General features: G+C 34.1%; 2 protein-coding genes and 1 long non-coding RNA gene across 3 annotated transcripts; all 3 read right to left on the reverse strand.

Moving 5' to 3' along the window:
* Positions 1-18,730: 18,730 nt before the first annotated feature.
* On the reverse strand, positions 18,731-19,257 carry LOC131160686 (uncharacterized). Its single transcript, XR_009138132.1, has 2 exons — positions 19,138-19,257; positions 18,731-19,004 (listed from the first exon to the last, which is right to left on the reverse strand). It is a non-coding gene; the product is annotated as an uncharacterized LOC131160686 (long non-coding RNA).
* A 3,050-nt stretch (positions 19,258-22,307) lies between these two features.
* LOC131160685 (putative disease resistance protein At1g63350) lies at positions 22,308-38,762 on the reverse strand. The gene is made up of 5 exons (XM_058116542.1): positions 38,604-38,762; positions 38,146-38,370; positions 33,135-36,171; positions 31,374-31,438; positions 22,308-22,924 (listed from the first exon to the last, which is right to left on the reverse strand). The coding sequence occupies exons 3-5, from the start codon at positions 36,162-36,164 to the stop codon at positions 22,915-22,917; spliced, it is 3,105 nt and encodes a 1,034-aa protein (XP_057972525.1). The 5' UTR covers positions 36,165-36,171; positions 38,146-38,370; positions 38,604-38,762; the 3' UTR covers positions 22,308-22,914.
* A 5,594-nt stretch (positions 38,763-44,356) lies between these two features.
* Positions 44,357-56,440, reverse strand: LOC131160684 (probable disease resistance protein At1g61300). Its single transcript, XM_058116541.1, has 4 exons — positions 56,262-56,440; positions 52,347-55,371; positions 51,354-51,418; positions 44,357-44,884 (listed from the first exon to the last, which is right to left on the reverse strand). Exons 2-4 carry the CDS (start codon positions 55,362-55,364, stop codon positions 44,875-44,877), a joined length of 3,093 nt encoding a protein of 1,030 aa, XP_057972524.1. The 5' UTR covers positions 55,365-55,371; positions 56,262-56,440; the 3' UTR covers positions 44,357-44,874.
* Positions 56,441-56,747: the final 307 nt, after the last annotated feature.

Genomic DNA, 56,747 nt, shown 5'->3' on the forward strand with positions numbered 1-56,747 from the left:
GAAACAAAACTCACAGTGACTTCTATGAGCTAGCCTGCGGGTACGGTAGGGGAAGGGGTGACAAAAACACGGTGCGGGGAAAGGAGTGGGAATCAAGTACGATGTGAATACTAGATGTATGGGTGGTGTGAGTAAAGTGTGGGGAATATAGTATAAAAGATATACGGGGTGGGACTAAGGTGAATGGGCAAGACAAAAATAATCAATTGAAAGCGATCTCAAATTAATACTGGTGTAGGACGATTGGGATAGAATTTGGTGGACAATCTAAAAAAGTTGCCAAAGAAATATATGTCCAATAAAAGTGCGAAAATGAGGGAGGGGGAATTATCCCGCCACTGGGCCAACGGGCTTGAGCATAGGTTTTAGCAAGAAAAAAAAAAGAAGGGGGAGAAAGATGACAATAAAGTTTACCCAATACAGTTAACTTTGTAGAACATTGGGGATGGAAATTTAATGAATAATCGTTTTAAATAATTTAAATATAGTTAGTTTAGTTTGTTCTGGTATACATTATAATTTATTACGCGTAAAAACTCGGTCTCATATCGTTTTTTCAAGTCATAGGATTCCATATAACAACTTTCATATCATAGAGGGGGGTTTACAACCTATTCTAGTAACAATGCGATCGCTAAGATGTTCATCGTTGTAGGAGAATTGTTTCAACAAGTTGGATACCCTTATGTATATCAGTAACTGCCAAAAATCTATCATGTTTAGGTAAATTGCTGTGTATGTTTGAACAATAAGAACTTTCAAATATCTTTTACGACATTATGTGGTAATACACCTTGTTGTAATCAAACAAACTTAACAGCTAGAAACGACCAAATTTGATTTGCTTTGGAAAAAAAGAAGTTGTATATGGAACCACAAGCCAGACATAGAAATGCTCTATTTCTAATACAACTATATTAATATAAGTCGATAACAATATACGAGCAGGGGTAACAAGAACAAAAATAATACGTCGCATAGCACAACCAGAAAAATTGCTTCATAAATTTGAACAAAGGGGGGGGCGGTTTGAGGGCGCCCTCCATAGCACCAAGGGACGCAATGGGCTACTCTTCTAGGTCGCAAATTGAAATCTAAACCGCTTGGTAAGAAATCAGTAAGGAGGGCGGACACAAAATGAAACACAACCAAAAAGAAGGGTGGGAACAAGCCCAATTCCTTTATGATGCGCACAATAAATAACAAAATAGGGAGAGCATAACTATATCAGAGTTTGGCATACGTGTTTCTGAATGTAAATCCTGTTGCAAGGGATGAATCACGAAACACAAGTAGCTCCCCTTACACTAATCACGAAAAATATGGGTTAAAGGCGGGGCCCGGATGCAACATTCGAAGCAAATAAATTTCAAACCACCACAATTCCTGGGTAAATTAATTTGGTAACCAAGAACCGGAGTAAACTTCGTTGGCGATCCCATTGAAATCTGAAATCTTACCGCAATCGGTCTCGTCTTCGTCTTCTTCGTTCTCAAAACTGCTGGCAGCTGCCATGAATTCAGAAAAATCAATTATTTTCTTAATACAGTAGAACAACAAAAAAATGACATATCTCAAGGTTTTTGTGGAGTCCAATTTTATAAAGAATCTGTGCAACACCCAAGATGAAATATATACGTCTAGTGTGTGTATGTAGTACAAGTCCCGAATAGGTAGCCAGGAAATCAATTTAGAGTTGAAAAGCTTCCGCGGCGATAAAAACTAGCAAGGACGGATGGTTGTAAGCGATCCCTGAAAGCCCTCCCTGTGCCAGGGCGTGCGTCCGCTCCTACTCAGATTTAGAAAAGTGGCTAAATATATTTTTCCGTTTTATTGGGATCAAATTCGGGAGAGCACAAATGGAACAAAGCAACCAGGTCGGTCCAGCACAAAAAGCGGGGCAAATAGAGGACCAATACTATACCGGTGGTAGGTAAATTGGCAAACGAAAGAATTCTTCGGGTCACATGCAAAAACCCCAACGAAAATGTTGCAATCACACAATGGACACGACCTCAGCTTTTGCTCTCAAATCTAGAAGGTCCTCAAACGTTTGCTACAAAAAAAGAGACGCAAATCTGAAACAATGCAATAAATCTGTGCATCGTCCCTTAATCAACCTCCTGTACATGTGAAGGGAGTATATTATGCGTTTTCCCCTCAGAAAAATATTCGGGACATGACGAACAAACGACAAAAGCACCAATGCCATAATCATACAATAACTGGTCCTACCAAACAATAATAAAATTGGTACGCTGAAGATACTTTTTGCCCGATAAACCAGGAAGTAGTGCTTAAAGTAACAATTTTTTCCATCCTCAGATGTGAAATTAATTAATGATATAAAATTTTAAGAGGAGTCAGGCTACCGCAGGGTGTTTGAAAATGGCTATTGTAACTTGGGGTCAAGAAAGAAGAGATTGCTCCGACCTTGGAACAACAAATGCGCACCTCCAACTCCAATGCACTGCCATGACCTAGCCTGAGAGTACCCCCCCAGCTGTACCCCTCACGTTGATTTTGAGGAAACATCCATTCCACGGACAGACTAAACAATCTAGGACTTGCGGTCGGTCTAATTCTTCATGCCCATCAGAGCTCCACATTCATTTCGCCTGTCCCCGAAGATCAAGTTCCCTTAATTTTTTACTAGTTGTGTCAAAGAAGGGAAGCGAGAAAAAAAAAGAATTAATTGTAAAAATGGTGGGGCAAATTTAGAGCAATATGCTCTTAGATTCATCAGGCTTGAGAGGGAGTCCGCAGGCCGTGGGGCAGGGTAGCTTTCTAAGCCCAGATCATAAAAAAAACACTGTCCAAAACGGGTTCCAGTAACTACAAAAAGCAACATTAAGTGAAGCAGGGGGCTTTGTATAAGGGTGTAATGTGCGGCTTAGTAATGTTTGTAGTCGTAATAATAAAAGCATGAAGGGCAACGGATCCGAGAACAATAAATGTGGTAAATGCCGGAACTCCGTCGGACATAAAAGTAAATTATCTTAGTAATAATATACAACTACTCTAATTCCGTGGAAAAGCCAAAAAAAATGGCGCCGACATATTAGGAAATCGCACTAAAATGCCATGTGGACGACAAAAACCCACAAGTGTCACCAACCATGAACTATAGCAAACGATCCTTGGCCATATCAACAAAGGTTTCATGTCTGGCTGGTATCACATCATATCATCTTTACACGCCGGGTGTGCGTGGGGAACGTGCTTCAGCCCTCAAGAAACCAGCGACTTGTAGAACTTAGTGTAGTAAGCATGCTTGTAATAAGGTTTGGTTATGATGCAAGATAAAGTGGGCAAGGCCAGCCTGATGCCTGACTCCACGGTGCTGGAAGAGGAAAGGGAAAGGGGGAAAAAAAAAAAAAAAAAAAAAAAAAGGAGAAAAAAAAAAGAAAACTCGAAGTCCTGAAGGGGCCGGAGATGAACTGATGGGCGCGGAAAGGAGGAAGTTGTACCTGTGGAAAAAGAAAAATAAAATCATCTATTGTGCCCGACCCATCAGCATAATCCAATAGCCCCGTAACAATTTCACCACTCCTTGAATGTCGTGGTCCTCCGAATGAGAAGGCCACAATAGACACTGCTGCAATCTTTTCATTCGGGCGAATATACAAGTTGATCAAGCAAGCTAAAGTCGGTTAAGGTGCATAATTAAATCGTACCGGAAAAAACGCTAATACAGACATCTTGATAAATGACATTTCAAGCAGATAACAGTTTTTTTTAATAATACAATAAAAACATTAGGTATAAACATTTCGGGTAATCACTGAAGAAAATTCCATTCCAAAACACATACATGAGGGTGGTCCACCAGCGGACTAAAAGTCACTGTCCGAAAGGTGGGCCTCATCACATACTTAGCTAGCTGTGAATGGAGTATTCAAGGGGCAAAAAAAAGCGGCACAAATTCCTCGTACAAAAGCCAGATAAAAATTGGCACTTAATAATAAACAATCCACAAACTTTATAAATCAACCCTATTGATTATTACCCCCCAGGAAAATTTTCGGCTTGAATAGACATAAAAGCCAAGCTTCCCCTACAGTTGGAAAGTGGCCAAAAAAGTCAAATTTTAGAACTAAGGGTTTTGTTGGCAACATTTGTAAATGACGGCCTACGAGGATCGAGTGAAAGAGGGGATGGGTATAACATCAACTTCCTTGCTATCTTCATTATAGGAATTCCCCACAACCTCTAAAGAATCACTTTTCCAATATCAGCTAAAATAAGGACAAATTTCTCTCTAGCATCATGCTTTGACAACATAGCGGCCCTATAATTCATTCAAAGTTCATCTCTTCCTCCTCCTTTAAAAATCCGCACATCAATTTTTAATCAATCTTATTTTGCAAGAATGCGAACACTTGAAATTCTGGAGATACGTTGACCCAAAAAACGAGCCAAGGGACTAGAATTTTTCCAGATCAATTGTGGATGTGTTGTACAGATGGTTGTTATTGTCCCACTATGGAGGCAACCAATTCAGAAAACTCCCCACACTTCTTAATGTCATCTTTCATCTATTTTTCCCAACTCTTTTCAAGGCTTCTCTGGGCTGTAGCTTCACATATTAATAGTGTGGTTGGTATGCAAGTCCTTTAATTACTAAACCTGTGTTGCTTAACACCCCATCAGGAATACCCTTTGCAGAAAAAAACTGGTGGTTTTTCACTTCCCTTCAATCTCTTCGCACATCTTTCAAAAAGGAACTTTTGATCGGAGAAATATCTCCGTTTTTTAGGAATCCTTCTCTATTTGAGCCACTTCTTGTGTTTTTCCCGTTGCACAAGTTTTCTGGCCAATTTTCAACCTCCGCCTTGGGGCTTCTCCTTTTAAAAAATGGTTTCAATGCTTTTTGTTACTTGTTTTTTAATGTCCCTTTTCATTTCACAACTCAAGATTTCAACACGGCTACTCAATGCTCCATTTTCCTCCTTAAGGTTCTGCAATTTTTCTGGATGGATTTCACGACAGCCCAATGCTCCATCCATTGGGATGTATATATATTTTCAGTACATTAAAACACCCTTCCTTCCATAATGAGCCCTCAAACTCATAATGCCGTCTGCATTTACAATAATTCTCAAATGTTGAGCGGGTTTTTGGTAATGATATTCAGACACTAAATTAAATGATGAAACGTTAACAGAGGTTAATAACTATAAAAGGCATAAAAAACCAAAAATAATTTAGTTTTCTCAAAAATAAAAATAAAAACAATGAATATACAGAAAATTCATTTGAGGCTTTTGAGAAATACAAAAGGTCAATCCATAGGTTCATGAAGCGAAAATTATTTTTGTGACTCTTAGTCTTCTAGTTTTTCAAAAACATTATTCATTGAATAAGCTAACCAAGCATTTGTTGAGAGTATCATTTGCCAGTTTGTCCACATTGAAAAATATATATTCTTTCATATTTTTTTGCTTGAGAAACATATAAAGAGAAGTAAATAAATTAAATAGTAAGAGAGTTGACCTAATTTGCAAACCATGAACATAGAAAAAAATGTTTAAGTACGCAAGGGTTGAAATATAAATAGAAATGATAAAGAGAGTAAGTAGGAATTGTCTTCCACATATAACTGTATTAAGGAATTATCATTTATGAAATTCTTGGAAAAAATAAGAAAAAAAATTTTACTTTCAATTATACATGCTTTTATTTTCAACATTTGTATAAAATAAATAAATGACAAAATAAGTTTTCACCCTATTTACCTGTAGAAATAGCTTTATACTTAATTTTTAGTTCCTAGAACAACTACAAAATTGTATATGAAAGGTTTTAATTTTTTAGAAAAGACGCATCAAATGAAGTAAACAATTTCTCAAGTTTTAAATTGTTCAGGACCAACAAAGTAAAGTCAAATAGGTTTCAAACACCCCCCAAACGTGAACTAATGGCCTGGTTTAAGCAAGAGGGTCAAAAAATATACTATTGTGCCGATAAAATGGACTCGTACGTACAAGGTCCCTTTGCAAAATAGTCGCCTAGGAACAAATAATTTACAAAATGAGCAAAAAAGTTTCCTAAGTTATTGTATAAACAAATCAAATTTATTTATTGTTGAATTTTTAGTTTTTTTTATTATAAATTTTGTTTCTCCTTCATTACGTTTACTTCTCATATTATTTTTAAAAAATTTTTTTTTTTTTTCCCTTTTTTGGCCAATATGTGGCATAATTTAGTTAGAAGCCATGGACCTTTTTTTGGATACATTAAGACAATTATTGTCTTCAAATCCTATCCAATTATTACTGTAAAAAGAAATTTATTTTAAGTACAATATTTAAATTGAAAAAATTATATTATTATTTAAACTATGCCTAATCAACTTTCTTGTTCACAATTGTTTATCTATTTTTATTTTATTTTATTTCTCAAACTTCTTAATTAAATTAAACTGAAAGAAAACAATTTCTTTCATATTCTTTTAAAAGAAATTACCGAAAAGAAACCTAAAGGAAAAACTAACCGAAGGAATAAATAAACAAATAAAAAAGTTTCTTAATCAACTAACTGGTCATGTACGTAAAGAAACTGAATTAGGGTCAAAGCTGAATCGCTAGATTAAAATCTCCACATCAATAAGATTGCCATCATTAAAAAACAAAAAAATCGATGGTGAGAAATAACCTCTGAGATGGAGAATGGAAACTTGTAATAAGCAATTAAAAAACCACATAATAATCAGACACGCAAATCATCAACTTACAGTATACGAAAATTCTTAAAAGATTTTTTTTAAAAAATAATTTACCTCAATCAATGTTATTGCCAGCCGTCAGTGGTTCTGATGGATACTTAAACCCGGCTGAGACAATATCACATAACTAATAACGAAGCTTGATCCTGCATGAGAAGAGATAGACGAAGACATAGGACGGAAGCTTTGGTAATAAGCATTAAAAAGTCCATAATATCTGTGGAATTCTGCAGTTGTGAGCCGCAGACAGCCGTTACCAAAACACCACTATCTTTGAGACTGGGAAGAATGGAATTGGCCCACCTGCTCTTCAGGCTTTGCGAAATTGCAAAGCCACCATCTTGAATTTGGCTCTCCCTCCCCTTGTTGTTATATCGCTGTTGTGTGTGAGAGAGCTACTACGTTGATGTTACGAGGTTTGTGCCATCGAGAGTTTGAGATAGTGCGTGTATTGCAAAGAGTCAGAAAGCAGAGAGGTGTGATGTGAGAGAAGATTTTTGGAGCAAGTGGCTCCTCCTTGTATTATTTCTCCGATTATAGTGCAGTGGTGTTGCTCCCGTGGACGTAGGTCAGTTTTTTTAGACCGACCACGTAAATCGTTTTTCCCTTGTGTGTGTTTTTGATTTTCTTTCCCTCGTGTGTGATTGTGGCTCCAAGTCTATTTATTTCCCAACAAGTTTGGTATCAGATCTTTGGGTCGGAGTAAAATCGCCCAGAGTCGAGAAAAATGATCTCCACGGATTTTGAGCCCCTGTCCAGTAGCTCAAAATTTAATTTTGAGGCAACCATCGAACTCCTCTCGGTGAGACGAAGCCAACGGCAGTAACCGGAGCTAAAACAGAGCTCAGAATAAGCCGCACGCGCCGCCAACATCCAAAGGACGTTCCCACGCGCCCTCACGCGCCGGCAACTCATCGGGAGTGGTCCTCACGCGCCCCCACGCTCCGGCGAAAGTCCGGCGACCAGCGGAAGGTTGAAGACGCTGACGTCAGCGTCCACGTCAGCGTCGCGTCAGCCAGCTCCTGCCACGTAAACGCACCACACCAGCGCCGTGTCAGCTGGCCAGTCAGCGCCACGTGGCGCCTAGTCAGCAGCGCATCAGCATCCACGTTGCAGCCACGTCAGCGCCCTGTCAGCCGCCACGTCAGCGCCACGTGGCGCCAAGTAAGTTGCCACATCAGCCCTGGGTCCCACGCCACGTCAGCATCACGTCATCAAGTGGGCCCAACGGCCACGTCATCAAGTGGGCCCCCACGTGCCACGTCAGCAGTGGTCCCACAGTGCCACGTCAGCAGTGGGTCCCACGTGCCACGTCAGCAGGGTTGACCAATTTTGACCGGGTTTGACCGAAAGTTTGATTTGGCTTTTTGAAGCCATTTCGGGTCCGTTTTTCGAGCGAGTTAAACCATTTCTAGGGTTTTCGGCCGTTCCGAATCCAACCGTGCTATCCAATTGAGCTAATTCCATCTCTAGATTAGCGAATCGAGATGTCGAACCAGAAGAGCTCTCACATCGAGATGTTTGACGGCATGAACTTCGGTTTCTAGAAAATGCAGATCGAGGATTTCTTGTTTGGTAAGGAGTTGCACTTACCACTGATGGAGAAGCCAGATTCCATGAAGGAGAGCGAGTGGGAGTTGCTTGATCGAAAAGCCCTCGGAGTTGTGAGGATGACGTTGGCAAAGTCTATTGCCTTCAACATCAAGCACTTGACAACCACCAAGTCTGATGGGGATCAACACGCCTTATGTATCCCTTTTCCTGATATGATGACACATGGACGACCTCCCGATCTCCACTCCTTTGCTGACATGGTGACACGTGGACGACCTCCAGATGTCCACTATTGTTTATATCTATTTTGCAGGAACACATGGGATTAATTGAAGATCATCTACTTCTTTGATGGAAGACTTTTTTATGTGAAGACTTTGCTATTATGTTAATTTATATTTTTTGTGGATATGTTATTTCAAGATTATTAGGTGCTTGAAGACCATGCTTGAAGACCCAAGTGAAGTATTGAAGCAAAGTCCAACTCAAAATCCATGTGGCCCCCACATGGCTCCAATGGGTCCCACACGATTTTGGCCTTCCTTTTGGAATGTGTTTAAATTTCAAATTTGAATTGTAATAATGCAAGACAACTAAGCTTGACTTGTGTGCTTATGAGTTGAAGTTCCTTGTTTTTTAGTAAGTATTAATTGTGTTAGGTTAATAGTTGTTGAAAGTTGTTGAGAGTTGTTGTTGAAAGTTATGGAGAGTTGTTGTTGAAAATTGTTGAGAGTTGTTGAGTATTTAAAGCTTTGTCTCCTAGGCTATGCCTATAAATAGCTTTCTTATTGTAAGAACAAGAAGAAGAAGTTGAAGTTGAATATTGAAGAAGCATCTCTTTGCTTGAGCTTGTAAAGCTTGTTCCTTTCCTTGTGAGTGAGTAGTGTGAGGCTACGACGTTCTCTCCGGAGATCAAGTGGTGAGAGACCACTAAACTATCCAACAACTCCATCAACCCCTCCTCCATCTAATATTCTCACGGCCCCCATCAACACCACACGACCAGTGTCTTCATACACCCACACGACGATCATCATCTACACTTCATTGTTGTGTTCATCTTGTGATTCAAAGCTTGTACAAAGGACCAACGGTATGACCTAACTACGTGTGGAACAACGTCAAGTCATCCAAACCAATATCTTGGTAACTTCAATACTTGTGTTTGAATCTTTTTTTATATTTTGTGAACCCTTGCTAGTAGATTAAAATCACATCTTTGAATAGCCTATTTGATCCATAGATTGCAATATTGGTACTTGCTAGTTAAAATCAATTGTATGAATATTAGTTTGCTAACATAGAACTTTTATTCTTGAATCTTTGAAATAACAACTTTTCAGTATATAACTTCATTCCTTTGTGAAAGAACCAATCGGAAAGGTATTGTAACTGCGATCAGTAGCTCTGCAGGAAAATCGAAGCTGAAATACGACGAGGTTATCAGCATGATTTTGACAGAGGAGATCAGAATGCAGTCGAACAATGCCTCCACTTCGAGTTCAGCGTTGAATGTGGAAAGCCGAGGAAAGGGAAGCAGGCATGGATGACCTTACAATCGTGGCAGATCCAGGACCAGGAGGTCCAAATCCAGAGATCCTAGAGGCACTCAGGACACAGGTTCCCAAAGCACTAAAGTTATTGAGTGCTGGAACTGTGGAAAGACTAGTCATTATAAGAACCAGTGCAGAAGTCAGAAGAAAGATACGAGGGCAAAGATAGAAGCAAATATTGCTTCCGAGAATGATGACATGTTGATCTGCTCTTTGGAGAGCAAACATGAGTCTTGGGTCTTAGACTCCGGAGCCTCATATCATGCCACATGCTGCAGAAATTGCCTAGAGGAGTACACACTAGGTGATTTCGGTAAGGTGTACCTTGGCAACAATCAACCTTGCGACGTAATCGGCAAGGGAGTTGTGAAGATCAAAATGAACGGGTCAGTATGGAAGCTGAAGGATGTCAGACATATTCCAGACCTGAGGAAGAATTTGATCTCAGTTGGTCAGCTGGCAGATGAGGGATTCACAACGAAATTCATCGGCGATGAATGGAAAGTCTCAAAGGGTGTACTAACGATTGCATGAGGTAATAAAAGCGGGACACTTTTTCTAACCTCCAATGCCTCCATGTCTATTTCAGTTGCTGCAGGAAATGACGACAGCAACATCATGCACCAACGACTTGGTCACATGAGCGAGAAGAAACTTAGGGTGAAGCACTCAAAGGGAAAATTGAATGGTCTACAATCAGTGCAGATTGACATGTGTGAGGATTGCATAGTCAGGAAACAGAAGAGAGTCAGTTTCCAGATAAACACCCGTGCCACAAAGAAGTGTATCGAAACACAACAGCAGAATGCCGAGAATCCTCAGGCGGAGGAACCAGTGGAGCAGATCGTCGCACCACCATCTCCTACTCCAGCACCGGAGCTTAGGAGATCTACTCGGGCTCATATACCAGACGAAAGGTATATAGATTGCTTACTTCCTACAGATGGAGGAGAGTCTGAATGCTGTGATGAAGCAAGTCAGGCAGGAGATGCGAGCAAGTGGGAGCTTACAATGAAGGACGAGATGAAGTCCCTCACCTCCAACAGAACGTGGAAGTTGCCCAAAGGCCTTCACAACAAGTGGGTGTATAGAATTAAAGAGGAGCATGACGGCTCCAGAAGGTACAAGCCTCAGTTGGTAGTCAAAGGCTTTGAGCAGAAGAAAGGGATTGACTACACCGGCATTTTTACACCAGTTGTGAAGATGACAGCCATCAGATTAGTCCACAGAAATCTAGCAGACAGGAAGGTGGCAACTAGAGAGAAATTGAAGTTATGCTCAACTTCAGTTGGTCTTCATGATTGAAGACAGACATGAGTACAACATTTGCATATACACTGGTTGAGATGCTGTCTCTGCCTCCAAGTGGGAGATTGTTGAATTCTGCAGGTGTGGAGCCGCAGACAGCCGCACCAAAACCAGCCACCATCTTTGACACTGGAGATGGACGGCCACCTGCTCTGCAGGCTTTGCTGAAATTGCAAAGCCACCATCTTTGAATTTGGCTCTCCCTTGTTGTATATATAGCTGTGTGTGTGAGAGAGCTATGTGTGATGTGTAGAGGTGTGTGCAGCAGAGAGTTGAGAGAGTGCGTGTATTGCAGAGTGCAGAAAGCAGAGAGGTGTGATAGTGAGAGAGAGTTGAGTAGTGGCTCCTCCGTGTATTATTTCTCCCAGATTATAGTGCAGTGGTGTGCTCTCGTGGACGTAGGTCAGTTTAGACCGAACCACGTAAATCCGGTGTTCATTGTGTGTGTTTGAATTTTTCTTCGTGTGTGATTGTTGCTCCAAGTCTATTTATTTCCCAACATAATCAGACATGCAAATCATCAAATTAAACATGCTTGCATGGAACAATAAGATTTTTTTTTTTACGAAAAAATATTGAAAGATCTTTTTTTTAACAAAAATGAAAATTTACCTTCAATCAATATTTAGTCGCCCCGTGGATGGATTCTGATTGAGAGCTTATAGGGAGCCGACAACATTAATCACAAGAAATAATAAGTGAGGCTGATCTTCTTTGAAGAAGAAAATCGACGAAGAACAGAGGAAGCAGCTTTGTGAAGGAGAAGGAGAAGGAGCGCTTTCGTCTCCGGTCCCATTTGTCATTATAATGTGAATTAATTGTGGCTGGCAGCTGGCTGCATCTAATAATTAAGGAGCCCAACTCCCATTCCCATTTGACAGTGAGGATAAAAGATTCTTTGTGGGTTCACTAGCAAACAAATTCTGATTTTTTTATTTTTTTGTCTGCTGTAAATGCATGTAGTCAACGGTTTAGGCTTAAAAGAATAAAAAATAAAATTAAAAATTTGCACAAAAATCTGTGCACGAAATATATAAATATTGTTTGAAAAGTTGGTTCTTAAACCTGCACGCATTCACACACGCACAACCCTATCTCCCGGAGTTTTTTCCCGCCTTTTTTTAAAAATATATTAAATAAGTCTGCTGTAATTGCATGTAGTCAACGGTTTAGGCTTAAAAAAATAAAAAATAAAATTAAAAATTTGCACAAACATCTGTGCAGGAAATATATAAATATTGTGGACCGACTTTTCAAAAGTCGATACTTAAACCGCATTCACACACGCACAACCAAATCTATAATAAACACATTTCAAATTTATTTTTAATAATTAATTAATTAAATTATTAGTATTTCTAATATAAAATTAGTTATTTTTTTACCGTAGGCGCCGTCATTTCTACCGAAACGGATTGGTTGTAGGAGTAGCGTAGGCGTATCTCCTGAGGTAAACTAAATTTCTATTTTTACCTCAATTTCTTGTCAATTTTAAGCTCAATTGATGATCGGACACCACTACGAAAATTTAGGGATAAATCTCTATAAGTCTAGTAGAGTGAATTTCTTGTGGGGTTGTCGTAAGCATAATCCCAAAATTGGGATAAGGGGGTTATTAAGGGGCTAGTTATTACTTAATTAGTGTTGATTTAGAAATGTTAGAATATTGAGCATTCTGAGGTTGAAGTAGGGTTTTTGGAATTTAGGACCTGTGTGAGCGTTGTGGGTGTAATCTCGAGACCTTGCAGGCATAGTTTAGAAAGCCAAGTGAGGGAGTTAAATATTAGTTTAAATGTTAATTTGGAGTATATGGAGCATAGGGAAGGTTATACGGGTATTATTTTGGGAAATGAGTTAATTAATCGAGGAAAAACGAGAATTGTAGAATTTGAGTTTCGGGCGCTAGGAGCGTAGGATTTGGGTTTTAACGAAACTCTTAGTAAGTTAGATAAGGGGAATAAATTATAGCAATATTTTTGATATTATTGATTGAATGAATAAGTGAAAAATGAAGCTATGATATTTTTTTCTTGTGAAATTAGTATATTATGTTGTGAGCGTCAAATGAAATTTGTGTGACATATGATTTATACTGAAATATGTTTAAAATTGGATTAAATGATATACCCTTAGAATTATGATATTATGAAATGAGTATTGAAATATATATTTTTGAATGTGGAAAATGATGGAAGTGATAAATATTGGAAAATATTTCTTCTGAGAAATGATGAAACATGAATTATGGAAATATTTATTGAGAAAGATTAAATAACGTGAAATGAGATATGTATACGTTATTATAAGATGAAATGAATATTGAATAGGTGTAATATTATTGAAATGATAAAATGTGATTGAAATGATGAAATGAGTTATGAATGCCAAAATGAAAATACATTGCAATGTTAATGCTGCAATGAACATGGAAATATGAATATTGAAATGAGTATATTGAAATATGAATATGGCAAAAGAAATGCTGAGTTGAGAATGTGAAAATGAGAATATTGCAACGTAAATTATGCAATACGAAAATTGAAATGTAATGATTGAAATGAGAATATTGACTGTGAATACTAGGAAAATGTGAACATTGCAAAGTGTAACTGTTGCAAAGGGGATCATTGAAATATGATTAATGAAATGTCAATACCGCATAATGACTACAGGCATGTGGCAATGATAAACTTGATTGATGGTTGTGAAAATCCTAATGATGGATTGTGATATTGAGCATGGTACCATTGCTAGTGGTGTAGTGAAACCACACGGACTCTTGGAGCATGTGACACAACAGTCGACTGAGCTGTTTAGTAGAGTTGTTATGCCTCCTGAGTTCGGATCAGGGCTATAGGGCGGCTAGTCGTACTATAGATGCGAGATATGTGATATAATATTTTAATCTAACTAGGTCGACCAATCGCAACAAACCCCTTAAAACTTATAAAAATGACACCCAAAAATATTTCATGATTGTAAATAAATAAATAAAAACCCTTCCATTAATAAACAATGTTAAATGGTACTATTATAATTTATATGCCACATAAATGGTTACTAATTCTTTTAGAAAAAATTATCCTTGCAAGTCTAAGAAATATTATCATTAATAAATTTTACTAGCTATGAGTGGTAGAGATCGAAAAATTATTTTATGCTCAAATGACAAAAAAACATAGAAAAAAAATTTACTGAGTTGTTGAAATAAAAAATATTATTAAAATTAATTATCCTTACAATTTACTATTGTACAAATATGTCAGATTTGAATTCATAAGTCTCTTTTTAAATTTATACCTTATTAAAATAAAAAAGACAAAAATAAATATTCCAATGATTGAAATAGAAATAAAAAATTTTATTTTTGTACAATAGTAAATTGTTGTTTATAAATTTTAATGAAATTTATGAAAGAAAATATTATTATGTTCAATTAAAAATTTAAACTTACATAGTGATTATTAATTTTATCAAATATTTTTACTCCTAAGCATTGAAACGGTTAAAAATGAAAAACAGCATATTTGGACATTAAATATCAAACAATTAAAATAATTTAGATTTTAGATTCATTGACTGATATAAGTTCAATTCATAATTGATTTACAAAATCATATTTGATTTCAATGTTCAGTATTTAATACTAAATTACTCCATACTACCTCAGAGCTAAGCTTTTGAAAGTCCTAAAATTTTTTAAAACAAAAAATTGAGTTTTACTTTTTCATACAATACACACACAACATGCACATATGTAATATTATATTTATATAATCACCAAGTTGATCCATCAGTTTAACCAGTATAACTAACCTAGTGACTATTCGACCTTCTCCTGTTTATTTGAGTTTACAATTAATATTGACGATAATATGATGAGTATGCATGCATTGTGAGGAGAGAGAGGTTCTTACAAGAATAAAATATTTTGAATAGAAGGTCACGGGGAGGATTACTACTTTTGAACGCCTTTGGCTTTTTGGCGAGAATATGAAGCGGAATCTCCTTTTTTATTCATAGAAAAAGCAAGTTTATCGTACAAATGAATTATTTCAAATGCCAAATCTGTCTATAAATGAATCAAAACACTAACTATTTTAGTATTCTACATATAAACTAATTAATCTGAATCATATGATCAAGCTAATTAAAATTTTTTTTTTTCAATAATAAAAAAAAAAGGAAAGAAAAGAAATAACATTGAAGTCAAATTAAAGGAATTAATTTGGATTTGGATGATAAAAGCAACTATGAGGCATTCAATCCAAACCCAACCGTTGCAGAGTATAATGTGCCTCGGATCACTTTTCCCCTTTGGAATCCTTCTAAAAGAGACGCTTACAAAAGCATTGCAAGATATCCTCATGCTTGCCCAAAATAAAATAGGAAAACAAATAAAAGAATACTCTTCACTTGATAAGAGGAAAAAGGATAATATATATATATATATATATATATATATATATATATATTATATAAAATATTAAAGAAATTTGGGTTTTAATTTCCCTCGAAACTGACAGATTCCCTGGCCTTTACACTTGTATTTTTGAGTTTTTTATTATTATCTTTTTTTTTTTTGTATTTATATTTAACATTTTTTGTTATAATTGGACTCCACAAAATAAGGTGTCCACAGTCCATATAAGATGCTATACTCTAACACTTCAGCACACACTTATTCTTTGCAGATTTCTACTGTTCGCGCTATCCACTTGCCGCCAATAAAGTCAGATTTGATTCTAATGTATTCTGATTCAATGAATTGCAAATGATTTCAATTAGTAGTACTCTTGGCCTCGTCTTAAATTTTTAATTCATGCCTTTTTGTTCTCATTCATCTCTCCGCTTCCTCGCTCTTACTTGCTACTAAATTGACTCTTAATCTTTAAATTATACCGGATTTTTTCAATTTTGTTCATTCTAATTTTTTTTTTCACTAACTGCTCTTTTCTAGTGACTTTTCAAAACAAAATTTTAATGTGCGTAATTGAATCATGAGAGTTGCCAAAAGATTAACACACAATTTAAAAATTTGTGAACTTGCAATTCAATTCGTGTAATAAGATATTCAATAATATAATATACAGTTTTATTAATCTTAATATGAAGAAAATGATAGATTTGATAATTGATAATATTTAGAACATCTGTCTACGCCATTTGGAAAGTTGAAATATGTTTAGTAGGATTAAATGTTGATTTGCGGAAAAGTCAAAATCTAGTCGAGAAATTGCCGATTTGCCATAGACCTCTTCTAACAATTTTATTATAATAATTAATGAGAAAATAATGTCATTTATATTTTTCTTTGTCCATATCTCAATTTTCAAAAATTCAAATTTAATGTTTAAAAGATACACCATTCATGGTGTATTTTTTCAAAAATTACACTCTTAATGCTCAAAATGTATGCTTGTTTTGTGCAAAATACCTAATTAATAAAAACTCAATTCTACCTAGTGGGGTTGAGAGAATAAAAAAACGAGAGACCTTATTTAGTTGAATTCTTAATGTTAGACGTCTCGGCCCCGGGAGTATATAATGTAGAGTGGGGGGGGGGGGGTGAATAAACTCTTTTCATGGAATGTTTAGCTGCTTTCCTGTTGGTTTTGGTCTATGCTTTATGTTGTTTATCTTTTATTTATTTTGTTGCGTGATATTTGTTTTGTAGGTTCTTGTTTTATTTTGTTTTGTTTAGACTTGTAATTCTGTTTTGGCCGGATATTGGTGTTGTTATTTGGGAGACCTTTAAAGTTTTGCCTATTGTTTCTTCCTTTGATTATCTTGTAACCACGGCATTCCTCCGCCAAAAGTGAGGGTTTATCAATAAATAAATGGAGGTGCCGCCATTTTTTAGAAAAAAAATTCTTTTCACGGAATGCGTATTTTCATACAAAATAGAATGTTTGGCAAGATATAAGTAATTATATCACAATATATGAAATATAAATCATGCACAAGATATAAATAAAAAGTGAAGGGAGATAAAACTTAACATCGAAAATTTAATGTGGTTCGGCACCAAACCTACGACCATGCCTTAGCATCAAGCTAAGGATTCCACAATTTACTATGAGTACTCCTTCACCGGCGAAGCAAGCCTTACAACTCGGGTACCAAATCCTACACTCAAGAACATATCCTTACTGCGCTCACTAAGAGCCTTCACTTTGGTTCACAACGAACTTTCACCAAACAGTTCACAAAGAACCTTACAAGAAGATGGAAATACAACACAATGCTTCTCAAATGAGCAAATATAAATTACAATCCAAACCGCACACTATTCTCTCAAGAATTGAATCAAACACAATAAGTGAGGAAGAGAGAATGGACACATGTAATGAAAAACTAATATGCAGTGTGTTAGGTTGTGTATAAAATGATGTTTTTCACTAATAATGATCAAAGACCTTCCAAACCATGTTAATACAAGTCTAATAATTTGTATTTATACCCTAAGAGCCAAAGGAGTCATTAATTAGCCATTGGGAGGAAGAAAAGATATTTTATTTGGTAAAACTAACCGTTTTCTGCCCATTGGTGGAGTTTTACTGGAGGAGTTTTACCCGTTAAACTCATTGACTAGTCCCCTACTCTCATCGACTAGTCACACACTGCCACTCATCGAAAAATCACTTGTTTGCCCTAAATCAGAAAAAAGTCATCAACATAAAAATTGTGAGATTTTTTCTTAGCTTTCCAAGGACACCAAGATCGTCCTTTTTGGACTTTTCTAACAAAAGTTATACCCCAAATACTGAAAAGTGTTTAGGAATGATGATCGGTGTATAATTGAGGTTTTAAACCCAACCAAGAAGCCTTTCAATCACTTAAAACATTATTGGACAAAAGTATATGAAAAATATTAAGTCTAATAAAGTTTAATATTTGTCCAAATGAATTTTTCCTTGAATATAAGATATATTGTTAACAAAAACACATTTGAAAAATCATTTTGATATCTTATATACTTCTATGTCTTTTATTGAAAATATATTTTACATTCTTTGAACCCTTAGGATATAAGACCCATTTTGATAAAATCGGGACTAAGTATGAAAAAGTTCAAGATACCAAGATGTTTGAAAATTTTTCCCTTTTAAAAACATAGTTGAGTATAAGATTCTTTTGACAAACTCTTTAATTTTAACTTCGAAAACTATGAATTGAGTTTGTGACTTTTAATACAATCTTACAAATTCAAGTGTCTTAGTATGCATGCATTGGCTTAACTCTTGCTCATAAATTATGCAGAAACAAAATGCAAGAGTTACAAAAGGTTCCTACCACACACAACCCTTATTGCAAATAATTCAATGATGAAACTTCCATCAGTTGTGCTTGGGTTCATCCGAGTACATGACCTTTTGATCTTTCCTACTTCGATCGTCAACTCAGTCCAATCTTTGCCTTCGATCTAGTACTTCGTGAATGTGTCACTTGTACCTATACTAAACATAATTTGTAAAGATAGAAAAATACTAGAAACAACATATAAGTTAATATCATAAAAAAACATAGGTTAATATCATCAGAAGATGGATTTCTTGAAGAACCCTCACCGGTTTCAACTCGTTGGGTTTTCTTGGAGCGAGATGAGGACACCAACACCTGGCTAAAAGTTAATGAGCTGGGCGGGGCACCGATGGATGATGTAGAAGCCACCATGGACGAGGATGAGGCAGGCGAGGAATAGCCAGTTGATCCCGTCCTAAAGTGCCTGGACGGAATTTAGTTGGCCTTGGCACAAATGGATCAAAGAAATCATGCCCGTTTTGACTCCATCAACGCTCAACTCGCTGCCATCCTTGCCAAATTAGATTACCAACAGTAGCAACCCCCTGTTTTTGATACTGGCAAAGGGGGAGAAGATAGCTTTATTTTGAAAGAAAGTTATGATGGGAGAACATAATTTATTTATTTTTTGTAATTGGAAAACAAACTCTTATTGTTAACTGGCTAACTCTTACAGCTTTTGAACTTTACCTCTCCTTTGTCAGCTGCTCCTTGTTGTTTCCTCTTTCTTCTCTGAGATGCCTTTGTTGGTCCTTCATTCCTTCTTGGCAAAGTCTTGCCCCTTCTTTCAATCTTTTGTTTCACTCTTCGATCTATCTTTCTTTCTTAGTGTGAGAAATTAATTTTTCAGGCAAAGAAGGAGGCAAGGAAAACCCTGATTGACCCTCCATTTATTAGAATAGGCAATTGGGAGTGATTAATTGATTTATTTATTTTATTCATTAATACATTACTCTTTCTCCTATGCTTCGTCTTAGGCTCAGCTAGGCCCACTATGGGGCTACAATTTCCAAAATAGCACAACATGGGCTTTGTGCTAGTGTGGGCCCACAAAAGGCCTAAAAAATACAAAACATGCCCAATATTTGGGCCTCATGATGGGCTGCCACTAACTAGAAATTTCTTGGCCTAATGAAGCCCCAAGGCCACAGAAGTTTTTGTTGTTGTTTTTTTTCTCATGCCTTCATTTTTTAATTTCGATTGTCTTAATAAAGAGCAAATTATTGTACAACGAGTGACCATGCCTAGGAAAAAATCCATGTATGCATACCTGAACCGGACCATGAGGATGAGCAAAAATGAATGACCATGCCTAGGAAAAAAAAACCATACATCAACATTAAACTAAGAATAAATATTAAAAATACAAAAAGGAATCCTAAGGTTTTGTTAAATAAAGCTCCTAACACAATGGAGCATCTATATATATTTTTTGGTAGTACCACTCCCAACCAAGTCTTCAATTTTATAAGAATACATTAATTTCTTTAATTTTTTTAGTTTTGAAATTAAGAGTTGGAAGACAGAACACGCATATGATTTTATTTTCACATGTATAATTTAGACAAAATACAATATTCAAAACCTAAGGGTCTGTTTAGTTTTATAAAATAATTTTTATTTTTTTCATTGTAGTTTTCTAAAATTTACAAAAAAAAAAGCTAATTTTAATTTCTATGACATTTGCTTGAAATAATTTTGGCACTATTTCTCTATGAAAATATTTTTATTTTTTGTTTTTTATTTTTCAAATAATTAAAAAAATGCTTTGTTATTTTTAAATTTTTAAAATTTATATTAAAATTTTTAAAAATATAACATCAAAATTTAGAACATAGACTTTAATTTATGTGTATCATGTACAAATTTTCTTCTCAATCCACACAAATCTAAACTCAATTCCAAAATTCCAAAATTTTAAATATTACCTTATATAAAATTCAAAAATTAGAAAACAAGTTGTCTATTAATTTAAAATGTGAAAATAAAAATGAAAAATTAATTTACACATTTTAACAAACCCTTTGTTTCATATTTTTAATAATTTTTAAAAATTTAAAATAAATTAAAATTTTTAATTTTTAAAATGACTAAATATTGAAGAAGGAAAAAAAAAAAAATTCACAACTAAAGCTTCATTTCCCAAAACACAGCTTTGAATATTTTTAAAAGTGGTATGTGCGAAATGAAGAGCAAAATGATAAATTTTTAAATTGTCTTTTAATTTTTTTGGCAAGGCTCACCATCCAATCACGCACATAGGGGAAAAAAAAAATTGAAATCTCATAAGAAATTAACAATTAGTGAAAAAAAATAAAAAAGAGAACCAGCAAAATTGAAAAAATAAAAAAACCGAATGAAATTTGAGCATTTTTTTTTTATCTATTTTATGTTTATGTTTCTCCATAGTGAGGAAACAATTTTTTTTTTTTTTTTTTTTAAATCATTGGTTTATGTTGTTAGTTCTTTATTTCTATTACCGATTTTTAGTTGTGTGCCAAAAAATTGGAAATCAATTTTTATGATTTTAAGTTGTTTTGACAACTTGTTACCAAAAATTTTAATATCTAAAAATAATTCTTTATACTAAATTAAAAATTTTATGCACTTTTGAATGAAAATAAAAAGTAAATCATATAAATTTAAATATAATTAAAAGAGAAATATACATAAATTTTGGTAATTCATTGAGAGTAAACTCCCAAGTTGGATCAAACCGTGAGATTACCAAAGTCCTTAGGGCGCCCTTACTAGTTGACCCAATCATATCTATTAATGTATTTACACCTTAGCTTTTTTTTCCAGGAGAACTCACATGGAAAGAAATTTTGAGGAAGTTAAAAGTTTTCTCCTAAAAAAATAATATTTTGCCCTCACTCTTAAAAGTAATAAAGTAAAAGGACCTATTTATTTTTTTGTAAAAATATATAAAATAGGAAAAATAAATTTTAATGAGCTGATAGGAAGTATTTCTTTTTTACATTTTTTGTTTTAAAAAATATGATTTGAAACAGCTATTAGTTGTGTTGCATGTATATTTCTGTCCATTTAAATTAGATATACTGGAAATATAGAAATAATTTTATGTTAATATTATTTATATTTTTTTATGCCCACTGAAGAAAATTTCGGAGTTCATAACTATTTCAACCAATAAATTTTCTTGAATATGTTTTATTGTCTCTACCATGCAAAAGTATTGGGATAGAAAACCCAATAAAGTGCTAGAAAACAAGAAACTATTATCTTTATATCTAAATTTCTCACAGTATTCTCATTTGGAAGAATTAACTAGTTTGCAATAACCTTAAAAGTCATAGTCATAGCCAAAAACCAATGAGCCATCCATTAGTCTTCGCAGAGCTCCCTAACTGGGTGCAGATTCCCAACATCACCAACACTGGTGCACGTTCCACAGGGAAACTCATGCTTAAACCAAATCATACAACATATTCCTATAAAACCAATATGAAGAGAATGATTTGATGCTGAACACAACTAATGCCTATTGAAGATCATTCCTCAACGCAAGGATTGACATCAAAATTGGGCTACTAATCAAGTATTGCTTGCTTGACAAAACTGTTATTTTCAATCAAAACTTCAAATTTCCAATACTGGCAGAAGTAAATCAGGTAGAGAAGGCTGAATTGAAGCCAATCATCATATTCCTAGGCCCATAACTCCAGTGGTAACCCCTGCAAAGTGGTGTTTTATTTCACAATCAAAAGAAATGGACTGTAAAATATTTCCACTTCCCCTCATCATCTTACAGTCCAAATTCATTATGGGGTTACAACAGTTCATCACACGAACAGGCCGATGCAAGCAAAGCATAAAAATTGGCACAAAGAAAAGGGTGATGCTGAAACATAAGACCAATAGTGCCAATAGATTATCAAACTTAAAAACCAACCAGCATCTGACAAACACTAGCAAAATTGTTCATACGCACAAATTCACAATAAGCATCTACTACACCAGCACAGGGAGGCAGCACCTACTAAGAAATCTAGAATGGCCATAAAAGAACAGCGGCCAAAAAAGTACAATTATTGGGATGCAAAAGTTTTCTTGAATATGTTTTATTGTCTCTACCATGCAAAAGTATTGGGATAGAAAAAGCACTGCTAGAAGAAAAAGCACTCGCTGCCATCAAAGGCTAACAGAAAACCAGAAATGGGAGAGGACAAACTGTCCTCCGTGCAAAGAACACACATTAAAGCCATTCTCCATCCTTTTCTTTTTTTTTTTTTATTGCAAATTTTCAATAGCCAAAATTTTATTATTTATTGCCAACCCGCAGAAGATGCCGACCTTTGAAGGGGTGAAGATGTTCCATTTGAAGGTTCTTGAGATCCTACTTCCAATCGTAGCATGAATATAAATATTTTTCTTGGAGATGATTTTCCAGATGCTTGTTGCATGGGTTAACAAATCCTTACCAAGTATTTCCTTGCTTGCCATTCAAAATAACCTGCGTGAAAAGTAATACTAGAATTATTTTCTTGTACATAGAGAACATGAGCTTTAAGAATCATAGGAAAATGAACCAAGATATAAGACAACCACATTATACACATTATTAAGCCCAAAAACTACTATAAAAACTCACAACGAATTGTTTAATCTAATACTTTAAGCCTTCAAACCAAACTTAAAACCATAAGCTCATCATTTTACCTTACAATAAAACATGTAAGACAGAGATGCCCATGACTTGAAGTTCAGACCTTTACACTTATAAACTCTTCAGCCAAAAGAGTTCAAACCCCAATCAAAAGCACAGGATCATCTCTTGCTTCGTTTGACATACCTTCATCAATCTCTCAACATTTGAACTTCTAAGGATTATTTAGTTCCTCCCTCCTGGTGCACTCCCTTCTTCTTCTTCATTACTGTGAGCGGAATTCAATATTTTTGAATTCTTATTATTATGTACATCCCAATCTTACATTATATAATACAATCAATTATTCTAAATAAGGAAATAACCCCCCTACAAAATAATGTATGATCTTCTACATTTACCCACTTTCCTAATTTACTCATTATTCACAAAGATACTTGGGGTTTTAACACTCCCCCTCAAGTTGGATCATAGATATTAATCATCTCTAATTTGCTAATGAGAACATCAAAGTTCTCTCGTGCCAACCCTTTAGTAAAGATATCTGCAGTTTGTTCCTTGGTAGGTACATAAATCATCCAGATAGTTCCTTCTTCAACTTCCATACCCAAGAAGTACCGCATTTGTCTCAAGTCTTTAACTTCAAATTCTATAACTAGAACTTTCTTCAATCTTTCCATTTCTACTGTATCATTCCCAGTTAAGATTATATCATCAACATACACAATTAGGATTGTTCTCTTACTGTAGGAACCCGAACCCAGAAAATAAAAGAAAAAGAAAATAAAAGAGAGGAAGAAAGGAAATGGGAGAAAAAGAGGCATTTTCACAAGGCAGAGACAAAACCGTAGACAATTTTCTGAGCTAGGGAAAATTCGTTGCTGGTTTTGGGTCAAACGAGTAGGTCAACCACGAAACCGTCGACGATTTTGTGGAGACAGGGGAAACCGTCGATGGTTTTCCTCTAGCACTGTTTGCCTATAAATAGGAACAAACTCATTTTTTGAGAGAAAATCAAAAAGCTCTCTTCTCTCTCCTAGGTTTTCGAAACCTTTTCTTCAAAAAGACTTCCCGAACTCCGTTTTGGGTCCCGTTTGTCTCTGTCACCCTTGGTATAGCTAAGATACGCATATTCACCAGATTGGGAGTTCTAGGTTTGACCGTTTCGAGTCGCTCGAGTTCGTTTTTTACGTTAAAAGGTAAGGATTTTTGTTTACATCAATTATTTTAGAAAACTAAACTATTAGAAAGTTAGCTTATGTTTATATGCACGTTATGATTGCTTGTTTGCAAAATTCTACCGCGTAAAATGTCAGTTTTTTAGTTTTACAGTTTTGGTAAAAAGTTGGGTTTTGGCATATGATCTCCAAACTTTCCAAAACTTCTTTATTTATATTAAACTTAATGTAGGAGATGCTTGGAACCCTTGTTTTTTGTTGAAATGATGTTTTTCGAACTATATACTATGTATGGTCTGTTTTTACCCAAATGAGTGTGGCATATGCTATGGAATGGAATATGTGGAGCTAATTAATGTGTATATGAACTATAGGAACTGAAGTTCCAACTTGTTATAAGAAAATATGGAAAATAGGTACCGATTAGATACCAACCTTTATATGTGAAAAGGGTAAAACCGAGAGTGTGTGTACCGGTTTATACCACAATTTGAATGAAAGAAAGAATGTATGAAAGAATGCATAAATGAGATTGTGAAAAATACTGGAATTGCACAGGTTAATGTGTTTTATTGTACATTGTATATATAATATAAGGACCACGGCTTGTTGCTATTAGAGCCTTAAAAAGCTCAATGTTATATGGAAGCCTTAAAAAGCTTAAAGCGCAATATCGTTGCAATAATCAGGTACAAGTGCAACCACACCTATGTTTTTCAGTGTGGGTATCAAGATAGTTGGTTGGATAGGTGTGGCCACTGGTGGATTAATGGACCAAGTGGATTAGATTTAGTCGGACTATAATAACCATAATGACAGATAAGTGCCTGTGTAAGGTAGGGCTTGATCAGGGCTTTATGATCGCACAACCCGTGCCACGGGGTAGTAGTAGTAGTAATAATAATAATAATAATAATAATAATAATAATATTATTATTATTATTATTATTATTATTATTATTATTATTATTTTTGTTTCAAACTGGATGGTGTTCTAAATATACATATACATGATTTAAAAACTAAAATGGGCAAATTCATAGGTTTGGGTACCGAGCGGAGGGATCGTCCAATGTATGGGCTTGTACCCTACCCTAACCTTGGGAACACTCGCTTGTAATGATGCCAAATTATCTACTGTATGAATTATGTATTTATCTCCTATATTACATACTTGAGAATGTGTTATCTATGTAACTACTTTCAACTGGAATAAAATCGTACAGTCGCACACTGATGTAATATCTTCCACCTTACTGAGAAGTGTCTCACCCCGATCTTACAACCTTTGTTTCAGTTCATGCAGGGAACCGGTCTTAGTTTCCTAGAGGGATTTCAGAGCGTAGTTTTGCTACTAGTTTACGTGAGTGTTGTGTATATGTACTGGACTTGGTTCATAATGTATTTTTGGGAATGTAATACAATTAAGTTTTAAATACGATCGTATATATGTAAGAAGTTAGTTAGAAACTCCAGCTCATTTATTAGATTTCGTATGAATGTTTATGTTTTTCCGCAATGTATGAAAACAAAGATCTATATAATACACCCGTATGTCTCTTGTTTAGGGCGGGTAGTTTATGTATGCTATTAGATAATGTGCAAACTATGTTTGATCGGTAGCACTTTGGGCCCATATATCGGGTCGGGGTGTTACAGATGGTATTAGAGCCTTAACCAGTCGGAATTGTGATGTGATTTGCACTGCCTAGTTATGGATATGCTCAGAACTTAGGTTGCTAGGTTCAATAGGTTAGACTATACCAGAGTATAGGATGAGCATAAGACCTTGAGTTTTGCTCATTATACCCGAAGACAGAAATACATTGATAGAATTTTGTGTTTTTCTAGATCAATTAAGGGTTTAGAAAATCACGGCAATCTATTGACGGTTTTGTTTCCGAGTAGAGGGGCGTAACTTGAGTTAGAATGAGAATGTTGAGTTATTAGAGTATGTCAGTGCCAAGGATGTTAAATTAGGGAAATAAGTGTATAGTATTTTAGAATTAGCGGGGATGTAGTCATAGGTATCATTTACATGCTTTTCAATAAAGCTATTGTATTATTTGATTCAGGGGCAACACATTCCTTTGTCTCCCGAGGATTCGTTAAACTGTGTGGATTAGAGGTTCAACAATTAGATTGTGAACCGGTAGTGGATACACCCTCAGGGTTAATAGTTGTGTGTAATAAAGTAATACGTGACTTTCCAGTAGAAATTTAGGAGAGGGTACTACCAGTCAGTCTTAGTGTGTTTGATATACATGGCTTTGATATCATTCTAGGTATGGATTGACTATTAGCTAGTTATGCCAGTATCAATTACCACAAGAGAGAAATGGTATTTAGACTTTCGAGGGTAAATAGGGATTAAGTGATATATAAAATTAAAGGGTTTTTAAAAATACCCAATTCACCTCTCCTTTTGGGATTACACCTAAATTAACATAGACTTCTTCTTCTAGCTCCCCATTTACAACTGCATTCTTAATGTCAAGTTGTTGTAGCGGCTAGTCTAAGTTGGGTGCCAAGGACAAGAGGACCCGAACTATATTCAAGTTTGCCACCGGTGCAAATGTCTCTGTATAGTCAATATCATAAGTCTGTGTAAATCCTTTTACAATGAGTCTGACTTTATATTTTTTAATTGTCCCATCAGATTTATATTTCATTTTGAAGATCCATTTACAACCAACTGACTTCTTCCCACTCGGCAAATTCATTACATCCCAAGTTCCATTTTTCTCCAAGGCCCACATTTCCTCAATGACAACCTCCCTCCATTTAGGTATTTCCAAAGCTTCCTGAATATTCTTTGGAATTCTCATCCTGTCGAGGTTAGATGCAAAAGCACGATATCCTATAGACAAGATTTTATAAGACATGTATTTAGACCAGGGATATTTAGTACATGACCTGGTATATTTTCTAACTGCAATAGGTAAATTGATGTCATCAGGTATAGGATTATCAGAAGAGAGCACATGATTATCTATTATTGGATTGAGATTAGGTGTGGACTCATGGTTGTTCGGAGCCATCATCGGTTCCAACGCTCTTGGTGCCTCAAGTATGAGATTCTTCCCGTTCTTTGTATTCAGCTTTCTTGAGTAAACAAGTATGTCTGTGTTGTTTTGCTTTCCTACATCTCCCCCTGAGGTTAAGTGCTCTTTTGTGTTGACACATCAGGAAGTGATGCAATGGGAGGCTCAATGGATGGGTCAGTGAATGAAGCAATGGGAGACTCGTTAAATGGCACAGATTCAGTAGAAACAAAGTCAAAGAACCGATCTTCACTTCATTTCTCCCCCTGAAGAGAGGTCTTTGGGAAATATGGAGTGGTTTCAAAGAATGTGACATCAAGGCTAACAAACATCCTTTTTGAGACAGGGTCATAGCATTTGTAGCCTTTTTGGGTAGGAGAGTAACCAATGAAGACACATTTAACGGCATGAGGATCCAATTTATCCCAATGATGAGCATGAACATGAACAAAAACAGTACAGCTAAAGGTTTTCGGCGGAAGACTAGAGGGGAGATGAGAAATAGGAAAATGTTCTTGGAATTTCTGGAGAGGGGTGGCAAAGGAAAGTACTTGACTCAGCATTCGATTAATGAGATGTGTAGCCATTACGATGGCATTGCCCCAAAAATAGTTTTCCATGTTGGTAGTGAACATCAATGCCTGAGCTAAATCAAGTATATGTCTGTTTTTTCGTTCAGCAACCCCATTTTGTTGAGGGGTATCCACACAAGAATTCTGATGAACAATCTAATTTTCTTGAAGATAAGTTCCCAGAATATCATTAAAATATTTTGTACCATTATCAGTACATAAAATTTGAATATGAGTCTGGAATTGTGTTCGAATCATGGAATGAAAACTAACAAAAATGGAACGGACTTTAGTTTTGTCTTTCAACAAGTAAACCTAACAAAGACGAGTATAGTCCTCAATAATAGTAACAAATCATTTCGTATGGGTGCGATTAAGGGATCTTGAGGGTCCCCACAAATCATTGTGAATCATAGTAAATGGGCGGGATGGTTTGTATATGGATGATGAAAGAAGCACGACGGTGTTTTGCAAGTTCACACACTTCACATTGAAATTCAGAAGACATTTTATTTGAAAAGATAGATGGAAACAAACGTTTTAAATATTGAAAATTTGGGTGACCCATCCTAAAATGCCATAACATAAGTTCACTATCTCTAGAAGTAGATGCACAATCACAAATTGCAGTATTATATTGTTTACTCAAGTTTGCCTTCTCAAAGTAGTAGAGTCCCTCATACGCCTTAGCAGTGCCAATCATCTTCCTCGATGATAGGTCCTGAAAAACACACTGAGATGAAACAAATTTAGCACAAGAATTGGAGTCTTTTGTTAACTGGCTAATGGATAACAAGTTGCAAATTAACTTGGGAACATGTAGGATAGCTTTTAAAGTTACAGAGTCAGATATGGGAATACTTCCTTTACCGACAACTGGTGAGAGAGAACCATCTGCAATTTTGACTCTCAGATTTCCAACATATGGTGAATAGGATGAAAACAATTGATAACAACCAATCATATGATCAGATGCGCTTGAGTCAGTTATCCATAGTGATTTGTAACAACATACAGTATTTAAGGCTGACAAATAATTACCTCGGTGAGCTAAAGAACCAGTGGAAGACTGACTCGATGTTTAAGTTGAGGAAATCATTTTATACAGCTGATCCAACTGCTCAGGGCTGAATGCACTACTTGGAGTGGTATTATTGGTTTTTTTACCTTGTGATTTTTCAGTTGAACTATCAGTGGTAGCTTGATATCCACGATTTTTTTGATATTGTCTCGGCTTCCAATCTGCAGGCTTTCCATGAATCTCCCAACAGGTATCTTTTGAATGACCTAGCTTTCGACAATGTTCGCACCATAATTTACCTTTTTGTGATTGTTGACTAGATCCCGCTGGGCCTTTTGATATAAGGTCTAAGACGTCAGGCCTATTAGTATTGGCACTCAGATTTTGGATGGACAGGTTGGGCCCGATACGTTCTCCCTTGGGTCTCAGCATCACTCGTCTCCTACTCTCCTCCCTCCTTACCTCTACGAATACCTCTTGGGTTGAAGGCAGAGTCGCCAGCCGAGGATTCATCCTCGCACATCATCCAGATCTTGGTTGAGTCCGACCAAGAACTCAAAGACCCTTTCGTTTTTGAGCCTCCTCTTGTATCTCATGCCTTCGCTAGAGGACTCCCACTCCTCTTCGTTGCTCAGATATACCTCCTGCCAGAGATGGGTCATCTCCATGAAATACTCTATGACATCTCTATCACCTTGCTTCATCTACCACAACTGAGGTTTGATTTCGAAGATTTGCAAATAACTCTTGACATCAGAGTAGGTTTCACGAACGGCGTCCCAGACAACCTTCGTGAGGTATATTTTTCCAATTGCCGGCTTCATTGAGTTGACGAGCCAAGCCGTGACCATGGAGTTTTCAGATCTCCATGTTTGCAAGGCGACAACATCAGTAGGGTTTGTTTCCTCTGTTCGTCGGTAAGGTAACCCAGTTTCCCTTTGCCTTAAATCACCAACCTTATGGATGGAGCCCATTCGCGGAAGTTTTTTCCATTCAATTTCTCCACTGAGAGTGGAAAGATTGTATTGTCCAGCCTATTCAAACCCCTAGCGGATGTAGCCTCCAAATCCCTGTTGGGTTTTCTCGAAGAAGTTGACCCTCTACTGGTGCTGCTGGCCATTGTTAACTAAGGTCGAGAAACTCTAACTCTGATACCATGTGAGCAGAATTTAATATTTCTTGAATTCTTATTATTTTGTACATCCCAATCTTACATTATAAAATACAATCAACTATTCTAAATGAGGAAATAATCCCCCTATAAAATAATGTATGATCTTTTACATTTATCCACTTTCCTAATTTACTCATTATTCACAAAGATACTTGAGATTTTAACAATTACTTATATGCAATTCTATTTTAACACTAAAATTAAGTGACCCTTCTCTACAAGGACTACATCAATTTTTGAGGAGATAATGTTGAGCGCTATTGCAAGTTTTACTCAAGATGTAAAGAAAAGTATCAACAAGAGTTGCTAGTTTTTCATACTATCTATTTTATTGAAACTTTTTCAAGTTAAAGTCTTATTAATCTTGTAGAAACTGCCATTGAAAGCAGTACTTCTATAGAATTATAAAAAGGTATTGCTAATATGTTGACAAAGTCTTAAGAGGGCTTACAACTCATTTAGTTGTTGAAAATAATTTTCCCTTTTAGTTTTGCATCGCATTCCAAAAAAAAAATTATCTAAATTTTCAGTTTTACGACATTTATTTTAAAAAATTTAATGACAATATAAAAAATTGTAGCACTAATTTGCTTGCAGATATAATTTTATTTTTAGCCACTTTGATTTTTTATTTTATAAATTTATGAAAAATTTTTGAAAACATTTTTTTATTATTTTCTAAAATTCTTATTTCTTACTATGTATTTGGAACAATAAAATTTGGATATTGGACTTTGATTTATTTGGATTGTAACAAAATATAATATAAAATGGTATTAAACTTATATTAAATTCACATAAATCCAAATTCAAACCTCAAAATCCATGATCTCATGCACCACCTTATATAATTTTTGGGAAAAAAAAATTGTCCTTTTTCTAATTATTTTGAAAGTTAAAAATAAAAATGAAAAGTTATTTTGCACAACTAAGCAAAGACTTTATTTTTTTTTATCATTTTAATACGAGTCTTGGAAAACTAAAATATGAGTTAAAATTTTTTTTCTTTGAAACTAAAAATAGAAAATGAACACAAGAAAAACATTCAAGTTCATGAAACCATGGATGTGGCATTCATAAGTAAAGTGCATTATTCCCTTAGGAGAATATTGGTCACAAAAAATAAAATAAAAAATGAAACGAAATACATGAAATAGTGATATATGTAAAAAAAAGGTAAATGAATTTGTATCATGTATGCTAACTAAAACAACAAATGGTCGAATATAAGTCATGGTAAAATGTACTATATTGTCTACTGTTATATCAATCATAGTAATGAGTTAAGTTTTGAATCAACATCTTACGCTTCTTTATAATGTTCCAAGCTGCATTGCCAAATCTGATGGACTTGTATAAGACACAATGTAGGCTGCATCAAAGATGTAAATGTCATATTTAAATAATTATGGAATTATGGAATGCTATGTATGCCCCTTTATTTCATAGAGATGTAGACTAGCATCACAATAATAGTGTTTCATGCTAAGAAACTACTTCATAACATTAATGATACATGATTGACGGACGGATCTTGGTTTTGTCTCTCCAACATTATTCCCAATATCGGTCCCAATGATGGTTGTCTTGAAAATCATTTAGAACCACATTATGGAAAAATGTTTTTCTTAGAAGGAACTAAATTTAAGTGCTCAAATAAAGAAGTGTTGAAAGTCATAAGTATTGTTTGATTATATGTAAAAATAAGTTTTGGTTTTAAGTGCTTAAAAAATAAGTAGTGTTTGAATATTTTGTAAGTGACATATTATTATTTTTAATTAAAATTTGTAATTAATTTTAATATTTTATAACTAGCAACTTAAGTAATATTTATTTCAATTAATATTTTATAAAAATTTTAAACTTTCTTAATTTTTTATCTGAATTTCTGTAAGGAATTCAAGATGGATTGTTATGACAGTTCACAAGTGCCTGGAGCCCTTCCTAACCAAAATCCAAGAGGGACCAAGCAGGGAATTGCCTGCAAAGGCCAGCCCCCAGAAAAATTGAACTCAAGACCACTAAATTTTGTAAATGATATTGTTACAATTTAGAAACAATGATAAATTTTTGCAAACGCATAATTACATAAACTATTATTTGTAATATTAAAAGTTTGTATATTGTAGTTTAATAAATTATATAACTGAATTTTTACAGATATATACGTGTATTAAATTGTAAGGATTGTAAATTTTATTAATAATTTTTAAACAATTTATATATATATATATATATAAATATATTATAGTTTAGTTGTTTTTATTTATTTATTTATTATTAAAATAAATTAATTTAATAAAATATTTATCTATACAATTTAATATATTAATTTGAAATATTATATAAATATAGTAAGAATTGTAAATTTTATTAATAATTTTAAAATAATTTAAATATATTATCGTATAGTCACTTTTATTTATACACTGTTAAGATATAAAAATTAGTTTATTAAAATATTTATCTACAAAATTTAATATATTAATTTAAATATTATAAAAATATATACATTTATTTTAGTAAATTTTACATGTAAATTATATATATATATATATATATATATATATATGTTGAATTGCAAGAATTATTAACTATATCTTAATACCTGTAATACAAATGATATATTTTTAATCTAATTCATAATAAATTATGACCATTAAATTTATAAATTAATGATTTCCACTAAGCCCGCCTTAGCAGGTTTACAAGTGATATTTTTACATAATAATTTTTAAATTTGGAAACAATGTTCAATTTTTGAAAACATGTAATTCAATAAATTAAAATTTATTATATTAAGAATTTGTACATTGCAGTTTAATAAATTTTTGAGCTGGAATTTATAGACATATACACGTATTAATTTGTAAGACTTGTAAATTTTATTAATAGTTTTAAATAATTTAAATATATTATAGTTTAGTTGCTTTTATTTATATTTTATTAAAATATATAAATTAGTTTAATAAATATTTAAATTATTAAATAAACTTCCCCCTCGACTATTCAAGCAAGGAATTCTCTTTATTAATCACTTTTAATAATAATAATAATAATACACATACTGATTGGCGTGATTTTCCCGCTCTTGTTGCCATGGGGATCAGTTTGAAAAGGCGTTTGTGTGCCCACTCCATAGCATCCAATTGGCTTCTTTCTATCCAAATTGATCTAACAGCTGGAGGCGGAACACATGACACCGCAGAAATAGAAATAGGAAAGCTCTTCAGGTTTGGGCATCCATCTATGTGTATTTCCTGCAAAGAATCACAGACCATGCTCCCCTTACTGCCACATATTAACCCCTGCAACTTCGGCAGATTTGCCAACCACAATTCTTGTAATTTTGGGAACATGAACATGGAATTCTTGCTCCTTTCCTGATCTACCCCCTCTTCTTCTTCGTCTCCGTCTGCCACTGCAATGATATTCTCAATGTTTCTGCAGCAAGACACCGACATAATCTCAAGGTTTTGGAGGCGGTTCTGTGCAAACCCAAGAGGAAATATATACTCTAGTTTATGACAACTCCAAATGGCCAGGCTCTTAAGATTGGAAAAGCTTCCACTTGATACTGGCGACGGTGGTTGTACTCCCTCCTGATCCTGAAGCTTTAAGAGGGCTTTGAGGTTTTTCAAATGATCAAGCACCAAGGTCTCCAGCCGCGGTAAAAATAGAGGAACAATATTAGAATCGGTGGCGGTAGTGCAACAATTCTCTGCCCACAAGTAACGCATCCCATGGCACCACTCAATTTTGCATCTCTCTAAATCCTCAACGTTCTTCAAACAAGACCAAAAATCTGACAAACTATAGAAATCATTGCATCCCCTTAAAATCAACTCTTGGACATTTGAAGGGAGCATGAGGGATAATTCCCCTCTTTCCGGACTATTACGAACCCCATCATATTCTATACATACATGTCTACCAAAAAATATTTTTGGTAACTGAAGGACATTTGACGATAAACCAAGGAAGTAATGCTTTAACTTTTTCCAATCCTCAGATTTGATGTAATTGTTAAACTTGAGAGGGTCAGCGACCCAGAGTTTGATACTTTCTAACTTTGTCAAGACAGAGAGTTGCTCAACCTGCACATGTTCACCTCCAACTCCAATGCACTGCAACTGCCTTAGCCTGGAGAGGACCCCCCCACCCCCACCCCCACGTTGAGTTTGAGGAAACATCCATTCTACGGACATACCATACAAGTCCAGGAATTTGAGGTCGCCTAATTCTTCAATGCCCATTAGAGCTCCACATTTTTTACTTCCCTTAAGATCAAGTTCCCTTAATTTTTTGAGTTGTGCCAAAGAAGGAACATGTTTTAAATTTTGGCATTTTCTAAGCAATAGTGCTCTTAGCTTCGTCAAACTTAAAAGGGAATCAGGAACACGATCAATGCCTGTACTAGACAAGTCTAAAACAGTCAAACTTTCCATACCTACAAAAAAGACATTGGACAGCTTTGTTAATTTTGCATTATTTTTTAGTAGTAAAGTAGAGAGCATAGGGCACTCTAGCGATGTGGAAAATGCCGCCCCTCTACATAAGTAATTATTCATTAATGAAGTCCTCTCTAGATTCCTTGGCCAATTCTCGACATTTGGGAGCTCTTCCAATTGGACACCAGCTTTCACCATGAACTTATCCGATCCTACAATATCAAGGGCCATGTCTCTTATCACATCATGCATCTTTACACAATTGCGATTGTAACTTATAGATTGTTGTAGTAAGCATGCATTTATAAGTTTATTCAATATAGAGTGGCCATGATCATACTCCTGTTGCCTTGTACCCATTTCATCTATTAGCCCCTCACAGATCCAATACCGTATCAATACCACTCTTGGAATGTCGTGATCTTCTGGAAATAAGGCACAATACAATAGACACTCCTGCATCTTTTCATTCTTCAATTGATCATAACTAAATCTTAAGCGCTTATATACACCCTTTAGATCTTGATTGACATCTAGAGCATGTTTTTGTAATTCATTTAAAGCATTTCTCCACTCATGAATGTCACCCACTCCTGTCATGCCTCTAGCTACTGTGATGATTGCAAGGGGCAAACCGGAACATTCTCTAGCAACAGATTTGGCAATTTCTTCCACTTTAGAATCAACAAGAACAGTGTGAGGCCCCAATTTTTCCTTGAATAGACTCCAAGCTTCTTCAGTGGAAAGTGGCTCAATTTTGATAATTTTTTGGCACATTTGTTGACACACCTTTGAGGATCGAGAAGTTATGATCAACTTCCCCTTGCTATCTTCATTAATAGGAATTCCCACATCCTCTATAGAATAACTTTTCCATATATCATCTAAAATAAGGACAAATTTCTCTCTAGCATTCAATGCTTTTGACAACATAGCTGCCCTTATAATTTCATCTTCCTCTCCTTTAAAATCTACACTCAATTTTAATGCAATGTTATTTTGCAAGATGCGAACACTTGATTCTTGAGATACAGTGACCCAAAAAACAGAACCAAAGGGACTCGAATTTTCCAAGAGTTGGTTGTGGATGTGTGTTATAATGGTTGTTTTGCCCACTCCTCCCATTCCGTAAACTCCCACACTTCTAATGTCATCTTTCATCAATATTTCCCAAATCTTTTCAAGGTTTCTCTTGGCTGTAGCTTCACCTATTAATAGTGTGGTTGGTAATGCAAGTCCTTTATCTAAACATGTGTTGATAACAACCCCATCAGGAAATACGCCTTGCTGGAAAACTTCATTTACTTCTTCAATCTTCTTCTCGACATTCATTAAGAACTTCGATCGAGATAAAAATCTCTTTTTTTTAGAATCTTGCTCTATTTGAGCCACTTCTTGTGTTTTTCCTTTCACAAGTTCCAGCCAATTTTCAACCTCCGCCTTGGGCTCCTTTAAGAAATGGTGTTCAATGCTATTCTGTACTTGCTTTCTTATGTCCTTTTCACGGCTACTCAATGCATCCATTTTCTCCTTAAGGTTTTGCAATTTTTCTTGAAGGATTTCGTGATAACTCCAACACTCTCTAGTGGGGATGTATATACATTTTAGTAGCTTAACACCTTCCAATATGGGCAAAAAGAACTCCATCTGCTCTCTGCATGTATAATTCTCAAATGGTGAGCGAGTTTTGTAATGATATTCTAGACGCTAAATTAAAGATAAAAACAGTTAAAACGAAGGTTAAATAAACTAATAATAAGGCATAAAAAACCACAAATAAATTAGTTTTGCCCAAAAAAAAAAAATCAATCATTATACAAAAATTCACTTGAGGCTTTTGAGAAATATAAAAGGCCAATATGTAGGTTCATGAAGTAACAATTACTTTGCGACTCTTAGTCTTCTAGTTTTTCAAAAACATTAAGACAACGTATTCATTGAATAAGCTAACCAAGCATTTGTTGAGAATTTCATTTGCTTGTTTGGCCACAATGAAAAATGTATATTCTTTGATAGTTTTTTACTTGAGAAACATGTTAAGAGAAGTAAATAAATTAAATAGTAAAAAAGCTGACCTAATTTACAAACCATTGCTTGAGCCAACAAGAGAGACACAAGAGGAAGCTTGTTATTTTCAATTAATTAGTAAGAGAAACTTAGGAAAAAATGTTTAAGTACGCAAGGGTTGAAATACAAATAAAAATGATAAAAAGAGTAAGTAGGAATTGTCTTCCACATATAACTGTAGTAAGGAATTATCATTTATGAAATTCTCGGGAAAAATAAGAAATTTTTTTTTTTTACTTTCAATTATATTGCCACCCTATACCAAATGTTATTAAAAATGAAAAGTTGTTCAAACATTATCAAAAATTAAGAGAAAATAGGATCAAGATAATTGTTGTTTTCCATTTTAGTTTTTTCAAAGAATTAAAAAAGCAATTTAACTAATGTTTTTATTTTCAACATTTGTATAAAATAAATAAATGACAAAAAAAGTTTTCGCCCTATTTACTTGTAGAAATAGCTTTATACTTAATTTTTAGTTCTTAGAACAATTACAAAAAAATGTCAACATATTTTTCAATTTTCTAAATTTCTGTAGGAACGTTAAGTTAGAAAATGACGTATCAAATGAGTCAACAAGTTTCAAGTCTGAATTGTAGGACCAACAAAGTAAGTCAAAAATAGGGTTTCAAACACCCAAAACGTGAAATATGCATGTCTAGGTAAAAAAGTTAACCATTGGTACCGAGTAAAATGACTCGTAGGAACAAGTCTTGCAAAATGAGTCGCATAAGAACAAATAATGTACAAAACGAGCAACAAGTTTCCAAAGCTAATTATAAACAAATCAAATTTATTTATTGTTGAATTTTAGTTTTTTTATTTATAATTTTAGTTTCTTCATTATGTTACTTCTCATATTATTTTTTAGTTTTTTTTTTTTCCCTTTGCAAATATGTTGGAATAATTTAGTTAGAGCCATGGACCTTTTTTTGGATACATTAAGACAATTATATTGTCTTCAAATCCTATACCAAGTACTACTAAAAATGAAAAGTTATTTTAGTATAATAATTTAAATTTTAAAAATTTAATATTAATTAACTATGTCGTAAAATCAAATTTCTTGTTCATTAATTTATTATATATTTTCTTTTATTTATCAAACTTCTTAATAAATAAATATGAAAAAACATGTTCTTTCATATTCTTTTAAAAGAAATTATCGAAAAGAAACCTAAAGGAAAAACTAACTAAAGAAATAAATAAACAAAGAAAAAGGTTTCTCAATCAACTAACTGGTCATGTACGTAAAGAAACTCAATTAGGTTTCTCAATTTCTACTTTCCTCTCCTCGGATTTCTCAACAGTTAACCACGCAGAGGAAAAATTAAGCATGAGTCAAAGCTGAATCGCTAGATTAAGATCTCCACATCAATAAGATCGCCATCATTAAAAAACAAAAAAATCGATGGTGAGAAATAACCTCCGAGATGGAGAATGGAAACTTGTAATAAGCAATTAAAAAACTACATAATAATCAGACATGCAAATCATCAACTTACAGAACGACGTTCAATATATACAAAAAAATTTATATTTAAAAAAAAAAAAAAATTACCTTCAATCAATATTGAATTGCCGTCAGTGGTTTTTGATTGTGAGCTTATAGGGAGCCGAGAACATTAATCACAAGAAATAATAAGCGAAGCTGATCATGCATGAAGAAGAAGATAGACGAAGAACAGAGGAAGGAGCTTTTGTGAAGGAGGAAGAGGAGAAGGCCGATATTTGGTCACCGACAGCCCCAAGCTCTTTCCTCTCCTTAGATTTCTCAATCTAGTAACTGGTCACGTAAGTAAAGAAACTCAATTAGGTTTCTCAATGAAATCGCCATCATTAAAATACAAAAAAATCGATTGTGAGAAATAACCTCTGAGATGGAGAACGGAAACTTGTAATAAGCAATTAAAAAACCACACAATGATCAGACATGCAAATCTTCAACTTAAACATGCATGCACGGACGCTCAATATATATAAAAAAATTTAAAATATTTTTTTTAAAAAAATAATTACCTTCAATCAATATTTAATTGCACCGTCAATGGTTTCTGATTGAGAACAAGAAATAATAAGCGAGGCTGGTCTTCTTTGAAGAAGAAAATCAAGGAAGAAGAGAGGGAGGAGCTTTGAGAAGGAGAAGGAGAAGGAGCTCTTTCGGCGGCCTCTGGTCCCATTTGTCATTATAAAGTCAATTACTTATGGCCGGCAGCTGGCAGCATCTAATAATTTTGAGGAGCCCAACTCCCATTCCCACTTCACAACGGGTATAAAGATTCTTTGTGATTTGAATTTTTTTTTTTTTTTGGTGAGGCTTGTGGGTTGAGGATTTGTAAAATAAGAAGAAAAATCAATGTTGATACAGTCTAAAATTAAATTTGTGCTCAATAATTTAGAGTATTTTTTATTTTTTTATTTTTGTTTATAGTCAAACATAAGAAGCGTAGAGGTCTAATTAATCGTAGAATTATTTTTATTTTTTCTTTTAATTTGTCAAAAAAAATTATAAATGAGCCATTGAATTTTGTATTTTTACAATATTTTTTAAAAATAAAAATTAACAATAATAGATTATAAATGAATAAGTGTCCAGTTTTGTTGTGAAAAGTAACTTTTATTTTTATTTTTAAATTTTTAAAAGTTATAAAATTTTAGTCTATTTTCAATTTTATAGAAATTTGTATAAAAGAGAAACCAAATAACAATAGATAATTTGTTCCATTATGTAAAACAAACTTCAATTTTTATTTCTAGATTTCAAATTTTGTTGAATTTTTTATAATACTTTAAAAGTTAAGATTAAAAAAATAAAAACCTTTGTTCACTAGTTTGCTAGTTTTGATTTTTTTTTTTCTAATGTAATTGCACCATAAGTCCCGCTCTCTTTTTGGTATGAATTTTGTATATAAATGGAGGATGGGCTTTTTGGGTTCTTTTAGTGTGACATTTAAGTTTGAACATGATGGTATAACTACTATTCATAAGGTATGAAATACAACTTGCATACTAAAGTTTATAATCTAATTTTCTAGAAACTTTTCATCAAATTGATAAATGCATCTTTTAAGCTTATCCATTATAGAGTCTCATTATGAATAATAAATATTTTAAGACTAGAATTTAATTATGAAGCATGGTTTGAAAGAATGAATCAACAAACAAATCTTGAATCTAGGGACAATAATTCTAGTGATGAATATGATCACACTTGGGGCACTTTTGCAATACTTATTTGTAGCGTACTAATTTGTATGCGTGTGCTTGTGTCATACTTTTTGTTATGTTAAATAAGTAAAAGAAAAAGAAAAAGAAAAAGAAAAAGAAGTTGTTCCCATCAATTTCAAAGAGCCAAGCAGTGGTACGCCAAGGGGTTTTAGTTTTAACTCTAATGATTAGAACAAACTTATTAAACCCACCCTCAAATCATTATTAAAGGGGCAAACACGTCATTTGAAGGACACTAATCTCGGTCATCATGCCAGGAGTTGAGACACACACCATACTCATTGAGCACTTTATTACAACTCTAATATCCCACCTCAATTCAAACAAAAAATATTTCATCTCCTCAAGTTGACAGACTAGATAATTCATATGGATCATGGATAATGCATATAAACAAATCATATGCACAAATAGTGTACGCAGTGCGTACATTATTGGTAATTAAAAAACATTACTTTTTCCTGTTTGTATGGCTAAAAAGGAGACTAAAGAATCAGTCCATTATTGAAGAAACAGTCTTTTTCATTGAAAGAGTTTGATTCGAACGGGTCATAAATGGGTAAGGTTTAAATGAGTTTGAGTTTAGATTGACCTGTTTATTAATATGTGAGTAATAAGTAAACTTAAACTCGTTCGATTAATAAATAGATTAGGCCACCCGTTTATAAAGTAAAAAGTGCCGTAAAACCGTAACCACTGACCAACCCATTCGGCCTCCAATTGAGCCAATACTGCACACTATCACATTCAATTGAATGAATCCTTGATAGTTTTTGGAGCTTGGCTTTTATAGGGATTTTTTTTTTTTTTCATTTTTAGGTATATGCCTTGCCCATTACAAATAAATGTAATTATTTTTACTCTTAATCTCACATAAATATATTTGAACTGTTTCATTTTTAAGAGTAAAAATTAAAAATTATATTTAAATAATTTCTTACATAACTTAAATATTTTTAAAACAAAATTTTCATACTTAAATTTATTAACTAAAATATTGAATCTCGAAATTACTGATAAAAATTTATATTTTTCTTGACTACAATTTAAAATGCATATTGAACTATTAATTGTGGTTAGTTCATAATCATCTCTCACACGAATAGTGCAGATAAATTATTTTATTCTTAATTAATAGAATGAAAAAAATAATCTAAAATTTGACAACACCAAAGCGTGTTCACTGTGTTCAATGACACTTGATGAGATTCTCTGCGCTATGAAAAAGATAGGAACGCTCCATCCAATGCAATGAAGCAAGAATCAGACAACCCATACCCAATATCCAAAAAAGCAAAAGCATAATCACCAACACTTTTGCTTTGTTCTGTTTGGACTTTTAAAAATTGGTACTGTACCTTTTAGCATTCACAGTTCAATTTGAGACTTCCAACTTCACAGAAATATTGAATTTGAGGATTATGCCAATTCAGTGCATTTGATTATTCATTCCAAGCTTTTTCAGTACTTTATTTTATTTTTATTTTTTTTGGCTCTAAAAGAGACAATTATATAAAACTTAAGAATAGAGTTGAATAGTTAATTAACTTTATAATTTTGTCTATCAAATTGTGATGCTTACAATCAGATTGTATTTTCAAACCCAACTTCGATAATTGGTGTTAAATGTTACTAAGTCATTAATTATAATGGCTTTAAAAGCCCTAAATTAATATTTTAGTGAACATTATTACGGCGGTTTTTGAGTTAGACATTTTTTGACTCGTTTGATTTGATGTAATAGTCCTTTCTTATAATAAGATAAAATATAATTTATATTTTTTGTGAATCAAGGGAATAATTATTTTTTATATATTCTTAATTATTTTTATTCAACATGAAATAAGAAAGAAATAGATATCTTCATTATGAAATTGAGGATAGTTATTCTTTATTTATTCATTATTATAAACTCATAAAATATTTTACAGTATTATTTATTTTGGAGTAATAACATAACTTCTAATATAACTAATTGTAATTAACCTATGAAAACTAATCATATCTATTTTTTAGAATAGGAATTTTGCAAATCAAATGTAACCTTAGTAGCATTGTTTAGAATGACTTGAGGCTCCTTCTTCTGATGACCAATTTAATTATTGATTCCCTTAAAAATTAAGAGGTCAATTAATGTCAACAAAGCAAGGATTCAGATCATTTTGTTATCATGATCCAATAGCAAAATTCTACAATTAATTAATTTGTGATGGATCAAATTGACACACATCACCAAAATCAAAAATTTAATTAGGAGCAATACCCTGTATATTGGTTTTTTTAAGGGGTTGAATTTTTTGGTTCTTGCATATTTATTTGGAAAGGAATTGTCCAACAGTGTTTGCGGAGAATTGTCTAAACTAGTGAACTATTTTAATCAATCTTGGAGACAAATCTGCCTACATCATTATTAAAAGCAGTCAAGCCAATCCTCTCTCCATCATCATCCCCTCTTTTACTCTTTATTTTCACTTTTTTTTTAATTAAAAAATGAACAAATTATTTATTTTTTCTTACAATATCTAACTTTTTACTAACCATCCTCTCTTATACATGCATCTCCATAAGTCCAAAGGGAGCTTCTCCTCCTAAACTAGGGATGGGTAAATCGAAATATTAGGTGACTTACAAAGGGGGAATGTGGTGGGCATGGAGGATGCCAATGTGTTGCATACGGGTGTTGAAATTAGTTTAGTAGGTAGCATACCTTGTGATCCTAGTTAGTTAAATTAACTTGGTAAATCATTTTCTAATCTTGTGAGGGATGCATGGGTAGAACTTTATTTAAATTGTAAAAAGTTCTCAAAATTGGACTTTTTCATAAAGTTGCTTCATTCAAGGACAATACATCGTCAAACTATTAATGCATTCAACATGAATTTGAGGTTAATTAAGGTGACATTGTTTAATAGTGAAACACTTTCAAAATCTCTTTATGAGTCGAACACATACATGCGTGATTTGGACTTTGGTTACACTCCAATATATCCATTGAGGTTGTAGCGACGTCCTCTTGCGCGTGGCGGAAACACAACCATGTGTGTGTTGCCCTGGGGTACGTGAACTGAAAAAGGTGTGATTTTAAAAATGATATTTTCGCGAAAACTATGGTGTAATGGAGTCGTCACTAACCTTTTGAAATATGATTAAAATACTTGATTACTACCCAATTAAGGGTAAAATCGGTTTGCGCTACCAGAGTCGAGTTCAGGAGTTCGATTACGCGAGGAAAAGGTATTAGCACACCCTATGCGCCCGTTTTTATAAACGGTACCTGATTAATAAAAAATTATCTCAAAATAAATCAAATAAGCCTTACTTATTTTACTCCCTTAAAAGTGTGAAGAAAATGTACAATCAGATGCGAGATCCGATTGATCATCTCCCAGAAGAATAACTCTGAGCTCTACAGACTACACTTAAGGATATTTTGTTTTTCGCATTAAAGCACATTAAAACTCAGATTTTGACCCTAAATGATTTGCCCCTATATTTGTCCCTCATATAAGAAATTTAGCATTTTACTCATAAGTCTCTCCCTCTTTTAGCATCAACAAAAAAGGCAAAATTTTATTCTTAAAAAATTTCTTAGCTTAAAAGAAAAACTCCCCCTTTTGAAATATTTTTCAATTTACTTGGAGAACTCTTCCCCTTTTTGAAACACGCTCCCTCAATTTGACATTTATGCACACAAGACAGTATAACTAGTCATTTATGCAATACTTTTAAAAAATTAGAAATTTCATGACAAAAAATTTTAAAACAAAGATTGGACAAGTCATGAAAACATTTAAGCACATAAACAAGAGATAAATTTTGGTTATTCACTGAGAGTAAACTCCCAAGTGAGATAAAACCCAGGACCGTGAGATTACTATTAAGGAGCCCTTACTAGTTGAGCCAACCCAATTGGGCCAATCATATCTATTAATGTATTTACACCTTAACTTTTTTCCAGGAGAACTCACATGGAAAGAAATTCTGAGGAAGTTAAAAGTCCACTCCTAACAAAATAATATTTTGCCCTCACTCTTAAAAGTAATAAAGTAAAAAGACCTATTTATTTTTTTTGTAAAAATATATAAAATAGGGAAAATAAATTTTAATGAGCTGTTAGGAAGTATTTCTTTTTTACAGTTTTTGTTTTAAAAAATATTATTTGAAACAGCTATTAGTTGTGTTACATGTACATTTCTGTCCATTTAAATTAGATATACTGGAAAAGTATTGAGATAGAAAACACAACACAGTAAAGTGCACCACAATACTGCTTGTTCTTAAAACTTGTTCATAATAGGCGCAAGCCTAAACTTAAGGGTCATAAAGGATCAAATACCAAGCTGAACAATTATTCAACTAAAAGCTTATAAATACCTTAAGTGAGGCCCAACAATTGATTCTATCTTGAAGCAATTGTATGTTTCGTGATCCCACCTAAAATTATAAATTAGGATTTTTCGTTGAAATAAACTTTTCTTGGCCTCTTTGAAGGTTAGGAGAATATAAATTTTTGTATTTGTGCACAAGCACCCACTAGCAGCTACTCATTTGAAGGTTTTTCTTTTTTAGGTACTTGAAAGTTTCATTAAAGATCAAAGCCTCAATCAAGGGGCTTTTCCTGCTGAAAAGAAAGCAGAGTATTTCTTTTTTCCCAAATTGTCTACCAAGGAACCCCTCAAGCTTAGTGCAGCTCCAGATTTGGTACAAAGAAATCAGCTCGTGTGGCATGACCAGTATGCATACTTTGGCAAACCAAGGCCCAGATTTTCCCTGCTGAAAAGGCAATGGAGGAAGAGATGATTGACCCGCTCACTGTGAAGCCATTCTCCATCCTTTTCTTTTTTTTTTTTTATTGCAAATTTTCAATAGCCAAAATTTTATTATTTATTGCCAACCCGCAGAAGATGCCGACCTTTGAAGGGGTGAAGATGTTCCATTTGAAGGTTCTTGAGATCCTACTTCCAATCGTAGCATGAATATAAATATTTTTCTTGGAGATGATTTTCCAGATGCTTGTTGCATGGGTTAACAAATCCTTACCAAGTATTTCCTTGCTTGCCATTCAAAATAACCTGCGTGAAAAGTAATACTAGAATTATTTTCTTGTACATAGAGAACATGAGCTTTAAGAATCATAGGAAAATGAACCAAGATATAAGACAACCACATTATACACATTATTAAGCCCAAAAACTACTATAAAAACTCACAACGAATTGTTTAATCTAATACTTTAAGCCTTCAAACCAAACTTAAAACCATAGGCTCATCATTTTACCTTGCAATAAAACACGTAAGACGGAGATGCCCATGACTTGAAGTTCAGACCTTTACACTTATAAACTCTTCAGCCAAAAGAGTTCAAAACCCAATCAAAAGCACAGGATCATCTCTTGCTTTGTTTGACATATCTTCATCAATCTCTCAACATTTGAACTTCTAAGGATTATATAGTTCCTCCCTCCTGGTGCACTCCATTCTTCTTCATTATTGTGAGCGGAATTCAATATTTCTTGAATTCTTATTATTATGTACATCCCAATCTTACATTATATAATACAATCAACTATTCTAAACAAGGAAATAACCCTCCTACAGAATAATGTATGATCTTCTACATTTACCCACTTTCCTAATTTACTCATTATTAACAAAGATACTTGGGATTTTAACACTCCCCCTTAAGTTGGATCATAGATATTAATCATCTCCAACTTGCTAATGAGATCATCAAAGTTCTCTCGCGCCAACCCTTTAGTAAAGATATCTGCAGTTTGTTCCTTTGTAGGTACATAAGTCATACAGATAGTTCTTTCTTCAACTTTCTCCTAAATAAAATGTTAGTCCACTTCCACATGTTTAGTCTTGTCATATTGAACTGGATGGAGAGAGATACTGATGACTGCTTTGTTGCCACAATAGAGTTTGATAGGAAATTTCACTAGGACTTGTAGTTCTTCCAAGAGTTTCCGTAACCACTGTCCTTCATATATTCCTTAAGTAACTGCCTTGAACTCAGCTTCGGCGCTACAACGAGCCACTACATTTTGTTTTTTGCTTCTCCAAGTTACTAGATTTCCCCCAGAGAGTGTGCAATAACCGATGGTGGCCCAATCTGCATCTGTAAAGATCTCTACTTCCTTACTTTCACATTTCTTGAAGAAAAGTCCTTTGCTTGGGGAGCCCTTGAGATATCAAAGGATCTTGTACACGACATCTAAATGAGCTTCTTTTGGTGAATGCATGTGTTGGCTTACCACACTAACTGCAAATGCAATATCTGGTCTGGTATGTGAGAGGTAGATTAGCTTACCAACCAATCTCTCATACCTTTCCTTTTCAACTGGTATTCCACAGTCTTCGATCCTTTTTACTGCTTCAATTAAAGTTTCACTAGGTTTGCATCCAAGCATGTTAGTTTCAATTAGGAGATCAGTGATATAATTTTGCTGAGAGACACTAATATCCTTTTTCGTTCTAGCAACTTCCATGCCCAAGAAGTACCGTATTTGTCCCAAGTCTTTAACTTCAAATTCTATAACTAGAACTTTCTTCAATCTTTCTATTTCTATTGTATCATCCCAAGTTAAGATTATATCATCAACATACACAATTAGGATTGTTTTCTTACTGTAGGAACCCAAACCCGGAAAATAAAAGAAAAAGAAAATAAAAGAGAGGAAGAAAGGAAAATGATAGAAAAAGAGGCATTTTAACAAGGCCGAGACAAAACCATAGACAATTTTCTGAGCCAGGGAAAATTCGTCGCCGATGTTGGGTAAACGAGTAGATCAACCACAAAACCGTCGATGATTTTGTGGAAACAGGGGAAATCGTCGATGGTTTTCCTCTAGCACTGCTTGCCTATAAATAGGAACAAGCTCATTTTTTGAGAGAAAATAAAAAGGCTCTCCTCTTTCCTAGGGTTTCGAAACCTTTTCTTTAAAAAGACTTCTCGAACTCCGTTTTGGATCCCATTTGTCTCTATCACCCTTGGTATAGCTAAGATACGCCATTTACAAATGCATTCTTAATGTCAAGCTGTAGTGGCCAATCTAAGTTGGGTGCAAGGGACAAAAGGACCGAAACTGTTTTCAAGTTTGCCATTGGTGCAAATGTCTCTGTATAGTCAATGCCATAAGTTTGTGTAAATCCTTTTACAATGAGTCTGACTTTATATCTTTTAATTGTCCCATCAGATTTATATTTCATTTTAAAGATCCATTTACAACCAACTTACTTCTTCCCACTCGGCAAATTCATTACATCCCAAGTTCCATTTTTCTCTAGGGCCCACATTTCCTCCTTGACAGCCTCCCTCCATTTAGGTATTTCCAAAGCTTCATGAATATTCTTTGGAATTCTCATCCTGTTGAGGTTAGAGGCAAAATCATGATATCCTGTAGACAAGATTTTATAAGACATGTATTTAGACCAGGGATATTAAGAACATGATCTGGTTTATTTTCTGATTGCAATAGGTAAATTGATGTCATCAGGTACAGGATTATCATAAGAGAGCTCATGATTATCTATTACTGGATCGAGATTGGGCGTGGACTCATGGTTGTTCGAAGCCATCACCGGTTCCAACGATCTTGGTGCCTCAGGTATGAGATTCTTCCCGTTCTTTGTATTCAGCTTTCTTGAGTAAATAAGTATGTCTGTGTTGTTTTGATTTCCTACATCTCCCCCTGTGATTAAGTGCTCAGTAAATGGGTCAGGGAATGAAGCAATGGAAGACTTGATAAATGGCACAGATTCAATAGTAACGAAGTCAAAGAACCGATCTTCACTTCATTTCTCCCTTGAAGAGAGGTCTTTGGGAAATAAGGAGTGGTTTCAAAGAATGTGACATCAAGGCTAACAAACATCCTTTTTGAGACTGGGTCATAGCATTTGTAACCTTTTTGGGTAGGAGAGTAACCAATGAAGACACATTTAACGGCGTGAAGATCCAATTTATCCCGATGATGAGCATGAACATGAATAAAAACAGTACAACTAAAGATTTTCGGTGGAAGACTAGAGGGGAGTTGAGAAGTAGGAAAATGTTCCTAGAATTTCTAGAGAGGGGTGGCAAAGGAAAGTACTTGACTCGGCATTCGATTAATGAGATATGTAGCCGTTAAGATGGCATCGCCCCAAAAATAGTTTTCCATGTTGGTAGTGAACATCAATGCCCGAGCTACATCAAGTATATGTCTTCTTTTTTCGTTCAACAACCCCATTTTGTTAAGGGGTATCCACATAAGAACTCCAATGAACAATCCCATTTTCTTGAAGATAAGTTCCCAAAATATCAGTAAAATATTTTGTACCATTATTAGTACGTAAAATTTGAATATGAGTCTGGAATTGTATTCGAATCATGGAATGAAAACTGAAAAAAATGGAACAAACTTTAGTTTTGTCTTCCAACAAGTAAACCTAACAAAGACGAGTATGTTCATCAATAAAAGTAACAAATCAATTCTTATGGGTGCGATTAAGGGATCTTGAGGGTCCCCACAAATCACTATGAATCATAGTACATGGGCGGGATGGTTTGTATATGGATGATGGGAAAGAAGCACGACGGTGTTTTGCAAGTTCACACACTTCACATTGAAATTCAGAAGACATTTTATTTGAACAGATAGATGGAAACAAACGTTTTAAATATTGAAAATTTGGGTGACCCATCCTAGAATGCCATAACAAAAGTTTACTATCTCTAGAAGTAGATGTAGAATCACAAATTGCAGTATTACATTGTTCACTCAATTTCCTCCTCAAAGTAGTAAAGTCCCTCATACACCTTAGCAGTGCCAATCATCTTCCCCGATGATAGGTCTTGAAAAATACAATGAGATTAAACAAATTTAGCACAACAATTGGAGTCTTTTGTTAACTGGCTGATGAATAACAAGTTGCAAGATAACTTGGGAACATGTAGGATAGATTTTAAAGTTACAGAGTTAGATATGCCAATACTTCCTTTACCGACAACAGGTGAGAGAGAACCATCTGCAATTTTGACTCTCAGATTTCCAGCATATGGTGAATAGGAAGAAAACAATTGACAAGAACCAATCATATGATCAGATGCATCTGAGTCAATTATCCATGATGATTTGTAACAACATACAGTATTTAAGGCTGACATATAATTACCTCAGTGAGCCAGAGAACCAGTGGAAGACTGACTCGATGTTTGAATTGAGGAAATCATTTTATACAACTGATCCAACTGCTCAGGGCTGAATGCACTACTTGGAGTGGTATTATTGGTTTTTTTACCTTGTGATTTTTCAGTTGAACTGTCGGTGGTAGCCTAATATCCATGATTTTTTTATATATTGTCTCGGCTTCCAATCTGCAGGCTTTCCATGAATCTCCTAGCAGGTATCTTTTGAATGACCTAGCTTTCGACAATGTTCGCACCATAATTTACCATTTTGTGATCGTTGACTGAATCCCGTTAGGCCTTTTGATATAAGGTCCGAGACGTCAGGCCCATTAGTATTGGCACTCAGATTTTGGATGGACAGGTTGGGCCCGATACGTTCTCCCTTGGGTCTCAGCATCACTTGTCTCCTACTCTCCTCCCTCCTTACCTCTACGAATACCTCTCGGGTTGAAGGCATAGGTCACCGGCCGAGGATTCGTCCCCGCACATCATCTAGATCTCAGTTGAGTCTGGCCAAGAGCTCGAAGACCCTTTCGTTTTTGAGCCTCCTCTTGTATCTCTTGTTGTCGCTGGAGCACTCCCACTCCTCTTCGATGCTTAGATCGAGCTCCTGCCAGAGATGGGTCATCTCCATGAAATACTCTGTGACATCTCTATCACCTTCGTCGTAGGCAAGAATAGGTATATTTTTCCAATTGCCGGCTTCATCGAGTTGCTGAGCCAAGCTGTGACCATGGAGTTTTCAGATCTCCATGTTTGCAAGGCGACAACATCTGTAGGGTCTAGTTTCCTTCGTTCGTCGGTAAGGAAACCCAGTTTCCCTTTTCCTTAAATGACCAACTTTATGGATGGAGCCCATTCCCGGAAGTTTTTTCCGTTCAATTTCTCCATTGAGAGTGGAAAGATTGTATTGTCCAGCCTATTCAAACCCCCAGTGGATGTAGCCTCCAAATCCCCGTTGGGTTTTCCCAAAGAAGTCGGCCCTCTACTAGTGCTGCTGGCCATTGTTAGCTAAGGTTGAGAAACCCTAACTTTGATCGAGCGGAATTCAATATTTCTTGAATTCTTATTATTATGTACATCCCAATTTTACATTAAATAATACAATCGACTATTCTAAATGAGGAAATAATCCCCCTACAGAATAATGTATGATCTTCTACATTTATCTACTTTCCTAATTTACTCATTATTCACAAAGATACTTGAGATTTTAACAATTACTTATATGCAATTCTATTTTAACACTAAAATCAAGGACTCTTCTCTAGAAGGACTACATCAATTTTTGAGGAGATAATGTTGAGCGCTATTGCAAGTTTTATTTAAGATGTAAAGAGAAGTATCAACAAGAGTTGCTAGTTTTTTATACTCACAATTTCTATCTATTTTATTAAAACTTTTTCAAGTTAAAGTCTTACTAATCTTGTAGAAACTGTCATTGAAAGCAGTACTTCTATAGAATTATAAAAAGGTATTGCTAATATTTTGACAAAGTCTTAGAGGGCTTACGACTCAGTTAGTTGTTGAAAATAATTTTCCCTTTTAGTTTTGCATCGCATTCCAAAAAAAAAAAAAGTTATCTAAATTTTCAGTTTTACGACATTTATTTAAAAAAAATCAATGACAATAAAAAAAAATTGTAGCACTAATTTGCTTGCAGATATAATTTTATTTTTAGCCACTTTATTTTTTTATTTTATAAATTTATGAAAACTTTTTGAAAACATTTTTTTATTATTTTCTAAAATTCTTATTTCTTACAATGTATTTGGAACCATACAATTTGGATATTAGACTTTGATTTACGTGGATTGTAACAAAATATAATATAAAATGGTATTAAACTTATATTAAATTCACATAAATCCAAATTCAAACCTTAAAACCCATGATCTCATACACCACCTTATATAATTTTTGGGAAAAAAAATTGTCCTTTTTCTAATTATTTTGAAAGTTAAAAATAAAAATGAAAAGTTATTTTGCACAACTAAGCAAAGACTTTATTTTTTTATCATTTTAATACGAGTCTTGGAAAACTAAAATACGAGTTAAATTTTTTCTAATTCTTTGAAACTAAAAATAGAAAATGAACACAAGAAAAACATTCAAGTTCATGAAACCATGGATGTGGCATTCATAAGTAAAGTGCATTATTCCCTTAGGAGAATATTGGTCACAAAAAAAAAAAAAAAATTAAACGAAATACATGAAATAGTGATATATGTAAAAAAAGGTAAATGAATTTCTATCATGTATGCAACTAAAACAACAAATGTTCCAATATAAATCATGGTAAAATGTACTATATTGTCTACTATTATACCAATCATAGTAATGAGTTAAGTTTTGAATCAACATCTTACGCTTCTTTATAATGTTCCAAGCTGCCTTCCCAAATCTGACGGATTTGCATAAAACAGAATCTAGTCTGCATCAAAGATGGAAATGTCATATTTAAATAATTATGGAATTATGGAATGCTATGTATGCCCCTTTATTTCATAGAGATGTAGACTAGCATCACAATAATAGTGTTTCATGCTAAGAAACTATTTCATAACATTAATGATGCATGATTGACTGACGGATCTTGGTTTTGTCTCTCCAACATTATTTAAATATTATATAAATATATAAATTTATTTTAGCAAATTTTACATGTAAATTATATGTTATATATATATATATATATATATATATATATATGTTGAATTGCAAGAATTATTAACTATATCTTAATACCTGTAATACAATTGATATATTTTTAATCAAACTTATAATATATAATGACAATTAAATTTATGAATTAATGATTTCCACTAGGCCCACCTTAGCAGGTTTACAAGTGATATTTTTACATAATAATTTTTAATTTGGAAACAATGTTCAATTTTTGAAAACATGTAATTCAATAAATTATTATTTATAATATTAAGAATTTGTACGTTGAAGTTTAATAAATTATATAGCTGGATTTTATAGACATTTACATGTATTAATTTGTAAGAATTGTAAATTTTATTAATAGTTTTAAATAATTTAAATACATTATAGTTTAGTTTCTTTTATTTATATTTTATTAAAATATATAAATTAGTTTAATAAAATATTTAAATATAAATTTAATATATTAATTTAAAACTCTATATAAATATATAAATTTATTTTAATAAACTTAATATGTTATTTATATGTTTAAAATTTAAAATTATTAAGTTAATAACTGCAAAATATATACTGTTAGTAATTTAGTGTATTAATATAACTTTAAAATATATATTAATAAATTTGTGTAATAAAATTTTATAAGCATTAACAGCTAGAAACTAAAATTTTGATTAAAGCAAGACACATACCAAGCGTAATTGTCTGAAAAGGCGTTTGTGGGCCCACTCCATAGCATCGAATTGGCTTCTTTCTGCCCAAATTGTTCTAACAGCTGGAGGCGGAACATTATTATTATGCGCAGAAATAGAAATAGAAACAGGGAAGCTCTTCAGTTTTGGGCATTCAGCTATGTGTATTTTCTGCAAGGAATCACAGACCATGCTCCCCTTACTGCCACATATTAACCCCTGCAACTCCGGCAGATCTACCAACCACAATTCTTGTAATTTTGGGAACATGAACATGGAATTCTTGCTCCTTTCCTGATCTACCCCCTCTTCTTCTTCCCCTCCGTCTGCCACTGCAATGATATTCTCAATGTTTTTGCAGTTAGACACGAACACAATCTTAAGGTTTTGGAGGCGGTTCTGTGCAAACCCAAGAGGAAATATATACTCTAGTTTAGGACAATCCCTAATGGCCAGGAGCTTAAGATTGGAAAAGCTTCCACTCGATACTGGCGACGGTGGTTGTACTAGTCCTCCCCTTCCAACTGCTCCCTCCTGAAGCTTTAAGAGGGCTTTGAGGTTTTTCAAATCACGAAGCAACAAGGTCTCCAGCCGCGGTAAAAATAAAGGAACAATATTAGAATCAGTGGCGGTAGTGCAACAATTCTCTGCCCATAAGTAATGCATCCCTCGGCAGGACTCAATTTTGCATCTCTCTAAATCCTCAACGTTTTTCAAAGAAGACCAAAAATCTGACAAACTGTAGAAATCATTGCATCCCCTTAAAATCAACTCCTGGAGGTTTGAAGGGAGCGTGAGGGATAGTTCCCCTCTTTCCGGACTATTACGAACCCCATCATAATCTATACGTACATGTCTACCAAAAAATATTATTGGTAGCAGAAGGACATTTGCCGATAAACCAAGGAAGTAGTGCTTTAACTTTTTCCAATCCTCAGATTTGATGTAATTGTTAAAGTTGAGAGGGTCAACGACCCAGAGTTTGATACTTTCTAACTTTGTCAAGACAGAGAGTTGCTCCGCCTGCACATGCTCACCTCCAACTCCAATGCACTGCAACTGCCTTAGCCTGGAGAGGACCCCCTCACCCTCACTTTGAGTTTGAGGAAACATCCATTCCACAGACATACCATACAAGTCCAGGAATTTGAGGTCGCCTAATTTTTCAATGCCCATCAGCGCTCCACAATTTTGACTTCCCTTAAGATCAAGTTCCCTTAATTTTTTGAGTTGTGCCAAAGAAGGAACATATTTTAAATTTGGGCAATTTCTAAGCAATAGTGCTCTTAGCTTCGTCAAACTTGAGAGGGAATCAGGAACACAATCAATGTTTGTACTAGACAAGTCTAAAATTGTCAAACTTGACATACCTGCAAAAAAGATATTGGACATCTTTGTTAATTTTCTATTATCTTTTAGCAGCAAAGTAGAGAGCATAGGACACTCTAGCAATGTGAAAAATGCCGCCCCTCCACATAAGTAATTATTCATTAATGAAGTCCTCTCTAGATTCCTTGGCCAATTCCCAACATTTGGAAGCTCTTCCAATTGGACACCAGCTTTCACCATGAACTTATCCGATCCTGCAATATCAAGCGCCATGTCTCTTATCACATCATGCATCTTTACACAATTGTGAGAGTAACTTAAAGAACTTTGTAGTAAACATACATTTATAAGTTTATTCAATATAGAGTGGCCTCGATTATACTCCTGTTGCCTAGTATCCATTTCATCTATTAGTCCCTCACAGATCCAATAACGTATCAATTCCACTCTTGGAATGTTATGATCTTCTGGAAACAAGGCACAATACAAGAGACACTGCTGCATCTTTTCATTCTTCAATCGATCATAACTAAATTTTAAGCACTTATATACATCTTTTACATTTTGAGTGATATCTGGAGCATGCTGTTTCAATTCGTCTAAGGCATTTTTCCACTCATGAATGTCACCCACTCCTGTCATGCCTCTAGCTACTGTGATGATTGCAAGGGGCAAACCGGCACATTCTCTAGCAACAGATTTGGCAATTTCTTCCACTTTAGAATCAACAAGAACAGTGTGAGGCCCCAATTTTTCCTTGAATAGACTCCAAGCTTCTTCAGTTGAAAGTGGCTCAATTTTGATAATTTTTTGGCACATTTGTTGACACACTTCCGAGGATCGAGAAGTTATGATCAACTTCCCCTTGCTATCTTCATTAATAGGAATTCCCACACCCTCTATAGAATAACTTTCCCATATATCATCTAAAATAAGGACAAATTTCTCTCTAGCATTCAATGCTTTTGACAACATAGCTGCCCTTATAATTTCATCTTCCTCTCCTTTAAAATCCACACTTAATTTTAATGCAATCTCATTTTGCAAGATGCAAACACTTGACTCTTGAGATACAGTGACCCAAAAAACAGAACCAAAGGGACTTGAATTTTCCAAGAGTTGGTTGTGGATGTGTGTTACAATGGTTGTTTTGCCCACTCCTCCCATTCCGTAAACTCCCACACTTCTAATGTCATCTTTCATCAATATTTCCCAAATCTTTTCAAGTTTTCTATTGGCTGTAGCATCACCTATTAATAGTGTGGTTGGTAATGCAAGTCCTTTATCTAAACATGTGTTGATAACAACCCCATCAGGAAATACGCCTTGCTGGAAAACTTCGTTTACATCTTCAATCTTCTTCTCAACATTCTTTAAGAACTTTGATCGAGAGAAATATCTCCGTTTTTTAGAATCTCGCTCTATTTGAGCCACTTCATGTGTTTTTCCTTTCACAAGTTCTAGCCAATTTTCAACCTCTGCCTTGGGCTCCTTTAAGAAATGGTGTTCAATGCTATTTTGTACTTGTTTTTTTATGTCCTTTTCACGGCTACTCAATGCATCCATTTTCTCCTTAAGGTTTTGCAATTTTTCTTGAAGGATTTCACGATTGCTCCAACACTCTCCAATGGGGATGTATATACATTTCAGTAGCTTAACACCTTCCAATATGGGCAAAAACAACTCCATCTGCCTTCTGCATGTATAATTCTCAAATGGTGAGCGAGTTTTGTAATGATATTCTAGACGCTAAATTAAAGATAAAAACGGTTAAAAAGAAGGTTAAACAAACTAATAATAAGGCATAAAAAATCACATATAAATTAATTTTTCCAAAAGAAAAATAAAATCAATCATTATACAAAAATTTCACTTGAGGCTTTTGAGAAATATAAAAGGCCAATACGTAGGTTCATGAAGCGAAAATTACTTCGCGACTCTTAGTCTTCTACTTTTTCAAAAACATTCACATAACGTATTCATTGAATAAGCTATACCAAAGTACTACTAAAAATGAAAAATTATTTTAAGTACAATAATTTAAATTTTAAAAATTTAACATTAATTAACTATGCCGAAAAATCAAATTTCTTGTTCACTAATTTGTTATATATTTTATTTTATTTATCAAACTTCTTAATAAATAAACATTAAAAAACATATTCTTTCATATTCTTTTAAAAGAAATTACCGAAAAGAGACCCAAAGGAAAAACTAATTGAAGAAATAAATAAACAAATGAAAATGTTTCTCAATCAACGAACTGGTCATGTACGTAAAGAAACTCAATTAGGTTTCTCAATTTCTACTTTCCTCTCCTCAGATTTCTCAACAGTTAACCACGCAGAGGAAAAATTAAGCATGGGTCAAAGCTTATTCGCTAGATTAAGATCTCCACATCAATAAGATCGCCATCATTAAAAAACAAAAAAAATCGATGGTGAGAAATAACCTTTGAGATGGAGAATGGAAACTTATAATAAGCAATTAAAAAACCACATAATAATCAGACATGCAAATCATCAACTTTAACGACGCTCAATATATACGAAAAAATGTAAAAAGATTTTTTTTAAAAATAATTACCTTCAAACAATATTTAATAGCGCCGTCAGTGGTTTCTGATTGAGAGCTTCGAGAACAATAATCAAAATAAATAATAAGCGAAGTTTATCTTGCATGCATGAAGAAGAAGATAGACGAAGAAAGGAAGGAGCTTTGTGAAGGAGGAAGAGGAGATAAGGATAAGATAATTAATTGTGGTTGGCAACTGGCAGCTTCCCATTTGACAATGGGGATAAGGATAAGATATTCTTTGTGGTTTGAATTTTTTTTATTTTTATGTTTTTTGGTTAGGCTTGTGGGTTGAAAATTTGTACAATTGGAATGAAAATTAAGTGTTGATATACTCTAAAATTTAATTTTTACTCATTAATTTAGTATATTTTTTATTTTTTTTATAGTGAAAGGTAAAAAGTGTAGCGGTTTCTTTTAATTTGTCAAAAAAAAATTATAAATGAGCAATTGGTTTTTGTATTTTTACAATATTTTTATTAAATAAAAAATTACACT

This window comes from Malania oleifera, chromosome 7 (assembly GCF_029873635.1).
Source record: "Malania oleifera isolate guangnan ecotype guangnan chromosome 7, ASM2987363v1, whole genome shotgun sequence".
Taxonomy (NCBI): Eukaryota; Viridiplantae; Streptophyta; class Magnoliopsida; order Santalales; family Ximeniaceae; genus Malania; species Malania oleifera.

Coding starts and splice junctions, on each gene's coding strand:
- LOC131160685 (XM_058116542.1), bottom strand. CDS start 36,164: ATGGAGTTCTTTTTGCCCATATTGGAAGGTGTTAAGCTACTAAAATGT. Junction 31,439..33,134: donor CGGGAAAATCACGCCAATCA/GTATGTGTATTA, acceptor TCTTTGATGCAG/CCTACATTGTGTCTTATACA.
- LOC131160684 (XM_058116541.1), bottom strand. CDS start 55,364: ATGGAGTTGTTTTTGCCCATATTGGAAGGTGTTAAGCTACTGAAATGT. Junction 51,419..52,346: donor TTTTCAGACAATTACGCTTG/GTATGTGTCTTG, acceptor TCTTTGATGCAG/ACTAGATTCTGTTTTATGCA.